This window comes from Podarcis tiliguerta, assembly GCF_965153285.1.
Source record: "Podarcis tiliguerta genome assembly, chromosome: 7".
In the NCBI taxonomy this organism is placed as follows: domain Eukaryota; kingdom Metazoa; phylum Chordata; class Lepidosauria; order Squamata; family Lacertidae; genus Podarcis; species Podarcis tiliguerta.
Window position 1 is genome coordinate 46,542,667 of NC_139540.1, and position 72,089 is coordinate 46,614,755.

At 40.8% G+C, this 72,089-nt stretch overlaps 1 protein-coding gene and 1 long non-coding RNA gene across 7 annotated transcripts; both read right to left on the bottom strand.

Annotated features, from left to right (window-relative positions):
• Window positions 1-22,963: 22,963 nt before the first annotated feature.
• On the bottom strand, window positions 22,964-54,672 carry LOC310681990 (uncharacterized protein). 6 transcript variants are annotated; one of them, XR_014513698.1, is made up of 5 exons: window positions 53,652-53,778; window positions 31,560-31,632; window positions 29,089-29,183; window positions 27,257-27,424; window positions 22,964-23,152 (listed from the first exon to the last, which is right to left on the bottom strand). XR_014513698.1 is itself a non-coding variant. In XM_083450253.1 (4 exons), the coding sequence occupies exons 1-4, from the start codon at window positions 53,722-53,724 to the stop codon at window positions 24,868-24,870; spliced, it is 309 nt and encodes a 102-aa protein (XP_083306379.1). In that variant the 5' UTR covers window positions 53,725-53,778; the 3' UTR covers window positions 23,742-24,867. The 6 variants fall into 6 exon arrangements, 3 of the variants coding, with proteins under 3 accessions (XP_083306379.1, XP_083306378.1, XP_083306380.1); XM_083450253.1 differs by lacking the exons at window positions 22,964-23,152; window positions 27,257-27,424 and adding an exon at window positions 23,742-24,935; XM_083450252.1 differs by lacking the exon at window positions 22,964-23,152 and having other exon boundaries at window positions 26,885-27,424.
• LOC310681999 lies at window positions 38,263-45,284 on the bottom strand. Its single transcript, XR_014513710.1, has 2 exons — window positions 44,090-45,284; window positions 38,263-41,802 (listed from the first exon to the last, which is right to left on the bottom strand). It is a non-coding gene; the product is annotated as an uncharacterized lncRNA (long non-coding RNA).
• Window positions 54,673-72,089: the final 17,417 nt, after the last annotated feature.

The window sequence follows — 72,089 nt, forward strand, 5'->3', positions numbered from 1 at the left end:
TAAAAAGAGGAAATGGTGAGTGAGAAGACTAGTGCATCAATTTTTCAGTTTCTTACAATTGGGAAAGGTATTTTGTTTTGTTTTGTTGCAGAAGTGCTCTTGAAAACTGCAAACAAAGTCAAGCAGCATAATATATGGCCATACCTATGTGGGAATTGACACCCTGCAGATGGAGATAGCGCAAAGAGCCTAACTGAAAATGTGCCCCTAAGTCCTACTGCACATGCTGCATTATACTGTACCTGCTTGGTTTAGTCTTTTTTATTGATAATAATAATAATAATAATAATGCAATTGTTTGAAAGTATTATTATTTGATGTAATTTGAAAGAAATCTATATGATTAACCATGTAAGAAGATAGTAGTGATCTCACAACCCATTCCAGTTGATGTGCTGCTAGTCATGGCATTTCCCCTATTGTAAGGAGGCCTCCTCCTGCTAAGACAGCTGTGCTCAGGGTAGCTGGTCCCTCAGTTTAAGTAAATGATGTTCAGCCTATTCCAGATGTGGTTACACTCCAAAATATCTGCCATGCCAGAGTAGGGAGAGATGCCAAGAAAGGTCAACCTTTTTTGCTAAGTCTTTCTCTCTGTCTCTCCTTTGTTTGTTTTACATGGGAAGTGAAAAATAATTATATACTAACTTAAATGAAAATGGCTAAAGGTGATGTCTGAAAACTTTTCTAGGCTCTGTCCCAAGTTTTTAATGTATATTAGAAATGAGAGGTTATTATATCTTTTCAGTCTTTGGGAGTGAGTTGGCAGAAAAAGAGGGCACAAATATTTATCCTAATAATAACACAACCTTCATTTTATTTGCCAAAACTCAACATGACCATTTTTCTGTTATTCCTTTTATTCTTTGTAAAGTGCTAATATAGCAGCCTTCCCAAACCAAGGAGCGCCCCCCCCCCTGGGGATTCTGGACTACAGCTCCCATGATCCCTGACTGTTGACCATGGTGGCTGAGGTTGATGGCAATTGTATGCATCAGGTTGGGGAAGGCTGCTATCGTGTAATGAAGAAAAGCTAAGCCCCTTTCCCGAGAAGCTTATACTGTCTAGAATTTGACGCCGGAAGAGGGAGCAGATGTAGGAAAGAAGACAGAATTTGAAGATGAATAAGGGGAGACTATGTGCTCAGTTCAGTTTCAGTAGGAAAATGAAAAACAGAATCATAAGATACATGCCACAAGGGATGATGCAGTCCTATACATCTTTGTAAAGGTAAAGGTACTCCTGACTGTTAGGTCCAGTCACGGACAACTCTAGGGTTGCGGCGCTCATCTCACTTTATAGGCCGAGGGAGCTGGCGTTTGTCTGCAAACAGCTGCCGAGTCATGTGGCCAGCATGACTAAGCCGCTTCTGGCGAACCAGAGTAGCACAAGGAAATGCCATTTACCTTCCCACTGGAGCGGTACCTATTTATCTACTTGCACCTGACGTCCTTTCAAACTGCTAGGTGGGCAGGAGCTGGGACCGAACAACGGGAGCTCACCCCGTCGTGGGGATTTGAACCGCTAACCTTCTGATTGGCCCTAGGCTCTGTGGTTTAGACCACAGCACCACCCGCAACCCTACATACATCTTAAATCTTTGTACAGTATGCCTTTAGAGACTGCTCATGACTCACATGACCAAACCATCTCATGATTCACAAATTACTACTATTTTATTTGGCAATATTTATGAATAACTTGATACATTTTGTATAAATATGAACCTTGTATCCCACCATTTATTCTCCATTCATTTTTAAGCTTTATTGTTATTATTCTTAAAAGCTTTATTTTTTTTTTATCTTGTCGTTTTACCCCTCTTGCCTTTATGGTTATTTTTATGTTGCTTTTTAATTTGATGTCTTGTTTGTTGTATTTTGAAAAAAGAAAGCAGAAAGTGAAAAGCATATGAATCACAGAGGAATGAGATCAGTGGGAGCAGTCTGGTTTAGAATTCCTTTTAAATCAGTCTCAGCAAGAATGAGGGGGAACTCTTTAAAACAGGCACAGGCAAACTCAGCCCTCCAGATGTTTTGGGACTACAACTCCCATCATCCCTAGCTAACAGGACCAGTGATCAGGGATGGTGGGAATTGTAGTCCCAAAACATCAAATTGGATAGAATTAATGCATCCTTATTCCCCAGTTGCGGGAGAAATTGTGGTGAAATTGGTACATTTTTCCATATGTGGTGGTCATGCAAAAAAAAATTCACATTCTGGTCAGAGGTTTTTAATGAAATGAACCAAATAACTGGCCAAAATATACAAATGAGCCCTCAGTCGGCATTGTCACCTTTTTTATAATTCTCAAAATATTATTTTTAAAGAGTTAATATTTTTCTTTACTGCGGCAGCAACTGAGAAACTGTGACTTGATTAATGCCCATAGCTGACTTAGTGTGTGTGAGTGTGGTTGGGGCATTCAAAACTAGATTCATAATCGCCAGATTTTGGAAGCAGTCACACTACAACTTGCTGAGTCTGTGGTATAAGGAAATGTGGAAATTGCTCTGCTGGAAAAGCTTACCTTTAAAGTAAAGGCTCAAAGAAATGGTCCGGAAACAGATAAAGTTTATGTCATATGGTATAAATTTATTGAGCATATAATTAACTTTGAAGGTATTCTTCATCATCCCAGTAGTCATGGAACATTCGGGAGTATTTTTGACATAGATTCGGAACATACATGCCATTGATTTAATATGTCACTGTCTCACATTTTTTGTTTTGTTATTAATATTGTTCTGTATGTTTTACTTTTATGTACCTTAACCTTGATGTATAATAATAATAATAATAATAATAATAATAATAATAATAATAATAATGTTTTTAAAAAAGAAATCATAGGGGAAAGCATTAAATGATTAGCAAATAGAGGGCAGCAACTGAGAAACTGTGACTTGATTAATGCCCAGAGCTGACTTAGTGAGTGTGGCAGGGGCATTCAAAACCAGAACTTCATGCAGTGAAATCCCGTACATATCTATTGAGAAGTAAGCCCCACAGTTTTCTGTTGCACATACTCCCTGGTAAGTGCCTACGGGCATAAATATGTTTGCCCAGAGATAAGTCTCACTTTTCTGGAGCTTCCTTGCAGGTTAATTCACATACAATTTCAGCCTTAGAATGACTAAGGGGGAGGAGGGGACAGCGACACAAATTATAGACAAAAAGTAATGAGTTGTTGATAATGATGTGCATTGGATGTTTTCACTGATCAAACCAAAAATCAAGTAAGATGAGAAATTAATGAGAAATCATTAATATTTTCCTTTCCATATGCAAGATAAAAGATAACACATAAGCTAGGTCTTCTGTCATAAGGGTTTTTTAATTTTAAAGATGCACTATGTTTGCTTAATAACAGAAAGAAGCCTTGTTGCAACAATCTTACAGGCCGTTAAGCAGACCTTGGTTGATTGAAGAAAACACTGCAGCCTGTTAAGAAAAAACCAAACAGGGAGGAAAGCAGGACGCAATCCAAGTGTTCAAATCAGGTTAGTTAGAAATGGTCAAATGAGAGCATATCGTACTCAGAATTGTGTCTCTGTGATGAAGCTGGCACCTGATAAAAGAAAACATGTTGTGTCTAATTTATAATCCCACAGTCCTATTTAAGGCTGTTAATTAAAAGGGGGGGGGGATACCAGAAGATTTACAAACTAGGGCTTGTTTAATGCCCTAGATATAGCAAACAGACCTTTCAAATGAAGAACTAATCCTGGAATTACCATAGTCCCTTACTGCCTGAGAAGTAAATTGCAACTAGGAGTTATTTTATTCCTTCTGCCATAGTATGCAAGATGTAGTGAGCACATTGCAGGAAACACATTCATTAAACTGCACCCCCACCCCCGGGATTTGCAATATGCATACCAAGTTTCAGCCTTGGAGACTTAGAAGAGCAATACATAAAACACTGATTTATAATACCAAGGCTGACATCCTTCATGCAAGATTATTTATGTCAGTGTTCATCAACTTGGTGCTCTCCAGCTGCTTTGGACTACAAATCCCATCAGCTCCGGCCAGCACTGGCCAGAGCTGATGGGAGTTGTAGTCCAGAAGTTGTAGTGTAGCCTTGGTGAGCAACCTGGCCCATGATGGGTTGTGTGTGTGGCCCAGCATCTACACATATGGTTCTGCCTATTTTGTCTTTGCCTCCCAGAAAAAATATATTTGAGAACAGATGCAACAAAAACAGAAATCTACAGGTACAGAAAATATGTTACTGCCAAACACACTTCTAGCATATTTTGAATGTGCACAGTAACAAATTCTGCAGATAACACAGGACAGAACACAAGTATTAATCCCCTGACTGCTAGAAATAGATTGATTTGTATTCAGTAAGAAATGTGAAACTCCTCCTTATCTAGTAATTGGTTTGTATTAAGAAGGAAGACTGGAACTCCCACTTTATCTATCACTAGCAAGGGATTCCAAGCTAAACTACACATGGTGCAAACAATTTGTGACTGGATCTCCTAATATATTTTTCTTGACTCTGAAGCAGCTGTGGGCTCATCCACACAACATTTTGTCCTGTACTTTCAGAGCACAGATCTACACTTTCCTGGTCTGTGTCTGAGCCCTCTCCCTCACCGCTACTGATCTTTGCCGTTGAATCAGAACCAACAGCAATTCGGGTTTTCCATAGATGGTATTTGCTCTGATTCAGTGGTAAAGAGTGGATTTTTGTGGGGGAAATGGCAGAAGAAAAAAGCCTGAACCCATGTCTAGAAATGTGGAGCAAAGGTAAGTGTGGATGAGCCTTGTACCCATGAATCAGTTGCGTTAAGCCTGAGGTACGAGTCGCTTATACAAGTTGCAACAATAGGATAATGTGCGTCTTTGGAGCAGGTGTGCTCCAAATTTAAGATAAGAAGTAACTGCGAAAGTAGTTTGAAACTATTAGGGGGGAAAGCGATCGAGACCTTATGACTGTCATCAGAAATAGGTGGTGTATTTTGAAGAACCAGCCATAGGGAGTACAGAGACACTCAAGTATATTGCTAATCAACAGTCTCATTACATAGATATGCACACTGAATCAAATAAGCAATCGTGCCATAATGAAAAGTCCTTTTATTGCTTGTATCATGTTAACTGAGTCTTTAAGTATATAGTACCTATTATGCAAATATTACATTGAGTTAATTACACGTTTTAGCAGATGGCTTGGTGCCATAACTTCCTTCACTAGTGCTCCCACAGACATAAGCAAGGAGGCTTTACCCTGTGAATGAGGTTTCCAGTCATCTACATAGCTGTGAAGCCTTGCTGGGATGATTTTGTATATGTTCTTTGACTATATCTACTAACTAAGGGCTTTTGAGAGCAGAACGTGGGGGTGGGGTGGGGCAGGGTTGGGTGGGGAGCACAAATATTTCACATATATACCTTCCTTTTATGCAGTGATGCCTACATACTTAAAATACTAATGTGTGCAAATTCTGTGTGTCTTATGTAATGCATATGATGGAATAAACAATGATTGGTTCAGGAAGTGAAAAATGTAGGTTAAAAGGTTCCCTAGGAACACAAAGTTGCTCTGATAGGATTCTGATGGAATAATTTTGAGGAAAGACTTTAGAAAAGAAAGACAAGTTTCAATCAGAAAGAAAAACATCAAAAACAGAAGGCAAATGCAGACTTAAACCCCATTTGTACTATATAGCAGCATTATACCACTTTAAATAGTTGTCATGCTGTCCCAGAATGCTGGGAGCAGACGCTTGTTAAAGGTACTGAAAGTTATGAGGAGATTCCTATTCCCTTCCCAGAGCTACAATTCCCAGAATTCCCTGGGAAGAGGGCCTGATTGCCAAACTACTCTGAGAGCTATAGCTCTGTGAGGGCAATAGGAGCCTCTTTGCAACTCTCAGTACCCTTAGCTGACTACAGTTCCCAGGGTTCTTTGGAGAAAGCCAGGGCTGTTTAAAGCCAGGCATGATGATGTTTTAAATATGTGATATGTGATGGGGCCTATGTTTAAATGAGCCTATGATTAAAAGTAACCCTCCCCCCCAAAAAAGATAACAGAATACTAGCCCACATCTCCTGAATGGAAAGGTGTCATAAATAGGAGGGACAAAGAAGGGCAACCCCCATGAGATAGCTGTATTATGGGGAACATTAGCATGGAAAATATCTTTCCCAACTTGATGGTTTCCAGAGGTTTAGGACCGCAACTCCAATGCTCTCTGAATATCGGCCCAGCTGCCTGGGGCTCGTGAGAGTTGCAGTCTAACAACATCCAGGGGGTGTGCTGGTTGTGGAAAGCTTTCCTACATCATAATTGGCTACTGCCAAAGTATTACGTTAAGTCTTCACACGAGTCATCACAATGTCAAGATCTAGACTCAAATAATCAGTGGCAGTGGTGTAGCGTGGGGGGTGCAGGGGGGCCCGGCCGCACCGGGCGCAACATCTGGGGGTTAGGGTTGGGGGGAGCAAATCCACGGGTTAGGGGGCGCAAATTACTTGCCTTGCCCCGGGTGCTGACAACCCACGCTGCGCCACTGATCAGTGGTTCATCTAATGAAAAAGAATGGGCAAACTTTGACCTCAGCTCTCATGCTTTTTTGCACCTGGGAATGGCAAATGTATGTGGAGGTGCTCATGCGAACACATGTAGGCAAACGCACATGGGCACTAATACCTTTAAAAAAGAGCATTCTCCCGCTGATGAGAGCATATATGGCCTAGTTTGGTTGGCAATAAAGCCAGTGCTGTACCAGCTGCTGCTAGTCTAGGCTCTGATTTGCAAATTAAAAATGGAAACATTGCATAGAACTTACAGAAATAGGGAACTCTGAAAAGCAAGTTGATAAAATGCATTGGAGCATAGTCTTAATTATGCCCCAGAAATATAATGAATTATTTCTGTGCTGATCCCAGGGAACATGAGTCATGCAGACAGCCTTGCCTTTCATTTGCTACCTGCCTTTGTGTTTCAAGAAGTGTAGATAAAGATGGGTCTCCTCATCATTATTTTTATTTCCCAAGAAGCACAAAAACTGATGGGAAATCATCTGTGGGTGGTGAGGGTGAAGGTGCTGTGCAGAATATAAAGACCTGAAACATGTGAAAGGCAAGTGACTTTGAGGGGAGTCCCCCATCTATGCCACTATGTCCCTTATGTTTCCCACCCCCAAAATATATTTTGTACCTGTGCATACCTCACAGTTCACCTGAGTCTTCTTATTTCTCCCTCTTGTACATGGGTGGTGTGGTTTGGGCTGCATTTGCAAGGCTACCTTGAATAGAAAATGGAGAGAAGGGTGATGATCCTTTTGCAAAACGCACAGGAATGGATAGTTCCTGTCCCCACTTGAAATATTTCTCACATGAAATGTATGACAGAATATATTTTTAGTTTGTGAGCTACACAAGAGAACATTTGCCCCTGATTTTGAGTGAAAGTATGGTATTAGGTTTATTTATTAATCATTATGTGACAAAGCCTAACCCTCATTCCAAACAGTTCATTTTAGCATGGGTCAATTCACCACAGTCCAGTGTGTCAAATTCTGTTTTTCCACTGTACACAAACAGAGTCCATTAGTGTCAATTTTAACATTATATGTACTTAATGGGGGGGGGGGCACAGGGCAATTGAATGCCATTTTGAATGAGGGAGAGAGGATGAGAGAATAACAAATAATAACAGAATGTGCTTTACTGTATATTTTTGGGGAAGGAGATTATTTACTAAAATGTCTGTTTGCTTCTTCTTGACACATTTTTCACTTTAAAACTGTAATTTGATTATAACATGTAATTCTACTAGTACAGCAAGCAGGTAAGAGATACATGACCTACCACCAATATTTTTATAAAAAGAAGACGTTAAGTGTTTAACCTATTTTGGAGCTTGGTGCCACCCCTGAAATCTATTTAGTTTTGGTCTACTCATGAGCCAGAACGAGGTGACAAAATTCTGATATGTTAGAGTGGACTGTTCCTCTTCAAGCTGCAGGTGTGGAGCATCATTTTAAAAATGCTTTTCCATGTACAAAAGTGCAATTTAAAAATAGCTTATTAAGGAGAGAGGTTATATCTCACCTCCCAATGCACTACATTTCTACGGGCACTTTTTAATTTAGGAAAGCATTGAAAGTATGATTTCCCAGCTAAACAAACAATTTTTCCCCACTTCAAGACACCACCACCTCATTCATCTGAATGTACAGTGGTACCTCGGGTTAAGAATTTAATTCGTTCTGGAGGTCCATTCTTAACCCGAAACTGTTCTTAACCTGAAGCACCACTTTAGCTAATAGGACCTCCCACTGCCGCCGTGCGATTTCTGTTCTCATCCTGAAGCAAAGTTCTAAACCAAAGGTACTATTTCTGGATTAGCATAGTCTGTAACCTGAAGCGTCTGTAACCCAAGGTACCACTGTATAGACCAGGCCTCTTGATACACTCAGAAATGGATATTGCACAATGGGATTTGCAAGAAGATGCTGTTGTGCTGAGTGCTCATGTTCAGGATCCAAGCCAGCCATGTTGTATTCTAGGATATTAAACACACACACCCCAACCAGTTTTCTGGCTCTCCATCTCAAGAATCAGTCAGTATTCAATGGTAACCGAGCATGCTCAGTTCTCATTGAGCTGAGTCCCCAAGTTGTTTTGTACTTTTGCAAACCTTGAGTTTCCCCAGCCTCTGATGTTTCCCCTTCATGTGAGTGATGCCATTTTAATTGCATTATTATTATTTATTGAATTTATATACCGCCCTATACCCAGAGGTCTCACAGCAGTTCACAGAATAAAATCAAAATATAAAACCACAAGATACATAATCAAAATAAAAACAACAACCCAATAACCCCTCTCCCCCCCCAAAAAAACCCACATTTTAAAAGGATGTCAATCAAATCAACCAAAGGCCTAGTTTAACAGGAAAGTTTTTGCCTGGCACCTAAAGGTGTAGAATAAAGATGCCAGGCGAACGTCCCTGGGGAGAGCATTCCAGAAACAGGGAACCACTGCAGAGAAGGTCCGTTTTCATGTTGCCACCCTCTGAACCTCACGAGGAGGAGGCACACAAAGAAGGGCCTCAGAAGATGATCTCAGGGTCTGGGTCGGTTCATATAGAAAGAGGCAGTCCTTGAGGTATTGCAGTCCTGAGCCGTTTAAGTTGCATATAGATTGGCACTCAGAGAATGAGTTTACAATTAGCATCTAGGTCTGAAAACTCTTTTCTCAGTACCTTTTTTGAACTGCTGGTAATACCTGGTCTTGTAGCTTTCCTAGTACTAAGAGAGAGAAAGTGAGGATGAGACTCTATTTGGAAGCTGCAAAATGAAAAAAGAGCAGACCAGCTGAGTGAAAATATAGTGCACTTCCAGTTGCCCAGAGCGATCTCAAATGTGAAAAATCAATAATGTCCCTATGATAAAATGGTAGAAGCAATTAGTGGGATGATCTGAAGAAAGAGGTGGACAGATAATATGAACAGAGAAAATGACTAGATAATAGGAGTGCAGTATTACTGCCTGTGGGGGGAGGTTGGTGGAATTGCATAAAGACTACTCTCATATCAAGGAGTTGAGGAGAATTATATGCTAATGTATGCTGTCTCTGTGTTTTACTGCTACTAATAGTTTAGGAAGATATTAGTTTATTAATTCAGCTCCATCAGGCACATCTGTCAGCTGTGGCATGGAATATTCATTGATGAGATATGAACTGCCACTCTTTTTGGGGATAGTCTTGTTCCTTTGGTATCTTGTTTCTGAAAGGGAGTAATCTTTGGCTGGGACATGCAGTTTTCTGCTGTAAAATCAGGACTCTTCAGACCTGTTACTAAAAAATCAAAATATAAAACCACAAGATACCGAATAACCGAATAAAACCACAAGATACCGAATACCACAAGATACCACAAGATACCTGCTCAAAAATAAAATTAGAACAGGGCTACCCTATTAGTACACTCAAATATGAATGAAAACATTCTCATACTATTAGAACCTGGGGGCATGCAATGAGCTGGATGTTGGAAGATTCAGATTGACAAAAGGAAGATCTTCACACAATGGTTCCTACAATAAGAAGTGGTGTCCGCCAACGTGGAACTCAGCTAGACTGGTAAAGAAAAAACGATTTATATGTGTTGGATATGCAATATTACATAGTTCCACCAGATGGCGATGTGGAGTCCCGTTTTTCTCTACCGGCTTTCCCTATTCAAATTTACAACGCTCTAAACTGAAACGCTTCTTTGATGTGTCTAGATCCAGCCATGGATGGCTTTAAAAAAGGATTAGACAGATTAATGGATTACAAATTTATCAATGGCTACTAGCCATTACGGGTATGGTCTACCTCCACTGTTGGGAGACAGTATGCCTCTGAGTACCATTTGCATTGGCAACAGCTAATGTAGGCTTCCTTCCTGATGGAAATGTAAACTTCAATGAGCTTTTTTTGTTGGGACTGTGGGGGGAGAAAAGGTTAAACTCTTCTTCATGCCTCCATAGTCTAGATCCTGCTTTGTCCTCTCCTGGCTGCTGTTTATATGTTTTAAAGATTCATGTTACTTGCATTCGTGCAAGAAATGTTACACTACTGTAGCTTGTTCCTAGCTCACATACTTAAATTCATGCAATAATTCAAGGTCAGCAGAATCCTGTTGAATAGAGATTGTAGGTCCAGAATTTTTGAAAAATTGCCTCAAAAACCTTTACACAAAGCTATGCACTAGGATCTTCAAGAAACAAGCTGTTCATACTCTCTCACGCCATCTCAGCTGTACAGACTGGATTGAAGGGTTGGTGTTAATCTTGGTGTCAGAATTAAACCAGATTAGATTGATGGTTCATTTCAATTCAGTTCCTGATTCATAAAACCCAATTTTTCTCCTGGCCTCCCCAAATCACTTTGTATTTGGCATATGCTGCTGTGTTTATATGGGAACCCACATGGTTATATTCCTGGTTTCTACAAGCAGTTGGTCAGGCCATTCGTGAAATGTTCTCAGCACTGGAGCCAGACTGCGATGAATCACTTTAACTGAAGCATCTTTCACAAGACAATTACATGAGTATGAGGAGTTCAAAGCTGCCTATTGCTAGATTTCATATTTGTTGTTGAAGCAGCCTAAACTGCAGGAAGTAACCACTGTGTTGGCTTTCTGCTCAGAAAAGTGAAAAACCTTGCTACTTCCCCCCCCCCCCACAGAAGAAGCTATGATCAGTGAAATCAAAAGCCCAATCAGAGATTTTTCTGGGAATAAATAACATATAACTTTGGACAGTTGTTACCACTCACATTTTCTACTAGAAGTAAGCTGGACTAGCTCTTGACGAGTCTTCACCGCAAAAGAATTGCATTTGCCTACAACTACCTAAAGTGACAACCTGTTAGTGTAACCAAACATTAAAATTAGGCTGACCCTAAAGTAATCACTCTTTTGCAGGAAGTTTTTTCGTCATTGCCAGAAAATACACTGTACTTTTTAAATTAATCTTTTGGGAATTACTCCAACTACCCTGTCTTCTCTTGTTCTGACCTCTCTCTGACCTGGTTCGCATGTTGTGCTCTTTGTTCCTTCCTGGTTATTCTTCTGCTGTACTGAGGTAAGCCATGGTTTGGCTTAGCAAGTGTAACATAGGAATTTTAATACCACAGGTGGAATAGATTTTATGTTTACTTCCTCTGGTTCGGAGCCACTGAAACTAGTGTGAGAATATCCTTTTGTGCTAGCAAGGGCTGCTTGGGAGTTGTAGTCCAACACATCTGTAAGGCACAAGGTTGGCAAAAGCTGCTTTTATGGTATGAGCTGAAATGCAGAAGCTTGGCAGTGAGAACGAAGCTCCACCAATAAGAGACACTAACATTAGTTTTTCCTCAGATCACCTTGTTGATGTTTGCAACCATCTTAAATCTGGATTGCCTTGGAACCATTTTAAAGTCATTTTCTGTGACATGCTCTTGCATTCCTGGGGGAAAGCAAAGATAGGAATGCAACTATTCAAAATTGGCACCCTGTTTGGCAGTAAATGAAGGTATTTAAATTACACAATGGCAACACTGCCAAGATGCATTGTACTGGTGCTTATGACTTGAGATCAGAAGATGCACATTCTCCAATTCCTGGCTCGGAAATCTGCTTCTTTATTTGGAACAGAGGTCACGTTTTTTCCTCTGCCAGGTTTGGCAATAATACACAGACTGATATTCAGGGGACCACAAGCTGAAATGCCACTAACAATTTCAGAGGATGCCCTTAGGAAACATAAGATGTAGCTTGAGGTCCTTATTAACTCTGCAGTGAGAGAGGCAGACGCTGTTACCTCCTCAGACATATCTATTTATATACTATGACATTGCACACTCTTTTCTCCTGGTAGGTTTTCACTAACACACATACAAGAAATGAAACACTCTGGATGTTCTAGTTATACCAATTGTGCTCCCTCATTATTACTGGAATATTATAAACTAGATTACTTTCCAGAAGTAAGAGATGTGGTAGAGATGTTCCATAAATGCCAAGTTTTAATTACAATCTAGTATAGATTCACTTGCAATTTCTTGTTTGTACTTTTAAAAATCTAACCAGGTGGTGCGATGTAAGTTTCAACTGTATATGAAATCTGGAATAGATGCCATGTACCACTTTGCATTAGCTGTGTGTCTCACATATGATTGATCCAATGTCATGAACCCTTACAGATAATTTAATTGAACAAACTGGAATCAAATATAAAGGAATTTGCAAAGCCCATAATGTGGCAGCTGTAAAAACAAGGAGTACCACCAACTTTAGACTTAACAATGTAAACCAACACAGCATGATCGAATTTTATTTTTGCATGAAAACAAAAGCCCATTAAATGGTTATACAAGGGACTATGGTGATCACTTGTCATGCTATAACCCTGCTTCCATTAGAAGCACTAGTGCCAGAGGAAAACAATGACCTTTGTAAAGGTCTGTGATTCTAAAATACATTGCTTTTTCATGCCTATATACCTGTATGCTATCTCAAACATACTATTAACAAATTAGTGAATGCCATTCAACATGGAAGAAGCAATGGATGAACACAAAGAGTAAGAAGAAAATTTCAAATGACCGAATCTGGTCATTGTGTTCTCCTTCATCTGCTACTAGACACTATAATTAAATAAACAGATAGTCCTTATGGTTATCTGTCGAACTGGAAAAATGAGTGACAATGATATATATTTTTTAAAAAAATTAAAGAACTTTTTAAAAAGCAAACTTTGCTATACTTTCCATGATGCATAGCTTATGTGTAATAACCTTTTTTAAAAATTCAACTGTAGTAAAAGATATTTCACAGAGAGAATACAAAATAAGACTATTAGAAAAACCACTTTCTCAGAAATAGAAACAACTCTTTGAGTTACAGTGAATGTGTAAAACTGGGGGGGGACCCCAACCAGTTATAAGGAAGCTTTTTTTCCTTAAGCCTTTATAAATATTCCTGGCAGAAAGTGAGTCTTGAGTTAGAGATGTGGAAGAAATTCAATTTGGTTTACATTTACCTTTGAATCTATCCAATTGGCACTTTTCGAAACAATTTGTTGTTGTTTAGTCGTGTCCGACTCTTCGTGATCCCATGGACCAGAGCACACCAGGCACTTCTGTCTTCCACTGCCTCCCGCAGTTTGGTCAAACTGATGCTGGTAGCTTCGAGAACACCATCCAGCCATCTCATCCTCTATCGTCCCCTTCTCCTTGTGCCCTCCATCTTTCCCAACATCAGGGTCTTTTCTCTAAATTTATCAATGCATTTCTCTAGCAAAGTAATGCGTACAAAATGCTTATACTAGGGTAAAATCATGCGAAAGGCTGGGCTGGATGAATCCCAAGCCGGAATTAAGATTGCCGGAAGAAATATCAACAACCTCAGATATGCAGATGACACAACCTTGATGGCAGAAAGTGAGGAGGAATTAAAGAACCTTTTAATGAGGGTGAAAGAGGAGAGCGCAAAATATGGTATGAAGCTCAACATCAAAAAAACGAAGATCATGGCCACTGGGCCCATCATCTCCAGGCAAATAGAAGGGGAAGAAATGGAGGCAGTGAGAGATTTTACTTTCTTGGGCTCCATGATCACTGCAGATGGTGACAGCAGTCACGAAATTAAAAGACACCTGCTCCTTGGGAGAAAGGCGATGGCAAACCTAGACAACATCTTAAAAAGCAGAGACATCACCTTGCCAACAAAGGTCCGTATAGTAAAAGCCATGGTTTTCCCAGTAGTGATGTATGGAAGTGAGAGCTGGACCATAAAGAAGGCTGATCGCCGAAGAATTGATGCTTTTGAACTGTGGTGCTGGAGGAGACTCTTGAGAGTCCCATGGACTGCAAGAAGATCAAACGTATCCATTCTTAAGGAAATCAGCCCTGAGTGCTCACTGGAAGGACAGATCGTGAAGCTGAGGCTCCAATACTTTGGCCACCTCATGAGAAGAGAAGACTCCCTGGAAAAGACCCTGATGTTGGGAAAGATTGAGGGCACAAGAAGAAGGGGACGACAGAGGACAAGATGGTTAGACAGCGTTCTCAAAGCTACAAACATGAGTCTGACCAAACTGCGGGAGGCAGCGGAAGATAGGAGTGCCTGGCGTGCTCTGGTCCATGGGCTCACGAAGAGTCGGACACGACTAAACAACAACAACAGGGTAAAATCCACATAAAAATGCATATATTAGTGAAAGCAGAATACATAAATGTTTTATGTAAGAGAAAATAGCTTTGTAAACGGGGTTATATTGAGCAAAATTTGATACAAAGATGCGCATATTAGGATAACTTTTCACTAAAATGCTGTTGAATTTTCATGAGGAATTGTTCAAAATACAGTTGAAAACTGATGCACAAATGTGGACAATGGACCCCATTAACCTTGTGAGGAGCAAGAGAGTGAGGGAAGCAGGAACAGTTGTCATCAGGGCCTCTCCAGCTGGAATGAGAGAAACCAAAATTTGCCCATCCATACTCTGGGGTACAAAAATGTTAAAGGAATTGAGAGGGGGGAAATCTTATTTCGTCTGTCAAATCTCATCAACAACTAGATAGTGCAGTATTATATTATTTGCCTGTAAGTTCTGTGGTAAAGTCTCTGGCATGTAGGTGGGGGATGTTTCAGAAAGGTTCAAAAGTTACGGAGAAGTTCAAAGTTGTGTCTTTCTTGCTTTGAGCCAATGTCTAGTATTTGAGGGAAAATGGAGTCTCTTTGTTTTTTTATCTTTTCATGTTCCCATCATCGATTAAACCTTGACTATCTTTAGGCCCATTCCTGATAAGTGCTTATAGCATACTTGCTATCTCTTCTGCAGACTTCACTGCATTCCTTCCACTATCAAATCCCTTGATATTAACCAATGAGACCTGAAATGTAATCTCAGTGTTGTTTTAAATCTGCCCTTGGATTAGACATCCTGAATTAGCCTCAACTAAATGCTATTGAACATGCATGGTTCCATTGGGAAATGGCTGGGGAAATGCAAGAGATTCAGAAAAAGTATAGTTTCAGTCAGACATAACAAAATATATGAACGTGCCCTTTAACCATTTTAAAAGTTTAGGGAATAACAGCAGTAATATCTTGTATCATCATTCAGGTTTTGCTTCCCTAAGGAATGTGTATATGAAAAGAAATAAGGGTAATATATTTGACATTTGAAATGGTAAATGAAGAACTTTGATGATCATGCTAGAACTTGTCCCTCCCTAAATACCATTCTGTATGGTTTATGTCTGCATTAAATTAGCAAAATGTTCAGACATTCATCTTGGCTATTTCAGTAGAACATTTCAAGGAAGGCAGCAATTTAACCTTGGATTGCATAGGATGTGCAAAATAATAATTGGAAGTTTTGGGGCAATCAAAGTAGAAATGAAATTGAGATTGAGGTGAATCAGCATATTATACTTGAGTGGTTGCACTGAAATGTCATAAGGTTGCTTCCAGATGGGCGCTTGATACTGTAAATGGATTATTCAGATATTGCAACAGGCTTTTGAACTTACGGGGAGGGGGGGTGAGATAGATTGGCTTTTTGATGTCAATGGTATTGTGTGGCCACTGCAAAAAATAAATAAATAAAATGTAAACATGACCGACCACGCCATAATAGGTAGCCACCTGAGAACACCCTAAGGCCATTTCTATACCAGCTATGCATGCTGCTTTTTTGCAGTGTCCCAGGCACTCATTTTTTGGGGGGTGGTATCTGCATGATGTCATGCTTAAACTGCAAATTGCAATCCCCGCTTCTTAACACAGATTTTCCCTTACCATTGAGGCTGCATTAACAGATTTTTGTATCCAATGTTTTCTTCCTGTCTTTGAATTTAACCAGTGTAAATTTGTAATATAAACATTAAATATAATAAAGCAAAATACAACCAAGTAGTCATCATGTAATTTTCATACCAACAGAAAGGCAGTCTTAGCTGACCTGTGGAGGAGAAGGATGCAGCATAGAAGTCAATGATTCTTGATGGATCAGTATCTGCACACTCAAAAGAATGCTGAGTGTGAAGTTTGCCGTGCTGGGTGTCTATGTCCAGTGCTTGGAGATTACAGTGTATGCATATGTGTGGTTCCCAAATTGGACCGAGAGTCCTATGCACATTGCAGGAACAGATGGTTGGTGTTATCGATTTTGGTAGTTCAGATCATCTTGTGTCTCTGTGAGTGCCTTCCCTTTCAAACAGGTGATCAACACAGTCAGTGCCAGCCATCTGTCAACTACTTAATTACCAGCAAGTGTATCTATCTGGATTGGGGTAGATTTTTCAGATAGAAGAGATATGGGGCCTTGACAAATGACAGCAGAACATATTGGCATCAAGTTCCATGGCACAAAGGATAGATCAGTTTGTGAGACAGGATGGCATAAGGCAAAAGAGATGAGCTGGCACAATAAATATGTCAGCATAATGTATTGGCATACGGAATGCTGGCACGAATGACACAGTCTGTTGAGCAGTACTGTGTATATCTGACAGTGTACCTGGATAATGAATAATGTCTGCACTTTCGAGTGCAGCTTTCAAGTCCCAAACTCTTGCCACTCTGGGCAATGATGATGTCTTCCCCACAAGTGTTTTAATAATATTTTACTGATAAAATCCTGGGTGTACTCCCTGAAGCTGTGTTGAAGACAGCCATAGCCTATCTTTTCTTTGCCTAATTGTGAATTTCCAGGAATCACACAGTAATAATTCACACTGTCTTCCTTCTACAGTCTAAAGCAAAGCCAGCAGTTATTATTGTACCTAAGCTATAATCCCACTATGACTAGGCATTTCTGAAACAGCTCTTTGCAGACATTCTAATAAAAGAGGGCACTTTCTGAAAATGGCATCATTGATACAATTATTAACAAAATGCTTGCTTTTAACTTTTTGTGCAGCCTTCCTTTGTATCAGTACAAAGTAAGAAGGATCATAAAGAACCCATTGAATAGATTATGAATTAGCCACAGCTTGATTATGATGTGTCCAAGTCTATTGCACACATGGAACAGCTTGTCTACTACACAAAACAATTTCTGCAAATTGATGTCTGAGAAATGGATAGGAAATGTGCCCTAATTGACTAGGTTTCCAATATGTTCCTAGGAACCACTACATAGAAGGTTCACCCACTGATCTCGATGGAACTTTCCTTCCGTGTATTAGGCTCTAGATCAATTTAGAACAGTGTTGTGCAGTTTGTGGACTAGGGGGACTAGGTTAGTCCCTAAATGTTCCCCTGGCACCTCCTCCCCAAAGCCCAGGAAGATTCTGCCTGACTTAGGAAGGGAGGCATGATGCTCATGGGTGTGGCATCAGAATGTTATGATGATACCCCCTCTCAATCTTCCTTGCAAGCTGGTGCCTCTGGCCTTAACTGTTCCCCTATGAAAAATTTCACTGCACACCACTGGTTTAGAATAGAGCACGCTTAGCTAATGCAGAGTCAACACCAATGGACAGTTAATGACAATGCAGTTAATGTGTTTTGTGATACTTGGTGGCTTCCCAAGAATCCCTACCTATAGAACTACAGGCAGGGTGTTTCCAAGTATGTACAATGAGCCCTTTTCTCTGCAGGGAATCAAAGTCAGTTTTGAGAAATGACTCTAAGGACACAATGTATCTGAGTGGATTCTGAAAACCTTTTGCTTTTGAAGCTAAGCCAGCTTTTGCTTAAAAATAGAAATAGCTGCAAGGAATAGTAAACAATAAAACATGAATTTCCATTGTATGAAATGCATAGGAAATACAGTCACCTGCCCCTTCTTCTTTATCTTCCTCTTTACAGAAACGCAGGTCCTTCTCAGTAACAGCCACATACATCTTAATGTGTATCCAAAGAACTGCTCCCAGCCTCAAAAGGTCGCTCACTATTTTGTGTGATTTTGATTGGTCATGACAAACTGACTTTGCCATTTTTCAAAATAAAAGTGGCACTTCAACCCTTAGCCATGCACACGAGTGTAACTTACCATGTCCCCTGCCCTTAGCTTATTTAGTGGGCTTCTCTCTGAGAAAAGGGTTATTTCTTTGGCATGCAGAGGATTGGCAAAGAGTGCCCTAGGAGATGACATCATCCTACCTGCTGTGAAATCAGTGCCAGGGCTTTGCCCCTGCTCTGCTACACAGCTGCTTCTGCAGCAGAAATGGAGAGCTAGTGGAGCATCTTCTGCAAGCAAAGTACCATTATTTTTTTCTTGTACAGGCAGTGTTGGATCCAAGCCCATGAAAAGAGCAGAAGAAATAAAAGCACATTTTATGCATAAGTGGCAATTTATTGATCATTTCCCCCCGCAGTGTTTTGTTTTGAAAACAGATCTTCATGCAGCTGAAAACTGGGCAACATTAAACACACTTCTTAGAACACAGGCCCCTAGATGCACATCTGAATAGAATAAGCCTCTCAAGTGGGAAGCAGGCAGTCAGGGTCAGGAAAAACCTCAAGATCCATTGAAGATTTGCCAATTCAGAAGACTTTGAAGCTTTCTGTTATACCAGTAGCATTCTATAGCATCCTATTTAGAGCAACTGAGGAATTTACCAGCTGTGGCTGTTTATGGAGTTTACTGAGTAGTCTTGACTTTGATCCACCAGCTGTGGTCTAGAGGAATGATTGTGGGATCTATTTCACTCTATCAATAGGATATTCGATCCTTTCAAGTTTTCATGAGGAATATATGGAGTGACATTATGTGTTAGTCAAGTTTAGTCATTTTAATGGTTTGTACCCCATGCAGCAACCATCCCATCAACACAAGGATATTTGCTTGCGCAATAAGACATTCATCTTGTTCCCCTACTCCCATCCCTTCAAAGCTGTTCTGGGCAGCTGGGGGCGGGGGGCATGGAGAAGAAGAGGAAGATTTCCTCTTCCATTTTGCAATTATTGTGCTGATGGGACAGTTACGTAGCAGTACTTTGGATACAAGCCAATGTGTCTTGCCTGAGACCAACTTACAGTGGTACTTCCGGCTACAGACGCTTCAGGTTACAGACTCTGCTAACCCAGAAATAGTACCTCGGGTTAAGAACTTTGCTTCAAGATGAGAACAGAAATCGTGCAGCAGCGGCACGGCAGCAGTAGGAGGCCCCATTAGCTAAAGTGGTACCTCAGGTTAAGAACAGACCTCCAGAACAAATTAAGTTCTTAACCCGAGCTACCACTGTATTTTAAAAATTATTTATTAATTATTACATTTATATCCTACCTTTTCTCCCAAGAGCCCAAAACAATTCTTAGGTGACCTAGGCTCAGAGCAGGAATTTGAATCATAGTTTCCCAGGTCCTAGACCAAACTCTAACCACTGTGCCTCACTGGCTGTCATATTTCATTCTTTATGTTCAGTTGGTTTGTGTCTGATATATGTGTGAAAAACATCTGTATACTAGTAGGGAGGACAAGGTCTAACACTGGACCTAACACACTGAATCTATGTTCAAGCAGCGAAACAATAGCTGCCTACATGCCATTTTGAAGCAGATTCTGCAAGTCTTTCAAGAACTCATTTGCAAAGCAAAGCCACAGTAGGGTGCCATTGCAATATACAGCTGAGAAGCCTAAAGCAACACTCTCCATCTTGCTGTTTGACTTTGAACACATAGAAACCCATTTAAACTTACTTCCTCAAAGACTCACAGAGGAAGACCCGGCACTGGTGGTGATGGGTTAACTGCCTTGCTAGCAGTCTTGCTTCTGCTGGCAATGGCAGGTCTATATTGGCAGGAAGCTCGGATGCTGTCCCTGTTATTGTCAGCTGCCTCCGATGAAAAATGTGACAAGGAACATTTTCTGCTATTGCTAGTACTACAACTATTGATCATTTATACAGCTCTTGTAATTTGCAAAGTGTTCCTACAATATTTACTGTGCATTTGTCCTCCCAAGAGGACAGACATAACCACAGGAGCCCTTCTTCTACCTGGGACTAATTGCGTGCCTTCATTCCATTGCGTAGTAACAGGATTGTACCTATAAGATTTATTTAACCCCAGGAAATACTCTGACATATATACTTTGTGATAGTATCCTTCATAATTTATGGATATGGATAATATGTCCTGCTCCACCCAGGCCAAGACTCGATTTTTGGACAGAGGCTGGGCCAACACTGCCCCTCCCCACTATCCAGGTTGGCAGCAGACTGAAGTCAGAAACATGATGGCACCAGTAAAGAACAATGGGTGAGGTGGGCACAGTGCCACTGACCTGGCCTCCTGACAGAGGTGTCACTGCCTGATACAATGAGGGGAGCAGGGCAGGTTGGTGGCATGGTTAGAGTTCTTCCAATGATCTTGCCAAGCCAATCTGGTGTCCCCAAACCATCCTGACCTCACCATCCTGTCCTGTAGGAATGCTGCTATTGGGAGACCAGATGTAGCCATGGCCACAGCACAATAAGGCAGCCCATAAACAAGCATAGTTCAAGAGGTGGGGTCTTTCAGTAGGTCAGTGGCACAGGAGGTTAGTCAAAAGGTAGGGCAGAATTGGTAAGGTGATTCAGAAGCATCTGGGTGCTGAAAGTCATGTGCTGTTCTAGCAGCTGTCAGACCCTCACCCAGGGTTTCTTTAGTCTGGTCTCCCAGATGCTTCCCAGGATCAACTGCAACTCTACTACTTTCCAGTAACCCTTTGCTGCCAAGGAGCCCCTTTCTCATACTATTATTTAGGGCTTTTAGGCCCACACTCCTTTACCAGGTAACCACCTGAGCCTGGACTTTCTGCTGTCTACACCCTCTGGAGCTGGGAGACAATTCAGCCTTCTCCTCTGATGCACAAGGCCACAGGTGAGTCAGAGTCATGCCCTTGCCAAGGGTCTTTCCAGGGTGACCTCTGGTTATAGGTTTGGTGAGTGCTCCCCCTAGATACTAAGGTGCTCATTATCTGTGCGAGAGTTGGGGCAGAGTGGCTCCATCTATTCACCAGGGTCTTCTGGCTAAAGCTAGTCTGAGGCCAGCCCAGAGCCCAGCATGACAGGAACGAGAATGACCATATCAAGTACTTCTATGATCATCTTCTGAGGTAAAAACAACAACAACAACCCACACCTGTAAATGCAGAAGAGACATTGTTCTGCTGAGTTAGATAACAGAACACAGTGCACTTTGAAAAGTATTAAGAAATGTTAGGGCACCATAGTTCATTTTGAATGACGTAGGTGAGGAGTGCTTTTGTTTTGTTTTTGTAAAGATCGGAGAGGGCACAATTCCGCATGAATGTCTTTGACTGTCATTATGATTAAAGCTCTTTTTATAGCTGCAAAAGTGCTATAACAAGTTATTTTTGGAAGTGACTTGTCTCCTCAGGATTGCCAAGTGCTGGGCATCTCATGTGATACACTCATGCATCTGTCACATGGTGCCGCAACTGAACTGCTTCCTTGCTGTGCAGCTGGATGGCAAGAACACAATTAGTATATCTCTCTCCCGTTTCTCTGGCACCAGATGTGAGTGGCAAAGGAGCAAGTAGATGGAGCATCAGCTGGGGCTGCACAGAAATGGCTATATATTTTTTGTCAGAAATTATAAAACCAGTGGTCCTTACAAGGCTTAGTTTGCAGGGTTCATATTTTCCATATTTTGAAAGACCATCACTAGCTCTCAGTTTGCTTCCATAAACTCAAGACAGATGTTAATCTTGATTCTTGATGATAAGGTTGCTGATCTTAAAAGGTCCAGGTGGCTTAGTCCCAGTCTCTTTCCATAAGTGGCACTGTTTGGCCTCCTGGAAATTCCCTGCCCCACATGCTTCTATTAGGATAACCATGTGTCCTATTTTGCAGAGGACAGACCTTTATTTGGAAGGTCCACCAGAGGACAGTCCTTTATTGGAATGAATCTTCTGTTTGAGGACTGTCCTTTGCAAGTCTGACTTGAACCAGGAGTCCATAAAAAGCAGAACCAGGGAACATGAGCGGGAAAGTATTATTGTACCCATGTCCTACTTGCGGCCTTTACATAGGCACCTGTGGGAATACAATGTTGGACTAGGTTGGCCTTTAGTCTATTTAACAGGGCTCTTTTTATGTTTCTCTGTTTTTCTCCAGGAAACAGACCATACATACAGAACTTACATGTGTAGGTTATAATCTAATGTTGCCTCCTTACATGGCTAACCTCTTGCACTGTGCAGGCTTTCACTGATCACAATGCCGCACCCTTGGGACAAAGACAGCAGGTGGAGTTCTTTTGCAAAACAAAATAATCCAAATCTGTTCTGCCCTTAAGGACACTACATCCTTGTCCCTCTAGTTTATGGATAGCAAATGGAGGCCTACTCTAGCCCATGTTTCATAGACTGCCAAGACAGCTCGAGGGAGCTTCTTGTGGAGGAATGTGTGAATAGGGTTGTAGCATCACCACTGCTACCATGACTTTTCTGAAGTTAATGAAATTTTATTGCCTAGCACTGCAAGTATTTCTGGAGATCCTTATTCCCAGTGGATGACTCATCATGCTATTTCAATATGTTTGTTCTTGCAGCTACTTATTTTCTTCTCAGCTGGAACAGTGCCACTTGATTCTTTGTTATACTCACTCTCAAACTCACATGATAAAATTCTGTAATTCAGAGATTCCCGTCTCTCTCTGTAGGATTCAAATAATAAAAATTTCAAGGGCTCTGGAACTTAAGATAAAAAAACTATGCTCTTTTAGCTCATGAATTCAATATTCTTTACAATACTGTTCCCCATCAGTCCAAAACTGTTATTTAGAAACTCAGGTCCCTCCCAGTGTATTACTAACCCATATTCATAGGTGCAAAGCTGCAAAGTATCACAGCTATAGTAGTAGTACAAAGATTCACAGGTGGCAAAAGCTAGGCTGATTTTACCTCAAAGAGGATCAGACTCAGGATCCATAAAAGAATGAAAAACAATATTTTATTTCCACAGTTGTTAACATCAGTTTTCAGTTAGTTGCATGCTTGGCACCTAAACTCAATGTCATCCCTTTGCAGTTTATAAACCACATTCTGTGATGAGACTTCCAAGTAGAGAAATAGTAATTTGAACACAGAAAGTCTTCTTATAGAGCATAGAAAACAAAACTGATGTTCCTGACCCAATAGTATAACTGTTGCTCATTTCCAGTGTGAGTTACTAACCTTCAGATATCAGATGCTAAATTCTTCAGTCATTCTTCTTCTTTTCATACTAATATTTATTTATTTATTTATTTATTTATTTATTTATTTATTTATTCTTACATTTATATCCCATCTTTGCTCCAAGGAGCTCAAAGTAGCAAACATCGTTCTTCTCACAACCATGTGAGGAAGGTCAGGTTGAGAAACAGTGAGTGGCTGAAGGTTATGGGGTAAGCTTCATGGCTGAGTGGAGATTTGTGTGGAGATGAGGTTTCTCCAAGTCCTAGGCACCACTCTAACTACTACAGTACATTGTCTCTCATGTTCTTGTGAGTGTGTGAAAAATACAGAGTGCTGAGGGGCGTTTGCAGTTGACACAGGTGTTTGTGTAAGTGTGAGATAGGAGATCTGCACACCTGACAGACTAGAAACTTCAGAACCAGTTTGGCAATGGGACAGATGGCTTCCTTCAGGAAGGTAAAGTTGGTGAAGGTTGTGGGACTAAGATGGATCTATGCTTTCCCAGGATGAAAAACCCTCTCAGGCAATTTCCCAGGAAGATCACTCAGTTATTTTGCATTGTCAAAGCTATTGCAGATTCATCAACCAGTCCACTGTTTTCTAAATGTGGGAGCCATAAGGTGCTTGAAAAGTATAGGAAAGTTAAATATCATTAGTTCAAGTTGGTAAAACAGATGGGGCAAGTTTCTAAAAATGAAGGATATTTGAGAGGATATTCCTAATAAAAGAACCTTCCTATACATTCTGGTGCTTTGATACAATTCCAGAAGGAAGATGGGAAGCTGCCTACAAATAAAGGGGGTACTAAACTGTGCCACCTTTCCCTGTTTTGACCTCTTAGGAGATCAAGGCACGCTGTGTGCAGTGGCATTGTGGCTTGCAGGGCCAGTATGTGCAGCAATCAGTCCATCAGTGACCTCCACCCCCAAAGCAGTTCAGCTCCGGGTAAGTACACTGAGTCTTTGCAGTTCCTGGTGGGATGGTCCCATAATTAAATGCGCATTATCTGATCTCATGCCAGAAATGCTTCCATTTTCTTCCTGTGACACAATTATAATTCACTGCCAATGTCTGCCTGCTGTGGTGTGATCCTGTTATCTCCACTGTTATTCTGAGCAGCAGCTGTACCATTAGTTTTTTTTATTTAGCTTCTGTATTTTGAAGGTTGATGGATTAGTTCAAGAGCCTTGTGTTTCCATGGTGAGTCGGGCTCTCTAATTTTATGATTAGTGATAGACAGAATGGCCATTGCCATTTTCTCCATGGGAGCTGAGGCTACCAGGATTTAACTCACCTGAAGCAATTAGTAAAACCAAATTGAAAGATAATTATGTTAAGCAAAGCATAAGCAGAAACTGATAATACTGAACACCTATTTTCAAAGACAGAAAAACATTGTCTTCTCTTTGATGTTACAAAGTCATTTTAGCAGGGGGGGGGGAGCATGTGCTGGTGAGCATCCCCCACCATCCCAGCCGGCAGATGACTCATCTTTGGGAAAGAGGAAATGAAAGATATATATTGTCAGCATCTCTCTGGTCCAAGAAGGCAACATGGTCATTTTTTTTACTCCAAGATCTCCAGACTACAGTCTCCCCTGTGTTGTTTGAGTTGATGGTTACAGAACCATCCTCTTAAGAGGCCTCATTCATTCTAGGCTCAGCTAGGTACCTAGATGGTGCTACAGTTCTTTTTAAAGCTCAGCCTGAGTTTGTTTGATGGTGAAACAACATTTGAGCTTGCTTGTATGATTCTTCAAGCTTACCTTCATATGGGAGCTATGCAGGCTCTTAATTGCTCTGTTTTGACATTGCTTCATTGGAACCTGACCTTGGCTCTGATTTGTTTTAACGCTTTGAAACTTGACCTCTTTTCTTCTTAACTTTGCCCTACTTGACATCCTTGACCTTGTTTCCCTCACTTGGTACTCACGCTTTGTTAAATCCCCCAACATTTGTGTCTCAACTTAAAAAGACAAATGAAAAAATATTTTCATTTGAAATATGACTTTCCCCAAGGAATTGAACTTTTGGAGTCACTGAGAGTTCTCTTAGAGAGAGATCTCTGGGGAGCCCTGGGAAGTAGGGAAGGAACAGAAGCTTTATTTAAAGCGATACACTGCATGCATCTTGAATGTGAATCCATTCTTGATGAGCCATTACGATAAGCTTGTTATTAAACTGAAAAAAGTAGTCATTGGCAAGACTTAAGTAAAAGAGCATGAGCATGTTGAGGGGCATATATAGACATGGAAAACATCTCTTTATGCATAAGACTAAATTTGAGAAGTCTGTCACAGTCCAGTTCACGGGCGATCAAAGTCCCGGCAGGGGACGTCAGGACCGGGGGCAAGATGGCCGGGTGGGAGCAGGAACGGGGGTCCAGAAGACAGGACTCAGGAAGCCAAGGGTCCGAGGATCAAGAAGCAGGGAGTCAAGAAGCCGAGGTTCAAGGATCAGGAAGTAAGAAGGAAGAAGGGAAATGCTGACCTTATATCCCTTCCCAGTTCTTGCCACCAGGTGCTGTGAGTTACCAATCGGCCTCAGCTGTGAGGCCGCGCCTTGCCTCTTCAGAACAAACTTAGGAAGGCCCCAGTCCTGCAGAGTCCTATTGTTCACGGGGCCTGGCTCCTGCACACACACCTGACAAAGTCCAACAAGGTCCCAAAGTGAAATTGGGCATATTTGGAGCGACTGTTAGACAAGTCAGGCATAGACATCTACAGATCAGGTTGGGGGATAAGGCTAAAAGAGACTACTAGCTATGGTGCCTCTGTTCTGCCTCCATGGTCAGAGGCATGATATCTCTGAATACCAGTTGCTGAGAATCACAAGTGGGTTGAGTGCTGTTTCTTTCAAGTCCTGCTTGTGGGCTTTCCATGAGTATCTGGTTGGCCGCTGTGAGAACAAGATGCTGGACTAGATGGGTCTTTGGTCTGATCCAGCAAGCCTTTTCTTATGCCCCTTTCTTAACAGTGGTGTTAGTCATTTGCACAGCAAGGTAGATAGATTCAATCAAGTAGAAAGGAAGGAAAAGGCAGGTTTCAAATTGACTCAAATATTTACTCCCCACTGTGGTTTTGTTTATAGTGTCATTATAACCTTTAATTTAAAGTCGAGTGCAGTGCTGGAGGCAAGACTATTTCATTTGCTTACTATGGGGGTAAGGGTTCGATGAAAGTTTAAGAACATTGTTTACGAATAAAAGAATGGAAAGAACAGGGGTGAAAGGAATATTCACCAATGATCCCAAAAGCTAAATTTATTCAGATATCCATGTATCTGTTTCTCCGTTAGCTAGGCTTGTAAGGAATCTATTTCTCTATCTAAGGGTGGAAACAAACATAATATAAAAATATATAAGTATACAGTAGACCCTCAATATACAAACATTTAACTTGAGTGCATTCAGCGTTACGTGCTTAATCTTTGTTTCTTTTTTTTTAAGAATTAAAAAGTGGAAGGAAAGGGGGCAAACATCTTAGGGGAAAGACTTTGGCAATGGCCACCCGCCATTGCACCCAAAGTGTTTTGACAATATATGATTTTGGCTTGAGGCATAATCCCTGGAATATAATCCCCGTGTAAATGGTTAGCATACTGTATAATATAAAACGTGGAACTTAGGTGCCTCAGCTATATTGTGAGCACAGTTTTGTCCTGGTTTTGAAATAAAACACAAATCAAATGTTGGTTCAGGATGCTTCCCAATATAGATTAATGTTGTGAGCCACCCCATGATCCTCAGCACTCATCTCTAACATATCCAGGTTGGGCTGCCTGCCTTAAAAAGAATAAGACTTCATAAACATCAATTTGATTATTAGTCATCTTATTAATTTAGTAATAAGTGTTTCAGTAGGCACATTCTTTAATGTCCTGACTCAGTGGAAACATTTGATAATTACTGATTAGTTTAGCAGCTGACAACCTCTTTAATCTCTCCTGTTGGTCTCTTGATCCCATAAATTCTGCGAATAAAAAGACTGCGGTGTGCCAAATGGTCAAATCAAAGCCAGCATCCCTTGCTCTTTATGTAGTTTGTTTCTTTGATATTTTCAAAACACTGTTGTTTGTTCTGGAATTGCAAAATGGACTTCCGAGGAATAATTCATATTTTTGGGGCTTTACTTTTATTATAATAGAACGTTTGACTTTCATTATTATCCCAATTATTGCACCAGGACCTAGGTAATAAAAATTAAATTTTAAATTAGGTGAGCATCACATTCAATATAATTAAGGTTGTTTGTTTTTAAAATCACTTTAGGCTGCACTCCTATGCACGCTTACCTGAAGTCTCCCTGAGCTCAGTGGGACATCTGAGCAGATATGTAAAGGGGTTGCACTGCCGGGGTACAAAACACCTCTATCCAAAAGGAAGTAAAACTACAGGCTGATAAGGAATTATTCGAAAGTGGTGAGTTATAATTGTCATATACTATCAAATCTATTTTAAATTAAAATCTGAGAAAGTAAAAACATGCTTTAAATTTTCCTCCTTTTTATAATGGTAGGAAAAAAATATGTTTAAGTAAACACCAGTTTAAGAAGAAAAACTTTGCTGGATTGAACCAAAGGTCTATCTCAGGGGTCAGCAAACTTTTTCAGCAGGGGGGCGGTCCACTGTCTCTCAGACCTTGTGGGGGGCTGGACTGTTTTGGGTCCAATGATGCAAGAGCACCACGAGCCCCGGTGGCTGCTTACCTGTGTCTTGAGAGTGGCAGGGGCTGGCGGTGGTGGCGGAGGGATGATAAGCAGTGCGCAAAAGGGCTCCAGGGAGTGGCTGCTTAAAATGGCAGCCACTCAAGAGGGGCGCTCAGCCAACTGCGGCTCCTGTCTTTTGCAAGTGGCAAGGGCTGGCGGCAGTGGAGGGACGATGAGTGGCCCTCGAAAGGGCTCTGAAGAGGGGCTACTTAAAATTGTGGTCGTTCAAGCGCTGCTGCTGCTGGCACCAACAAAGTCTAGCTCCCTTCCTCCTCTAGGCAGGGCGGGGAGAAGCCAGGAGGAGGGAGGGAGGAGGAGGTGCCACCACTGCCGAGGGAGGGAGAGGGAAAGAACTGAGTGCTGGCGATCCACACGGCGATTCCTGGACTGTCCGTGGGCCAGATCCAGAAGGCAATTGGGCCTGATCTGGCCCGCAGACCTTAGTTTGCCGACCCATGGCCTATCTAGTCAAGGATTTTATTCTAACAGTGGCAAACCAGATACCTATGGGAATCAAACAGATTTGAGCGCAACAGAACTCACCCCACGTGTTTTTTTTATGGTTAAATAATGTATCTATCGTTGTCATTGAACTTTAATTAACACATGGAGCTTGTGTTTGTTTGGGCTTCCATTTTCACTCCATTGGAAGGGAACTGATCTGTGTGCAGTTACAAAAAACAATTTATGCACAGATCTGACCCTTCCCCAGGAATTTATTAACAGATCTGACTTACTAACCATCGGAGTGTTCTGGGTGCATCTCACTGCTTGGGGCCGCTGAACACAGAAGGACAGATGGATCACAGCGACATTTATTTTTGTCAGGGTAGAAACTATCTTTTCAGAAAGATAATTGAGGCAGCCGCAAAGGGATAAAGTACATAACATTTCCTTAATTACAAAATTGTCTGTGTGGATGCTGCATCTTTCAAACACTAGAGTTTATGCAACTATGATGATTGGTTTCTTTTTAATACCTTTCAAACTGGTGTGCTTCACAATGGAAATGCTGACGCAGCCTAACCAAATGAAGCTCGGCTCAGCCAAAATGTGTGAACACAATTATTTCAATAACTGTAGACATAGTAGCTCCAGGAATAGATTTAGACAACTGCCTTGCAGCAAAAACACCAATCATATGCCTAAGTTTGGCAGAGAAGGAAAAGCTAAAACAAGAGTTTCTTACAATGAATTGTACACCGGCTACCTTTAAGAACTTTTGGTGCAAATTCATGAATTTAAGGAGGCAAGGGTTAGGGCACTTTGAAGATGAATTCAAGGCCTAGAGATCATTAGGTTTTAAAATTGCTTTCAGATTGCACTACTTTTGCCCCGAGTTCAGGATAGGTTGGGATTTGAATGCCAGACCATCGTCCAATTTTACATTGGCATGGCATTTGAATATGGATTGCGTTCAGTGGTGTCACTCAGCTGACAAGAAGGCTTCCCTCAGTGCAATGGAGACACAAGCAATTTCAGCAATTCTCCTCCCCAAAGTACCACTTTCAAAATGCTCATTAATATTTTGAATTTGAAATATCTTTCCTCAAGATGCAGTTAGGCTTGTGGGGAGGGAGTGGAGCTTCCATTGGCATTGCAACATGGCAGTGGTGGGTTATCCTGAGAAAAGTGGTCTTTCCACACCCAATTCTTTTTAAAATTCTTTGTTTTTTTAAAAAAATGAGGTGCTGGTACTAATTACTTGATAAAAATGCCGTTGATGCCAGCACAAAATTGCTGCTATGGGCAACCACAAAAAAGATTTGCTAGTTCTCTGTGCTGGTGAGTACCGCCATACAAAAACACTGTCCACATCCATAATGAATTAAATAAATAGCCCTTAAATTTAGAAGAGCACTTTATCATTGTTCTGTCTGTCATTGTTCTGTCTGTCATGCCAGACCCCCCCTCAGGCAACAATGAAGAATGTTAGTCCAGGTATAAATTCTTTGGGAATTACTGTGAAAGTAACCTTGACATATTTTTCATCTTAGTCTGATGCCTTACTGTGTGAATTCTTCATTTTACATCTGCTAGGCATAGGGAACAATTCTGACCAGAGAATTGTCCACTACTGGCAAGCTGGATCTTTTGACTAACAAATTGCAGGTTGTTTACCATTAGCAGCTTTAATCACAAATGTAAAACCATTTATTAGCCTGGGGTTTTTTGTTTCTGGTTTTTTGTGTTGCTCTATTTTGAGAAGTATATTATTCCTGGAAGTGCAATAGGTAAAGGTAAAGGAAACCCTGACCATTAGGTCCAGTCGTGACCGACTCCGGGGTTGCGCGCTCATCTCGCTCTATTGGCCAAGGGAGCCGGCGTTTGCCCGCAGACAGCTTCCGGGTCATGTGGCCAGCATGACTAAGCCGCCTCTGGCAAACCAGAGCAGCACATGGAAATGCCGTTTACCTTCGCGCCGGAGCGATCCCTATTTATCTACTTGCACATTACGTGGTTTCAAACTGCTAGGTTGGCAGGAGCAGGGACCGAGCAACGGGGAGCTCACCCCGTCACGGGGATTCGAACCGCCGACCTTCTGATCGGCAAGTCCTAGGCTCTGTGGTTTAGCCTACAGCGCCACCTGCGTCCCGGAAGTGCAATACAAACCTAATAATATAAATGCACACTGAAGAAGTGTGCATGCACACAAAAGCTCATACTGAAATAAAACTTAGTAGGTCTCTAAGGTGCTACTGGACAATTTATTTATTCATTTATTTATTTTGACTGCATCAGACCAACACTGCTACCTACCTGAATCCATAATAATATAGTAATAGTAACAGCCAAACTTGAAATGTATTTGACACACTACTGATAAAACTGAACAATTGGCTAAGAAGATCATCCGCAGTCCCAAAGCGACCTTCTGCTTCATTTTGCTCAGTCATTGCATTTTATTTAAAAAGCGTGTGTCTCCTCTAAGGAGTAATAGAATACACTATGTCACACTGTTCCAAATCAATATATAAATGAAAGAGGTCTAATTTCCACATTTTCTATTCTTATCAAGATACTGTATAAATAATCTGCATTTCTTTATCTAGTTTTTGTAATCAATTTGCCCTCCTTGATCCTCTCTAGGCATATTATGTTTCATTCATTAACTCTTAACCAACCCAACCAATATATCTGCTGCGGAACTGAAATTTACCAAAACTTTTTACTGATTTTAAAGGAAAGCAGAATCATCCCTTAAGACTCACTTGAAGTAGCAATCACCATGCACAGACCACTTATCCATCTGTTGCCTCAGATCAGAAATTCCTTTATAAAAGCCTGCAAAAAGAATGTTTACAGTGCAGGAAAACAAAGTGAAAACTAACAATAAATCATTTATTTCAGTACATGAATAATACCAGGAGGAATTTCCCCCCATATGTCTACGATGCAGGAAGAGATATCGGAACCAAGATCTGGTCCATGTCTGGTGGAATTTGAAGATTTCAGGATCTGTGACCTTCTAGCTAGCTGTCCAAATCTTTGATCAGCCACCTCTGCCATGTTTCCCTTCTTCCCCATGTTCACCTTTGAGGAGAGAGAGCAGTATGGCTGCAGTGCACACCGCCTATTGGGAAGATTGCAGAGTGGGGTACTCACCCTTGCCCTGCATTTTCAATACAGTACTGGCAGCTGTAGTTTTGGCCGTGTACTGCCTGCACCAACTTGGGCAGTAGCAGCAGAACCTCTCTAATGCCTATCACCGGCCAGGGTGGTGGCTGCTGCTGAGCAGTGGCATGCTTGCTTGGTGGGCAGCAGTGTTTGGGCCTTGTATTTGGACTGGTAGTTGTGTAGTGGCAGCAGCAATGTCCCTGCCTATCCAGGCCAAGCTTCAGGAGCTGAGCGAGCACATGCATGTCAATCAACAATGAAGCACGGCCATCCCAGCCTGCTTGCAGCAGAAAGCAGAATCAGTCAGGTGAAAGGCAAGTGAGATGTATGCATGTGATATGCAGTGATTAATGTAAGTGGGCAGTGAAACAGCACTACTGATATGATCATTGCTATCATAACTGGCCTGTGTGTATGTATGTAAGTTTGGGCAGTGTGCAAGTACTTGATAATGGAATAAGGGTTTTTCAAGGATATCCATTTCTGTCTGTGAAATGTGGGAGGAGATTTATTTCTTTACTTACAAAATGTATTTGTATACCACCCACTCACGTAAAAATCCCAAGGCAGTGCATCACACAGAATACTATAAAGACAATCCAAAATCACAAAATAATAATAATAATAAATGACTGGCTCAGCTAAAGAAAACAAAACAATCCAATAGGCCTGTTGGCATAAACAAAGTTTGCAAGAGACACATGAAAGTAAACCTGTGAAGCGTTCCACAGTGTGGAACTAGCAACGCTACATGCCTGGCTTCCGGTTGAGCCTAGTCAGGCTTTGGTAACATGAGAGACAACCAACAGCACTCCCCTAGATGATCTCTGATCAAGCTGAGATGTGGTTAGTTCATTCAGATAGCAACATTATTACCTTTGGATCTAGGAATTTTGAACCAGTGTAATTAGTGGAACATTATCATTATAATTTTTGTTTTTTGTTTTGTTTGTTTTTGGGTTTTTTAAAAAAGTAACTCACATATTCTGGAAAACAGTGCAGAAGTTTCTCTATTTCACCCTAAATTACCATTTTTCTAATGAAATGGAAAAATAACAGTCCCCCCTCTTAAAAGGCAGGTGTCCCCTGATTTTTTCTCTCACCACCATTTTTATCAGCCTTTAATAAGACCCTGTACAACTTTACCAATAAACTGTTCTTGCAAGAGTTGGTGATCACGTGACATTCCTCTGCCTTGTGACATCACAAGGTCCCAACCCTTGATAGGATTTTTTTGGGGGTAGCTGGAATCTCCATCCTGCCAACCCTAGTGTTTTGTTAATGCAAATATTGGTAACTGCTGACTGATGTGAACAGTGGTGGATTTTGTTTTGTAAACTTTGTAGCTGTGCCATTCCTCATCAACACTGCTGATTTATTAAAAACAAGTTATCTGTATGCCCTAAACAGCCTCAGTCCAGTGTACCTGAAGGAGCGTCTCCACCCCTATCATTCTGCCCGGACACTGAGGTCCAGTGCTGAGGGCCTTCTGGTGGTTCCCTTGCTGCGAGAAGCCAAGTTACAGGGGACTAGACTGAGGGCCTTCTCAGTAGTGGCACCTGCCCTGTGGAACGCCCTCCCACCAGATGTCAAAGAAAAAAACAACTACCAGACTTTTAGAAGACATCTGAAGGCAGCCCTGTTTAGGGAAGCTTTTAATGTTTAATAGGTTATTGTATTTTAGTGTTCTGTTGGAAGCCGCCCAGAGTAGCTGGGGAAACCCAGCCAGATGGGCGGGGTATAAATAATAAATTATTATTATGATGATGTATTATATCATGCATATCATACAAATTACAAAGATCCCAGAAGCCTGAAGTCTGCCTACCCCTGCTGTAGCTTATTCTGTAAAGTAAGGATGAGCTGAAAGGAAGGATAGCTGCAGTATAATAGGCACTAATGGTCAGAGGGCAAATTTGCTGCAGATATCATACAGCAATAATTATGTCCACTCCTGCAACCAATTCGGGCTGACAACAGATCCTTGAGGGAGAAGTGGTCTGTCAGTTCTAATAACACCCAGCTTCATACTTTAAAGGACTCCTGCTGCGGAAACAATGGCCATTCCATGGACATATGCACAGGAAGCCATGTGGACTGTAAGAAAGATGGATGCACAAGAGATTTATGTGAAGTGGATTTAACTTAGGCCATCTTATTCCACACAGCTTAAACTGAAACTCCAGAGAGTATAATGTTAGAGCTGATTAAAGCTTTGTCTTTCTGATATTGATTCAGATGTGACATTAAAATTCGACGCAAAGCAAATCCATGTAAATTATACACTGGGACAAACCTGTCTTTGAGAGAGACATTAGCCATCAGTACAACACAAGAACTTGGTGCCAAAAAAACTGGTGATGAAATTGCTGATTCCAATCCTGCCCCCAAATACACTGGACTCTTTGAGAAGCATCAATAAGATAAAAGGAATTCCTTTCTAAAGGGCTGGGCTGCCTCATTTGCCTAACATGGCAGGGAAGGCAGTTTTTATCTGATCGACTGAATACCTGAAGGTTACAATCTTCCCTCAACAAACCTTTTTTCACAATTCAGTGAAGAGTCTAATGTAGGAGTTCAAGTGTTTAGCGTGGGCAATATGTTTTAAGTGGAGGGGAGAAAGTTGAATGGGAGATTGTGCCCATAAACACTGCTTCCTTGGATCTTAAAACCCCACCTATTGAAAATTGTGTTTTTATTATGCTAAACCCATGCTTTTAAATTATTCAAATAATGTGGACTTAATTAACTATTCTGGTGAAAGGATTATAATTCCATTAACTAATCTTGAAGCCATATCATAACTTCAATGTGAGCTGCCTGATAATGACTCACTATCCCTTTTGTTCTCCTCCTCCTCATTGTTGTTGTTGTTCAGTTGTTTAGTCATGTCCGACTCTTCATGACCCCATGGACCAGAGCACGCCAGGCACTCCTGTCTTCCACTGCCTCCCACAGTTTGGTCAAACTCATGCTGGTAGCTTCGAGAACACTGTCCAACCATCTCGTCCTCTGTCATCCCCTTCTCCTTGTGCCCTCCATCTTTCCCAACATCAGGGTCTTTTCCAGGGAGTCTTCTCTTCTCATGAGGTGGCCAAAGTATTGGAGCCTTAGCTTCAGAATCTATCCTTCCAGTGTGCACTCATGGCTGATTTCCTCCTTACCTGGTGATTATTATTACAAAATGCAAGTCATTCTTTCTTCTCCAGCAACCTTCATTCCAATCTTTCACTTTCTGGGACACAAATGCATTCTCTTCTTAGATATAATCACCTGCTTAACATCTGGCTTGGCAATTTCAGGCATGGCAGAATGGTTTGATAGGCTTGGCCTTGAGTATCTTGTCACTGATCACAAATACTGATAATGCAAACGGTAGTGAGATTAACTCCTTTCTTCTTGGTGAACAAGGTAATTTTCACAGCATCAAAATGATCATATCAGCATTCTGTTCAGGAGATGTAGGCGTCACTACACCATTTATATGCTAAATCTACAGTATGTGATATCTGAAAAGGTTCTTCTGAAAGATAGGATCTTTCCATGTTTGGGGAGAACATCTGCCTTGAATAGAATTCTCAGGTGAGCAATGCTGCCATCAGGGCTCAGTAGTCAGGCACCTGCCAAGGTCCATGCCCCAGGAAGGCCCTCGGTGGCCCTGCTCCTCCTCCCTACTGCCACTGTATGTTCACCTGCTCCTCCAAAAGAAGCGTGCAGTGAAAGGAGTTGTAGCCCTTACTCATCTCATCAGCTCCTAGGTGGACTGGGATGTAAGGGAGAAGACTAGCTAATGGCCTAAGGTACAAAAGCAGCAAGAAGGAGGCGGGCCTACTGAGGGTATCTGGGCCAAGGATTGGGTGGGGGGCAGGGTATGGTAGGGAAGGGAAGGACAATCACTCAGTAGCAGAGCACCTGCTTCACATGCAGAAGGTCCAAGGTAGGACCTACATTTTGGGGGACCTGAAGCTTTTACCTCTTTTTTTTCTTTAATTTTGCAGCCATTGGCCCATATCGAAAACAGTACATCAGATTTATCCATAAACAATACAATTTAAACAGTTCCAAGTTAAAACACCCATATAAAACCAATTTTATTTCAGTTAAGTAAACACTGTACACAATAAGCTCCCTCTATGTAAACCGCAATTCAAATCCATCAGATTTTGGGGGTATGCGTCTTAGTTCTGGCACTTATTGATGGTTCTTAAGTTTAGCTAAGCTGTCAGAGTCATACAGTGATCCATTTCTCCTCTTTTGAAATAAAACATTAATCAGGTATCTTACGACAGCAAGGGATCTACTTGTATCTTCGTCGTTTAATAAGTATATTATTTGGGCTTCCTGAGGTCCTGAAGCTTGAACTGATATGAGGGCCTCATTGCAACCAGCAACAAGGTCTGGGTAACCACTGTTATCTTTTTCAGTAGGGTTGTTCTATGACAGATCAGCACCTTAAAAAAAAACAACCCCAAACCCTACTACATCCCTCTGGGATTGGACCATGAACCTGAAGCTTCATTAGTTCCATAGTAGATCTGCCCCTGGTTCCAGGTTCAGTCTCTCACTTCTCCAGAGAGAAACCAGGGAGAGCTACTGTCTGTCAATAAGCAAATAATACTGAGTTAGATGGATAGATAGATAAAATCTTTATCTGCATCAGCCACAAGCCATAGCAAAGGAATCAAATACAATCAAATACAGATATAGCTAGATGGTTGGCTATACAACCAATGGTCTGGCTCAGTACAAGGCAGCTTCTTATGTTCCCATGCCCAGTGGTGGCTGGTGCCCACTGGCGGAAGGAAAGAGACCAATAGTAGGTGAATCCAGAGTCAATGACTACCTAATTAAAGTTCTGTCCCGCATCATCCTCCCTTCCCACCCCATGAATTGTAAAAGGGCAACACTGAGGCAGGGCCACCCCTTGGGCTGGTTGAAAGTAAGAAAGTAAGCAGCTGAAGGCTAGCAAGGGGGCAGAGTGAGATTGGTGAGGCAGTGCCACCTGTAGGTGTCCCCACCATTTGAGATGAGGAAGGTGGCAGAGTGGGGGCCTTCTTAGCTGTGGCGCCTTGGCAGCTGAAGGACCTGTCCTAGCACTTCCATTATTATTATGTTAGCAACTTTTTTATCAGCCTGAACTTTTAAGATGTTATTTTAATATTGCTTTGTGCTGCTTTGGGGCTCTTAGCTTATTTTATTTGTTGTATTTATATTTTAATTGTTTTATTATTTTTATAACCTGCCTGTGAATATGATTGAAGGACAGTATAAAAATACTTGTAATTAATAAATCCTAAAATTAGCTTCACAGCTCTTCAGCCAAATGTATCACTAAGACTGTAACAGACATTTTCTAGGCACATAGCACCAACTGAGAGCACTGATGCTGATTCATAGGTCTGTCCTTGATCCATCTGTGGCAATGAAGCTATTCCCTACAAAGGATCTCCCCCCGCCCTCATTTCACAGTGCCAAATGTGGTTCTCTCTCTCTCTCTCAACTATAGAAGTTTAGCACAATGACATTGTAAAATGTCTTAACCCACTTCTGGTAAACCCAATGATGCTCAATGCATAGTCCCTCTACTACCTCCCTCCATTTTAGCATATTAATTGCCTGGTAGTGTTATAAATATCTGGAACATTTTGCAGATGTGATGGCATCAGCCTTGGTATTTATGCAAAGCTATGTAGATAAACCGTTCAAAAGTCTGGCATCTGTCCATTGGACAAATTGCCCAACCAATATGTGGGCAGGCAAGGCCTTCACTGAAAGCAGTGCTAACAGCCAAGATATCTCATCATGTGTGGTTGTTAAGGGCATCAGTCTCAACAGACTCTCTAACACTTCTCTGCTAATAGCATTTTTAAAGGAATAGAATTACCAAGCAGGTTTATCAGATGCCAACATTTACCATGGGAGTACCTTGCCAATGTCTAGCCTTCCCTACTCACTGTAGTAGATGTGGCCTCACATCAAATCATGGATCTATATTCTTCTATACAAGTCCTCATAGTGTGCCTTCCAAACTATGGCCACTCCTGTATGATACCCCTATCATACAGGAATGGATTCCATCCAGTTTGCTTATGAAGCCATCAAATCCACGTTTTCTGAAACAATATGAGAACTGAGACACAACTATCCTTCAAAATTCATTTTGAATTTTGAAGTTCTCCAACTTAACAATGTTTACAAAAATTAATTAATTAGGAGGAAATGTACATCATAACAAATATATTGGTGAAAATGACATACTAAAATGCATTATATAAGGAGGAATTGCTTGCAAAAATGTTTACCTTAATCAAAACTCCATGCAAAAATATGTTTATTAGGAGAAATTCACACTAAAATGCTGAAGAATTTCCATGAAGATTCCCCCACCCCCTCCAAATATTTCTTCTTCTTCTTTGGCAATCACTCGTAGCCGAGTAAGATTGTCTTCCATAAACACGGTTTCAACAATGAGTCTGTAAGTGACTGTGGAGGCTAATTCTGGACCCACACGTCCTTCCACAGTGGGGACATTGGTTCCCGGGTGGGAATTGATCACGGTGTGGATTTGCCAAGCGTGCCTTCCTCTTAGCACATTTTCCCCTTGCGTTCTGAGTTCTAGTGTATTCAAAGCCCATGACACCTTTGGTAAAGGCTGTTCTCCAACTGGAGCACTCGCAGGCAAGTGTTTCCCAGTTGTCGGTGTTTATACTACATTTTTAAAGATTTTCCTTGAGACAGTCTTTAAACCTCTTTTGTTGACCACCACACTTTCCATTTTTAAGTTCAAAATAGAGTAGTTGCTTTGGAAGAAGATCACCAGGCATCCTCACAACATGACCAGTCCAACGAAGTTGACGCTGGAGAATCATTGCTTCAACACTGGTGATCTTTGCTTCATCCAGTACACTGATATTAGTTTGCCTGTCTTCCCAAGTGATGTGTAAGATTTTTCGGAGACACAGTTGATGGAATCTTTTGAGAAGTTGGAGATGGCGTTTGTAAGTGGTCTATGTTTCACAAGCTATATATGGCTGTAGAAATTTAAGATTGGAAAAATGAGAAATGGACGGAAACAAGATGGATAGACCCATTCCTAGTCCAAACCAATCCATTCCCACTCACCCTACCCCAGCATGCCTCCAATTGTTATTCTAAACCCACAGCGGGATTGTTTCTAGTCTGGCCCTGAGTCAGAACACTGAGCAGTTCCAGGCTTTGCAGCAATGTTAGAAACTCTGTTCTCCAGGCTGGACAAGCTGTGGCATGTTAGCAAGAGCATTTAACCATGGCACCTTAAATTATGCAAGTGTTGGGGGAAGGTCAAAATAGGCAGGTCCCTCATGGCTCTTAGTATCTGTGCAGATCTGTGTTATGCTTAATAAGGTTCTGACCCTCATCAATCCAATAATTTCCTATTTATTTTAGATATTGAGATGTTGAGATGCTGAGACACAACTGAGTAAATATTCTTTTGAGGGCAAGGACATTTCTTTTGGAGAAAATCTAAAGTAGCAGCTCTAGGAGGTCTAAGTTGCTGAGAAGGATCAATAACTTCAGGTCTAAATTCGATATTCATGAAACCCAAGCAAAATTTGTTTTGTACAGGCAACTCCCCATTTACACATGTTCAAGGCATGTGTAACTACAACTGTACGCACTGCAGTGAACCCAGAAGTGGCATGAAAAGGAGCCAAAGTGGACCTTAAAAAGAGTGCAAAAACAGCAAAAAAAAAGGGGACAAAAACGACATCTAGCAATCCCACAAGCCTTTGCAAGTGCAATTTCAGGAGCCTTTGCACTGACCTTTGAGGCCTATGGAGAGTTGGGAGTTCGAGCAAGGAAGTTTGGAGGAACTGATTATTGTGGAGTTTGATGAATTTTTGTTTTTTTTATAGGGTTTCTCCAGTCAGAGTTTAGGTTTAGAGGGTGTTTGCAGGCTTTTTCAATGGTGTTCCCAATATACATGATTTCACTTAAATGTGCAGTGCCTCAGAACATAAATGAGGAGTTGCCTGTATGCCATCCACTCCACTAATCTTGGGGAATCCACATAAATGAGCCAGTTTCAGATCAGTGACAAATTCCTTCCATCAGGGTTTGTTAACGAAACCTATCCTTTACCATCTAAACATCCCTTGCAATTTGCAGAGCTGAAGAAAATTTGAAATGTACAAAAATAGCATAAATCCAGGTTTATGGAACCTATTTTCTAACATTTTGCATTTTTATTGCTGCACTACATCTTCCCTACTGCATTAAGCTACTATTAAAATCATCCTTATTCTAATCGTGCATCTTCTCTCTCCCCTGCTCCCCCCCCCCCCGCTGCCTTGCATAACATTCAATAATCAGGATGTCAGGGAAAGGCTTTATAAAGTACCAACGGCCTGCAGCATGAGTGTCAGCTTGTAGAATTTAGTGCCAGAGAGGTGTTTTATTCATAGCCAGACCAGCAATTGGTTTCACTATGATACATTTTGATCCATGGGTTTTTGGTTAGATTTCCAGTGTGTGTACTATTACCCAAGTACATCACTTTGCTGTTTTTGATATGGACATATGCCTATGCTGAATGCTTGAGTGCCCATCTGTGCACCTGTACAAAATATTAAAGAATTAAAGTATTCCTTTTTAAAAAAAGATTTCCTGTGTGCTGTTTTTTGTGTGGGGTATTGTAAGATGGATTGTATTCAGCATAGCACTAAGGGGAATGTACTGTCAGTGCAAGTATTTTTCCTTGTGTGATGGAACTTCTACTTCCCCTGTGTCCCCTAAATTTGTCCTGGGCAGGTTCTTCCAACCCCCAATATTCCAGAGCAGAATTTTGGGTTGTGAAGGATGTGAGTGGGAGGAGGAAAGGGGGAAATCCTCTTGCACTAGCACTCATTCTTGTGCTGGTTCAAAAAATGAGTTGAACGCTCAACACCCACCAAGAGCCCCTGAAATCACTTACAAATTGAAATTAGCAAGCACATTAATTAAAGACATATTTGTTTATGAAGGCTTCCTCTGAAATGTTCTCATTGTTCTTCTGTTTACCGAGTTTGTATTTTTTTTTATTTTAAACTGTTTATTGTACACCACTTTGGTAACTTTGGGTTATGAAGTGGCTTATGAATCTGCAAATAAATATGAAAAATAAAACGGGGACTCTACCACCCTGTTCAAAATGCATACCTGGCCACTGGAATTCTCCCACCATCTGAATCAAACACTGATAATTCAAATGTTATTAAGCTATGTTAAACTATAACAGGTTAAAGAGTAAGAAAAGATATACCAAAAAAACCCAACACCCCACTTATAAAGATACTGATTTCCATGCATCTAGGATTAAGTCCATCCTTCTTCCTGCCAGCCTGCTGGTCATGCCTAGGCAGGTTCTTCTACATTCCTTTTAATCTTTTTTAATGTATAAAACACGATCACCATCAACTTGTATCGCCTTTTGCTGTCCACTGGAATCTTAGTTGTCTTTCTGGTTGGCTCCCTAGATTTCTGTGTTTCCCTCAGTGACAACCTTCCATTTAGTTCCATGTCCTCATTGTTCCAGGCAGAGCAAGCAACTTTGTTCTCTGAAGCCAGCACTCATGTGTCCTTCTTCATTTTCTTTCTATAATCGAGACATTTGTCAGGCTGTGCTTCTGAAATTTCCTAGATAAGCATGCTACTGAAGTCCTGTATCCATCAATTTTTTAAAAAAATATTGCCCAAGTATTCTCTATGTCTCCATCACCACTTCTGCTTTTGTTGTGAGTTCTTAATTGCTTTAAGATAGAAATGCTGTGTTATTCACATGGTTGTATATCTCTATAATTTGAGTCCACTTGATTTTGCCTATAATCAAAAATGATTATATATGTGGGTGGATATATATATGCATGTTATTCCAATTGTACACCAGAAAACTATTCATCACTGCAAACTATTCATCACTGCTCTTATTTTTATAATGGCTTCAACAATCATATGCTTTCAAGGGACTTTTTAGAAAGGAAATAAGGATAGACATGGTAATTCTTGGGAGGAGGGGACCAAGGTCTCCGGACTTCCTGGCATTCTTCTGTGACTCCATGAATTTCAATAAGGCCTCACAGTCATCTTAGCTTCAGAAATGATTGATCAGCAAAATGGGTTAGAAAGAGAACAGGGTGGGATTACTCCTATTTTATTAGACAAAAACTGACCATGAGTGCAAATGCATCTTCCACACATAGAAAGCTGCTTTATAGCAGGTCAGGCTACTTTACCATCTAAGTAGCAGCAGATATCTTGGGTCTAAAGCAGAGGACTTACATATTGCCACCACTGGACTTTCTATCTGGAAATGTCATGACTGAACATGACACCTTCTCTGTACACATCATGTGCTCTACGACTGAGCTTTGGTTCCTCCCAACTTTAATGCCATGACTAACCGAAAATCCAGGCAGGTAGGGATCCATCTACATGCATCTATCTCTCTTGTATAAGCACAATGTTATAATGTAACACTAACTGCAGCCTGGAATTTCAGTCAGTTCTGCCTTACTGACTTCCACAGAGACTCATGTGTAGCTTGGAAACATACATGTGTGGCTCAGTTAAAAATTACTGATTACCATCATGCATATTGTTTTGCACAAGAGTCTAAATGCGGAATGCTATGTGTTCCAAAATAAGAATGATTGGTCTAATTTTATGCTTTAAAGTAGCAGCTGCTATTCCATCTCCCTCCTCTTTCCTTACAAGATTTTGTAAATAAGCAGGAGTTGTGAAAATATGTCTACTATTAATTGGGGATTTAGTTAACATGCATAAATAGGGTAACCCGTGAGAAGGAAGACTATAAATTGCACTAATAAAGAGCATGATTCAAAGAACATATAAAATTAAAGTTCAAGCCAAAACATTCTCACTCATTTCTGAAGAAGATTTGTCTCAGACATTTACTCTTCAATTTGCAACTCAACTATGGGTGAGTTTTCAGACATGAAAATATAAGTTGATGATCAAGCAGAGGGGAACGTGCTTCCCCCCACAACATCTACAATGCTTTCTAATGTTTTGTAGACATAGAAGTCAAAGGAGGCAGTCTAGAGATTGACAATAAAAAGGTAAAGGGACCATTAGGTCCAGTCGTGACCGACTCTGGGGTTGCGGCGCTCATCTCGTTTTATTGGCCGAGGGAGCCAGCGTACAGCTTCCGGGTCATGTGGCCAGCATGACTAAGCCTCTTCTGGCGAACCAGAGCAGCACACGGAAACGCCGTTTACCTTCCCGCCAGAGTGGTACCTATTTATCTACTTGCACTTTGACATGCTTTCGAACTGATAGGTTGGCAGGAGCAGGGACCGAGCAACGGAAGCTCACCCCATTGCGGGGATTCGAACCGCCGACCTTCTGATCGGCAAGTCCTAGACCCACAGTGCCGCCCGCTTCCCAGAGATGGACAATAACCCTCCTTAAAAAAAAGAAAGCTGCTCTAGTGCTCCTGTGATTGCCTGCCAACTCCTCTGCTTCAAATCAACAAAGAAAGATTTTCACCAGGAACATGGAAACATTTGTGGAAATAGGTTATCTATTGGCTGTGGTGAAATTATTCACACACACAAACTTAAAGTAGTTTCTGTGCAGTATTAATCAAGGCATGGCATTATTGGCCATGACATTATTTATAAAATAGGCTTTTTAAAAGCAGTCAAATAACAGAGGCACCCTAGTTTGGTCTTCAAGTTCTGAAAACTATGGCCCCAAACTATGCTCTCAAGTTTAAACATTCTTCCTGGCATATCTCAACCTAGAATATTCATTATTTATGATTATTTAATATTTGAGAATGTAATAAAATTAAATGACACAGAAACTAGGAAAGCCAGAACTTTTAAAGCATTTGCTAAGTAGGCCACTTTGCCAAAAGCAATGCAAAAACTGTGTGTGTTATCATATTCACACAAAAATAGGAGATATACACATACATATATGGGGGGGGGACCTGAGGGAGTTAAATCTCTTGCTTTGCAAAGATTCAGGATACTAAAAACGAAAAAATACACTGATATGAGTTGGAGAATACCTCTTTTCTGTTACGCTGTTTTTAATAGATTAAAAATGGAACCTAATATAGTTATGAGCATGTACTGACCAGAAACAATAGTGGTGTATGTGATAATTTCACTTCATATCCATCTTCAAACACAATATAGTTCCTTCCTGACTATTAAGCAGCCAACTAAGTGCATAGCTTCAAGTAGCAAATATGCCCTTGTTGATAGGGTCCTCAAAATGATGATGGTGGTCAAACTCTAGGCATGTTTGTAGGAGATTGCATATTATTATTATTATTATTATTATTATTATTATTATTATTATTATTAGAGTTTATATACTGCCCTATACCCAGAGGTCTCAGGGCAGTTCACTTCAGGTCCAGTCATAGAACTGAAACTGCTTTGGCCATCCAGGTTAATGTTATTTGTCAGAAGAAAGATGGGGATTGCAAGCCTGTCCATTCTTCTTGACTTTCAATACTATAGACCATGGTCTCTTTTGGAGTGGCTCATGGAGGTGAGGACTGGGGACACTTTATTTCAATGGTTCTGCTCTTACATCCAGAGCTGTTTTCAGAAAGTAATTATAGGAGACCACTGTTCAGTGGCATGAGAGCTTCCCTGTAGTGTTCCAGTCATGTTCTCCACACTATTTAACTTCTATATGAAAGTGGTGGGAGCTGTCATTAGGAGTTTTGGAGTGAAGAGTCACCAATATGTGGATGATACCCAGCTCAGTCTCTTTGTTCCATCAGACTCAGGAGAGGCAACTGAGGTGCTATAGAAGTGTTTGGAAGTGGTAATAGGTTAGATGTAGGCCAACAAATTGAAAATGAATTCTGAGAAGAGGCCTACTAAATAATTGCATTAGCAGAGCCACCACAGCATGTTCCACTAGTACAATGGGGCCTCCTCCTCCTCCTCCTCCTCCTCCCACGTGCTCCCCATGCCCCACAAATCAGCTCTGGAGAGTTGGGTGAACAGCAATCAGGGTGAGGAGAGGAGATAATTCTGTCAAGAAAGTAGAAATGCTTGCACTGACTGAGCAATCTACTTAGTGCTATTTTGAATTCCATGCAGAGGAATTATGTGTGCAGCAGAACTTGGAGAACTTTTACACTTTTATGGAAAGAGCAAGCTTTACGGCTCGGGAATACTCTTGGATCCAGCATTGTCATTTGAGGCTAAGGTGGCCTTGGTGGTTGGATTTCTAGCTCGGCTCAGAATTATTGCAATGCACTCTGTGTTGTAATGATTTGTGCTTCTTATTTCAAGCAATAATAATAATAATAATAATAATAATAATAATAATAAATTGCCAATAATTTATTGCTTTTTCATTACAGCTTTGATATGATCAAACATTGGGCCTCCATATTAATGGCATAAAGGTAAAGGGACCCCTGACCATTAGGTTCAGTCATGGCCAACTCTGAGGTTGCGGCGCTCATCTCGCTTTATTGGCCAAGGGAGCCGGCGTACAGCTTCCGGGTCATGTGGCCAGCATGACTAAGCCGCTTCTGGCGAACCAGAGCAGCGCACGGAAACGCCATTTACCTTCCCGCCGGAGTGGTACCTATTTATCTACTTGGACTTTGACGTGATTTCGAACTGCTAGGTTGGCAGGAGCAGGGACCGAGCAACTGGAGCTCACCCCATCACAGGGATTCGAACTGCCGACCTTCTGATTGGCAACAGCGCCACCCGCACTGCCGACCTTCTGATTGGCAACAGCGCCACCCACAAAGAGATCTAAACAACTGGCTTTTCTCACAAGTTTATGGCAGGTGTGTGGAATTGCACCATGGGGATGCTCCTTACATATTACTGGACTGGGAGGGGTGGCAAAAACATGCAGGAAATAATTATATCATCATCAAACCTTTTATTGGCATCACAAATAATTATACTGATGGAGAAAGCACTTTTATCATTGAAAGGAAGCAAGTTTCTTTTGAAGCTTGCGAGTTGTAAAAAAATAACACCTACTAGATTTAAACTGGCCTGATCATTTTTTTTCTTCAGTACTCATGGTTTTCTGAAGGTTACATTTTCCTACATCAAGATTAATCTGCCTTAGTCATGCATCCACAGTGGACTATACACTGGAGCAGCCCATCTTAGATTGCAGGATACATATATTTTCATTATGTTCCTGGAGTGTGCTTTTCCCTATTGTATGTCAAGTTAACATTGGACATATTATGATCCTATTATGATGCATTCTTATCTATGACAGCAGATTTATTGCAATTGTCTCAGACTGACTCAGCAGGGATTAGACATCCACAATTTACTTTGAGGAAAAGTTTGATGCAGGGTTCACAGACAGATGTGATGTCTCAGAGGATCTCCTGCTAGTATCTAATGTTCTTTTTTTCAGTGAAAAGGGAGATAGAAAGTGGTCGTAATACAGGACTGATTTAGAATGTACAGACCTATTAATTTCAGTGAATTTAAGCACATTCAACTTTGCCTTGTACTGGGCTTGCATATTCAAGGCTTATAGACTTTTGCTAATTTTTATTTTTTATAATATATGATATATTCAACCAGATCTATTTTCCAAATTTCAAACATCTTCAGAAGCCAAGAACATGCTATGAGTCAATAATTTATTAATGTCTACATAAGCCATGAATCACCCATGACATTTTTATAGGCTTTATTAGTAGTAGCTATAGCTATATATTAATTAGTATTTTGCTCTTTACCAGCAGAGCAATTTTAATGCAACCTTTCTGTGCCCAGTGCATTAGTGACTTATTGATCAATATGTTCATGGAATATATCTGAATATAACATTTGTCAAAGATGAATAAACCTTTAGGTAGCCAATAGTAATTGAGCTTTGTTACAATGATGTCTTATCCCCATATACTGGGAGGGTACTGCTCAGCTGCTCTAACACAAAAGACTGTTAATAACTGCCATAACTGTACCAACTGACACAACTGCCTCCGGCATATGATATCACAGAGTTCTATAGCCCTGGTGAGCATTAACCCTTTACTTAGCATTTTGAATGTTTTCATCCCACACTATCTACAGCATAGGGATGGACATGAGTGGTGCAGGGTTTTTAAAGTATAAAGTGTCTCCTTCCATTATAATGTGGACAGAGACTGTCATGATCTGAATAACATATATGCCTTCTTTTAACAAGTTTAATCGACAAACACATCAAGAGGAAAAAAGCAAAAGAAAAACAATACATACATTATACAAAAACATAAAGAAAAATGAAAACGGTAAAAATAAAAGAGTTAAAAACAAATATTGTATCATTATATTCTTCAGCATTAACTTAGGTCTGCGACTTCCCCATGCCTTCCCACTCTGTATTCTAGGTCTTATATTCTGGTAGTAAACTCTTTCCCTCTGGCGTATCTTTGGTTCAGATTAATATTATTGTCTTATTTATCCTTACATTTCCCTATGTCTTATTAAATATACTTTCTTTAACATTGTCATTTTTATAATAACATTCTTTTACATTCAATCTGATAACCTCAAACGTTCGTAATTTTATAATGCTTCTGTAAATAGTCTTTAAATTTCCTCCAGTCTTCCTTCACCATCTCTTCTCCCTGGTCTCTGATTCTGCCGGTCATTTCTGCAAGTTCCATATAGTCGATGAGCTTCATTTGCCATTCTTCCAGCGTGGGTAGATCTTGCGTCTTCCAATATTGCGCGATGAGTATTCTTGCTGCTGTTGTAGCGTACATAAAAAAAGTTCTATCCTTCACTTGAACCTGTTGGTTTACCATACCCAGGAGAAAGGCTTCTGGGGTCTTTCTAAATGTGTATTTAAATATTTTTTTCAATTCATTGTAAATCATTTCCCAGAAAACCTTAATCCTTGGGCACGTCCACCAAAGGTGAAAAAAGGTACCTTCTGCTTCTTTACATTTCCAGCATTTGTTATCAGGCATATGATACATTTTTGCAAGCTTGACTGGTGTCATGTACCACCTATATATCATTTTCATTATGTTCTCTCTTAAGGCATTACATGCCGTAAACTTTATTCCAGTGGTCCACAACCTTTCCCAGTCAGCAAACATTATGTTATGGCCAACGTCTTGAGCCCATTTAATCATAGCCGATTTCACTTCCTCATCCTGTGTGTTCCATTTCAGCAGCAAATTATACATTCTAGACAATATTTTTGTTTTAGGTTCTAATAATTCTGTTTCCAATTTTGATTTTTCCACCTGGAAGCCAATTTTTCTGTCCATTTTAAATACCTCCATTATTTGATAATAATGAAGCCAATCTCGGACTTTACTTTTTAGTTTATCAAAACTCTGCAGTTTCAGTTTGTCACCATCCTGTTCTAAAATCTCCCAATACTTCGGCCAATTTGCCTCCATATTGAGTCTCTTTACTGCCTTAGCTTCCATTGAAGACAACCACCTTGGAGTTTTGTTTTCCAAAAGATCTTTATATCTAATCCAGACATTGAACAGTGCTTTTCTGACAATGTGAATTTTGAACATTCTATGCACTTTAACTTTGTCATACCATAGATATGCATGCCAGCCAAATGCATTATTGAACCCTTCTAAATCCAATATATCTGTGTTTTCAAGAAGTAGCCATTCCTTCAACCAGCAGAAAGCTGCTGCTTCATAATAGAGTTTTAGGTCTGGCAGGGCAAAGCCCCCTCTTTCTTTAACGTCTGTTAATATTTTAAATTTTATCCTTGGCTTTTTGCCCTGCCAGACAAATTTAGATAGATCTTTTTGCCACTTCTTGAAACAGTCAGTTTTATCAATAATCTGCAGTGTCTGAAACAAAAACAGCATTCTTGGCAATACATTCATCTTAATTACAGCTATGCGCCCCAGTAGTGAGAGTTTCAAGCTAGACCACGTATCTAGATCCTTTTTTATCTCCGTCCAGCATTTCTCATAGTTGTCTTTAAATAAGTTCCCATTTTTTGCTGTCATAGTTATTCCCAAATATTTAACTTTCTTCACTACTGTTAAACCTGTTTCTTTCTGAAACCTTTCATTTTCAATTTCTGTCAGATTTTTTGTCAAAACCTTAGTTTTTGTTTTATTTAATTTAAAGCCTGCCAATTGGCCAAATTCTTGAATCAGTTCTAAAACTTTTTTTCCACTAGATTCTGGCTCCTGCAACGTCAAAACCAGGTCATCTGCAAAAGCTCTTAATTTATATTGTTTAGCTCCGACCTGTATCCCTTTGACCAATTGGTCCTTTCTGATCGTATTCAGCAACACCTCCAGGACCGATATAAAAAGTAGTGGGGAAATTGGGCACCCTTGTCGTGTTCCTTTTTCTATTCTGAACTCTTCTGTCAAAACATTATTTACTATTAATTTAGCTTTTTGTTCAGAGTAGATTGCCCCTATACCATTTTCAAATTCTTGGCCTACCCCCATGCCTTGGAGATTCTTCTTCATAAAACTCCAAGAGATATTGTCAAAGGCTTTCTCCGCATCCACAAATATCAGCGCCGCTTTTGTATTTATATTTTCCTGTAAAAGTTCCAAAATATCAATTATATTTCTTACGTTCTCTGATAGATGTCTTCCTGGGAGAAAGCCTGCTTGATCTTTATGAATCTCCTCTGTTAGTACCTTCTTCAATCTTCTCGCCAAGATATCCGCAAATATTTTGTAATCCACATTTAACAATGATATAGGCCGGTAATTCCTAAGTTGATGTTTTTCAACGTCTGTCTTTGGTATAAGAGTCACAAAAGCTTCTTTCCACGATTCTGGAGCCTTTTCCCCCTGAAGTATTTCATTACATATTTCTTTTAAGGGTTGAGTTAGCCAGTCTTTCAATGATTTATAATATCTTGCAGTCAGCCCATCAGGTCCCGGAGCTTTGCCTAGTTGCATATTTTGGATGGCACTCTCTATCTCTTGTTCTGTTATCCTACTGCTCAGTTTAAGTTTGTTTTCTTGCGATATTTTTGGTAGCCCATTCACTTTCAAAAATTCTTCTATCTCTGTTTCTTTCTGTGGTTGTTGAGAGTAGAGCTTTTTAAAATATTTTTGAAAAGCACTCCTGATCTCGTTGGGATATTGCAACATTCTTCCTTCAACCTCCACACTTGTAATAGTGTTCATTTTTTGTCTCTTCTTTATTTGCCATGCCAATAACTTTCCACACTTATTTGCCGAATCAAATGTTCTTTGTCTCATCTGTTTGATTTTCCATTCAATCTCTTGGTTTATTAGTTGCATGTATTGTACTTGATACAACTTTATCTCTCTTAATATTTCCTGTGATTTTGGGTTTGTTCTCAATCTCTTTTCACCTTCCTTGATCTTATCCAAAATCTTTTCTCTTTTTTCCTGTTGTAATCTTCTCTTGAGTGCATTTTGTTGGATCAAAAAACCTCTCATAACAGCCTTACTTGCGTCCCATATAATTCTTTTCTCCACCGTAGTGTTCAAATTTATTTCAAAATAATCTTTCAGAGTTTTCTGGGCTTTCTTCACAAATTCCGCATCTCTAAAAAGAGAGTCATTCATCCTCCATCTGAAGGATCCAGTTGGTTGTAAGTTCATTACCATCTTAATAGCGTTATGGTCGGAGCAAGTCTTTGGGCAGATTTCCACCTTATTTATCTTTGGGGCCAGTTCTCTAGTGGTCCAAATTTGGTCAATTCTAGTCCAAGTCTTTTGGGCTTCAGAAAAGAAGGTTCCCTCTCTTTCCAGGGGATGTTTCGTTCTCCAAATGTCAATCAAATCCAAGTTATCAGTCATTTCAAAAAAGGTTTTCGGTAGTCTCCCATCTTTGGTAACTACCTGTCTTTGTGCCTTATCCATATTCGTTGAGACTACTCCGTTCATATCTCCCATTAGAATCACATTGTACTCCATATAATCCAACAATGTCTCATGCAGTCTTTTAAAAAATTCTGATTTTCCTTCATTGGGCGCGTATACGCCCACCATCAAATATTTCTGTCCATGATACTGTATTTCAATAGCCAAGTATCTTCCTTGCTCATCTTTAAAGACAAATTTTGGCGCCAGGCCTTCTTTAGCATAAATTACAACTCCTCTTTTTTTAACTTTGTCCAATGAGATAAATTCTTGTCCCAACTTTTTGTTAATTAAAATTTTTCTGTGAAGCCTGGTCACATGTGTTTCTTGCAAGCAAATCAAATCCACATGTTCTTTTTTTAATATGTGAAAAATGGATTTCCTCTTCCGAGAAATGTTCAAACCATTACAATTCCAACTCAAAAGCTGCAGAGACATGTTGTATTATTGTTATTCTGTTCCTCCCGTTGCTTCTGATAACTTGTCTTCTTCTGCTCCTGGTGGAGTCTTTCCATCCAAATTTAGATTTAGATTCAATATTGCCTCTGCTGTCTTCTTCCTTCTTTCCTCTAGTAGGTCTGCTGTCCCTTTCTGTAGGTCCTCCCCGCAGGCCTCCAAAAAACTGTCTCTGTCTTCCACTGACTTTATTTTAATCTTTCGTCCTTTGAAACTAAAGGAGAGTCCTTCTGGGAATTCCCACCTGAAGATGATATTATTTCTTCTCAGCAAGGTCACCAAGTCTTTATATCTGGCTCTGAGATCGAGCAAAAGTTTGGGGATGTCTTTAAAAATTTCAGCTCTCGATTGAGAAATTTCCAAAGGTTTGTGAAAATGCAGACCTAGGATCTTATCCCTCTCCTCCTTGGATCTTAATGTGATCAGACAATCTCTGGTTTTAATCTTTTTACTTGCTCTTCCCAGTCGGAAGGCACTCAAAATTTTTATTTCTTCCTTTTCTGGATCTAATTCCCAAAATTTCACAAACTCTTGTGACAGGTAGTCCCGCAGGCTCTCCTTCTCAATTTCAGGCAAACCTCTAATCCTGAGATTTGCCTCTCGTTCTTTCAAGTCCAATAGAGAAAACTTAACCTTGTAGTCCTCCAGCTGTCTGGTAATCGATGGTAATTTCTCCTCCGTGGCAGCTGCGACCTGTCGAGCTTCTTCTGCAATCTTTCGCGTTTTATCGGAGTCGCCCAATAATTTCTCTATTGCAGCTGTATTTTGCCGGATGCTCAGCGTATTTTGATCTATTTTTGAAGATGCATCTGCAATCCCTCTGTTCGTTTCTACCACCTGTTTTTTGATTTCTGCAATCTCCTTCTTCGTCCCTGACACCTCAGCTGTAAGTTTATCAATGGCCCCTTGTAGTTTTGAAAAGCCAGAACTTATCAGTTCATCTGTGGTAGACATTCCTTTCCCTTTCTGCTGTAAGGCAATGCCTCCTGTAGGGTCTAGAGAGCCTCTTCTTCCTGGAAGAAAGGATTTGCCCGATCTTGTTGTCTTTTCCTGATAACTCTGGTAACTCTCTTTCTCAGCCATAAGCCAAGCTTTCCCACGGTCAGACTGCAGCTGCAGCTAGGCTTGTGGCACAAACAGACAGTCCGATAAGAAATTGCAGTAAGATATTACAGTGGAAAATTACCAATAGACTTGTAACAATGTCAGTGCCCACTAGGGGGACTCTAAGATTCCACGATCAGAAGAAACAAAATGTCCTTTGGTTTACAGTCAAGACCGAATTGTATCATCAATCCTTTTGGTGACAGTTTTATGGTTCTAACACCTTTATAACAGTTTTATAGCACCTTTAACTCTCATTAGTCAAGCGCCGTCCACTATCCCCTTTATGAGGCTAGTATCTTCAAATTCGACAGCTCAGGACCTGGGAGTCAGAGCGATGTTTTTGTTACCGCAGCCTCTTTCTCCGGGGGATTTAGTCTTTCCCAAAATACTCCCCCTCCTTCCAGTTCTTGGGAGGGGGGTTGCAATCCTTTCTATGGCTTCAGAGTAGCTTTTTCAATCTCTTATTTTAGAATGTTAAAAGCATAGTCTTTACTTTCTACTATATACAAAGCGGAAGGCTGACTTCCTGTTTAGACCTTCCCGCCTCTGTTCCGATCATTCTTAAAGAAATTTAAAGTCCCGATTCTTTTCCAATTCAGGTTTTCCAAATTAAAGTCCTTCAAATTTACTGTAGTTTACTCACGATTATTCTGTTTTGTAATCCAAATTGTAACAAGAAGAGGTCGAACGCTTTCTGATTGGCAGTGCGACGTCGCTCTGAGAAGGTAGCGATAGCCTCACAGCACCACGCCGGCCCCCCCTCCGTTCCCCGGGGCTATTTACGACCCGGAGACGATCTGGAGCTGCGCTTTCGGTGCCCGCTGAGTCCCACGGCCGTAGGCTTTCCCCGCCTGCGGTTTTATGGAGTTTCTGCGTCGTCGAAGCAGTAAAACCCCGTCCTTCTCAGAGCTCTTCCTCTGAGACATCAGAGGAAAGCAGCCATCTTCAGATCGCGTTCAGACCCGGAAGTCCCCATTTATTTTCATTCAAAGCATGTGTGCCTCCTAATTTACTATGGTTTCCTAGTGATGGATTTCGGATAATATAGTGACTGCCAAGGTGACTTAGCCTTATTTATGCTCATAATAATTGACATAGCATATACTGTATGTAGCAGCTGGGATACTGTTATCCCTAACATGAAAAATATCACAGCAATTCAACTTATTAATGGACAACTTGGTGTCAAGCACATAAAAACTATTTATGCTGGCAGATGTGCATCCCACATAACAAATGAAGACTGTCATCTGGCTGAATAAGAAATGTCAAAGAAACTTACTGATAGGTTTTCTACTGGCAGACTTCTGATAGTCAGTTCTAGGGGTTGTGAGCCTATTTGTGTCTATGGGCATATTTGGAATTTTGAGAGAGTGCTGTAAGTACCAACGCTCTATTTGCTTCTCTGTCCCCTCCCCTGAGAGAAAGTGTGTGTGTGTGTGTGTGTGTGTGTTCATAAACACACACACAATTTGCATCCCACCGGAGCCCAGTGGGGTATATGGGGTGTTGGGGAGGGGTAGTGCTTCTGGTGGGGGACACGTTGTACTCCTTCTGGGGTAGTTTGTGTCAGGAGTTCAGCCTACACTCGAGTAGGACCCTGGCAGAGACACATGCCCGACTGGCATGTTCTCTCCCTCCTGGTTGATCGTTCGGGAGCTTCAGAAGCTTTCTTCATCCCAAACATCACAGCAACCGATGCCAACAGACATCGGCACACTTAGGGATCCTCAGAGTTTGCGCACCTTGCATGACAGACCTCAGCAACTCAGCATTTTGGCTAATCTACTTTATTTACATATAAACACACACGGAGCACAGCAACATAGCTCACTTTCTCTCTGGCATCAGACAGCAAAGAGAGAAAGAACAAAGGACAATAGTCCCACTTCACGGAACACAATAACATAAACATCCTGTCTCCGTCACTTCCCACTCTGTGGAGTCAAAATATACTGTCATGTGAAAGACAAAAATCCCATGACTGCAATCATGGATCAGGTATTCTAACATCTTGCGCATCTTTGGTACCCTCTCTGCACTCACCACTCACCTGTGTCTCCTAGAAGCTGTCAGCATGCAACAGTGGCCACACCCCGGGAAACAGCATCAACTGACTGGGTGAGGGTAGCTGATAGGTCTCAAACTGTGAGTTAGGGACTTCCCCTGCATGTGAAGACAGGCTCTGGCGGATTGAGCAGATGAGACTAGTCATGGGTCCAAACATCAAGAAGGTGGTTTATGCACATGCTGTAGAGGGAAATGAGGGGCAGATGAGGCTTGTCAAGCTGGGAAGGTAGTCCACCTACCCGCAGCTTGGTCAGACTCATGTTTGTAGCTTCGAGAACGCTGTCTAACCATCTTGTCCTCTGTCGTCCCCTTCTCCTTGTGCCCTCCATCTTTCCCAACATCAGGGTCTTTTCCAGGGAGTCTTCTCTTCTCATGAGGTGGCCAAAGTATTGGAGCCTCAGCTTCATGATCTGTCCTTCCAGTGAGCACTCAGGGCTGATTTCCTTCAAAATGGATAGGTTTGATCTTCTTGCAGTCCATGGGACTCTCAAGAGTCTCCTCCAGCACCATAATTCAAAAGCATCAATTCTTCGGCGATCAGCCTTCTTTATGGTCCAGCTCTCACTTCCATACATCACTACTTGGAAAACCATAGCTTTTACTATACGGACCTTTGTCGGCAAGGTGATGTCTCTACTTTTTAAGATGCTGTCTAGGTTTGTCATTGCTTTCCTCCCAAGAAGCAGGCATCTCTTAATTTGGTGGCTGCTGTCACCATCTGCAGTGATCATGGAGCCCAATAAAGTAAAATCTTCTCCTTCTATTTGCCAGGAGGTGATGAGACCAGTGACCATGATCTTCGTTTTTTTGATGTTGAGCTTCAGACCATATTTTGCGCTCTCCTCTTTCACCCTCAATAAAAGGTTCTTTAATTCCTCCTCACTTTCTGCCATCAAAGTTGTGTCATCTGCATATCTGAGGTTGTTGATATTTCTTCCAGCAATCTTAATTCCGACTAGGGATTCATCCAGCCCAGCCTTTCGCATGAATTCTGCATATAAGTTAAATAAGCAGGGAGACAAAATACAGCCTTGTCGTACTCCTTTCCCAATTTTGAACCAATCAGTTGTTCCATATCCAGTTCTAACTGTAGCTTCCTGTCCCACATAGAGATTTCTCAGGAGACAGATGAGGTGATCAGGCACTCCCATTTCTTTAAGAACTTGCCATAGTTTGTTGTGGTCGACACAGTCAAAGGCTTTTGCATAGTCAATGAAGCAAAAGTAGATGTCTTTCTGGAACTCTCTAGCTTTCTCCATAATCCAGCGCATGTTTGCAATTTGGTCTCTGGTTCCTCTGCCTCTTCTAAATCCAGCTTGCACTTCTGGGAGTTCTCGGTCCATATACTGCTTGAGCCTTCCTTGTAGAATTTTAAGCATAACCTTGCTAGTGTGTGAAATGAGTGCAATTGTGCAGTAGTTGGAGCATTCTTTGGCACTGCCCTTCTTTGGGATTGGGATGTAGACTGATCTTCTCCAAACCTCTGGCCACTGCTGAGTTTTCCAAACTTGCTGGCATATTGAGTGTAGCACCTTAACAGCATCATCTTTTAAAATTTTAAGTAGTTCAGCTGGAATACCATCACTTCCACTGGCCTTGTTATTTGCAGTGCTTTCTAAGGCCCATTTGACTTCACTCTCCAGGATGTCTGGCTCAAGGTCAGCAACCACACTACCTGGGGTGTACGAGCCATCCATATCTTTCTGGTATAATTCCTCTGTGTATTCTTGCCACCTCTTCTTGATGCCTTCTGCTTCTGTTAGGTCCTTACCACTTTTGTCCTTTATTATGGTAATCTTTGAACGAAATGTTCCTTTCATATCTCCAATTTTCTTCAACAGATCTCTGGTTCTTCCCATGCTGTTGTTTCCCTCTGTTTCTTTGCATTGCTCGTTTAAGAAGGCCTTCTTATTTCTCCTTGCTATTTTTTGGAAATCTGCATTCAATTTCCTGTATCTTTCTCTATCTCCCTCGCATTTTGCTTGGCTTCTCTCCTCCACTATTTGTAAGGCCTCATTGGACAGCCACTTTGCTTTCTTGCATTTCCTTTTCATTGGGATAGTTTTCGTTGCTGCCTCCTGTATAATGTTGTGAGCCTCCATCCATAGTTCTTCAGGCACTCTGTCCAGCAAATCTAAATCCTTAAACCTGTTCTTCACTTCCACTGTGTATTCATAAGGGATTTGATTTAGATTGTATCTTACCGGCTCAGTGGTTTTTCCTACTTTCTTCAGTTTAAGCTTGAATTTTGCTATAAGAAGCTGATGATCTGAGCCACAGTCATCTCCAGGTCTTGTTTTTGCTGACTGTATTGAGCTTCTCCATCTTTGGCTGCAGAGAATATAATCAATCTGATTTCGATGCTGCCCATCTGGTGATGTCCACGTGTAGAGTCATCTCTTGTGTTGTTGGAAAAGCGTGTTTGTGATGACCAGCTTGTTCTCTTGACAGAACTCTATTAGCCTTTGCCCTGCTTCATTTTGCTCTCCAAGGCCAAACTTGCCAGCTGTTCCTTTTATCTCTTGATTCCCTACTTTAGCATTCCAATCCCCTATAATGAGAAGAACATCCTTCTTTGGTGTCACTTCTCTAAGGTGTTGTAAGTCTTCATAGAATTGGTCACTTTCAGTTTCTTCAGCACCAGTAGTTGGTGCATAAACTTGGATTACTGTGATGTTAAAAGGTCTGCCTTGGATTCGTATCGAGATCATTCTATCATTTTTGAGATTGCATCCCAGTATTGCTTTCGCCACTCTTTTGTTGACTATGAGGGCCTCTCGATTTCTTTTGCAGGTTTCTTGCCCACAGTAGTAGATATGATGGTCATCCGAACTGAATTCACCCATTCCCGTCCATTTTAGTTCACTGATGCCCAGGATGTCAATATTTATTCTTGCCATCTCATTTTTGACCACATCCAACTTACCCAGGTTCATGGTTCTTACATTCCAGGTTCCTATGCAATATTTTTCTTTACAGCATTGGACTTTCCTTTCGCTTCCAGGCATATCCGCAACTGAACGTCCTTCCGGCTTTGGCCCAGCCACTTCATCAGCTCTGGATCTACTTGTACTTGTCCTCCGCTCTTCCCCAGTAGCATGTTGGACGCCTTCCGACCTGAGGGGCTCATCTTCCAGCGTCATAACTTTTATATGCCTGTTGTCTTTGTCCATGGAGTTTTCTTGGCAGGGATACTGGAGTGGCTTGCCGGTTCCTCCTCCAGGTGGATCACGTTTGGTCAAAACTCTCCACTATGACCTGTTCATCTTGGGTGCCCTGCTTGGCATAGTTCATAGCTTCTCTGAGTTCTTCAAGCCCCTTTGCCACGGCAAGGCAGTGATCCATGAAGGGGTTAAAGAGGTATAGTATTGCTTAAATGTATAGTGCAGATAAGGCGTCTCTCCCACCATACCCTAGCACACCAAATAAAAAGAACAGAACATCCACATTATGTCCAGCAAATCTCAATTAACGTCAGCATAAGTTGAGACCAATAATGTGATTTTATCCAGGCAACATAGGGTCACCAGGTACTATAAATACTTTCCCCAGGGCTGCTGCTATGACAATGGTTGGGGGAAAACACAACCAGTGATTGTACATGTTTTTCTGCACAATTATTATAATTAGAAACTGGCTATAATAGTAATATTCTTTGCCAGATTTTGAAAAAGGTCCAGAATCTCCCTAATATGTTTTGTCAGTTTTACCCAGGACCACCTAAGAAAATATCTTCCAGAAGAGCAAAGAAAGGGATTCTTTTTGACCCTGAAAATGTAAACATGGTTTGTCTTTTGTGGAGCTGTCAGCACAAATATCTTATACTACAGTGGCTTGCATTTTTTATATTCATCGTGTTATGTTTTCTGGAATGCTAATGGGGCTAGGTAAGCAATTGTGCTACACTGGCTGTGGGAGGAATGAATTAAGGAACACTTGTTAGGAAAGATGATAGAAAAGGAAATTGAGCTGGAGTAGGAAGCTCCCATGGATCACAGAATTATAGAGTTGGAAGGGACCCTGAGGATCATCTAGTCCAACCCCTTGCAAAGCAGGAATATGCAGCTGTCCCTTATTGGGGTCGAACCTGTGACCTTCGTGTTATCAGCAACACATTCTAACTAACTGAGCTATGACAGCAGAGCTCTGTGGATTGCAACAACCTTCTCAGATGGTGAGGGTATCTTATTCCCCTCTTAAGAAAGCAAGAGGTGTTATTTTTAGAATTAAGTTTCCCTGTCTCATTGTTTCATATGTCGTAAACCACCTTCAGCCTTTAGCACTGGGTAGAATATATATCAAAATAATACATGGACAATTGTTGAAACAATCAGTCATATACAATTCTGTTCTGAAAAGACTGACATGCTTTTTCTTTCTTCCTGAACAAACAGCTTGGCAATCATACTAGGAAGTGCACGACCTTTACCTTACTGCGAAGATAATTAGGTAGCCACAGGAACATCAGGCTGAAAATTTGAAAATCCCCAAAACTGTGGAAAGACAAATGTATAAATTCCGGGGGAATGGGAACAAAGGATGGGAGGAAACTGGAGGTGGAAAAAGGAAGTGAATGAAGTAGAGAATATTTGTGAATAATAGATGAAATTGCTGCTTTTCCTAGTAAATAAAGTGCTAGACAAAAGTGATACAAAATATGCCCCACTAGGCCATGGTAACCATAGCAACAACCAAAGGCGTTGCTGCCTGTCTTCCTGGTGGATCAGCCAGAAGTATAATACATATTTTATATCTACAATAATTACTCTCTGGACATTTTTATAGTAGTGGATAGTTTTGTGTCCTATATACAAAAGACTTTTGATAACCTCAGAGTTGTCCACGACTGGACCTAACGGTCAGAGGTCCCTTTACCTTTATAAGAGCTTATTTTCCCATCAAACAGAAATGATGAATAAAATTAATGCCATTTTCTAATACCCTTTTTTGTCTTTACTATCTTAAAAGAGAAAAAACATACTTGCATGGGAATCATGCATGTGAGATTGCACAGGGGAACTTTCTATGCTTTAATTAGATAGCAAGTCCTTTTGAAAAACAAAGATCTTTCCACATTATAAAAAATTGCTGTTGCAGATCTTGAGTCACTGGGAAGAATGGGCACAATAAATCAAATTTAATATGTTGCATTTAAAAATATTTTATACTCCAATAGCCAAGATTATTTTCCCAGAAACGATTTAGGGACTGGTTCTGATGCAACATTTTCCCTCTACACACACTGAATATATACTGTAGAAATAGAAATCCCATCCAGTTCAGTTTACTTTCTGTCCCTTACATTCCTATCTTTTCTGTTAAATGCATGTTGATTTCTCTTTTCAACAGAAAGTTGATCACATTCTTCTGTGGGGAAAAACATTATTGCAGCATAAATCCTGTGTGCAACGGCACAGTTTTCTCTTGGGAAGACATGGCCTCTAGAGATGCTATGCACAGGGGAAAAGATCAAGACTGAAAGTGTTATTTCACCCTTCAATAGATTTAACGGCAATTAAATTCCAAGAGACTAAAAAGGTAACCTTAAAATGGGGCGTGTTGTTATTCTTATGTGGTCCAGTAATTCAAATTTTAGCTCAGTCGTCATGAGGTTATTATGGTTTTGTTTACACATCATGCCAAACCATGACTTAACATGAATGCTCAAGCACATGGGTCCCTGGAGAGGAGATAGTGGCCACTTTGCCCTTTTCTGGTTGTCCTGCATTGAGTTAAGCCATGGTTTGACTTAGTACATCATCTAATCTCGGACTTGTGGTTTGATTCTCTCAGACAACCCAGAAACTGCAAACCATAGGACAAGCCATTATTTATCTGGAAAGAACTAAACCATGAGCATGGGTTCTGGCAAGACACTAAGGGCGGATCGACACTCATGGTTTATATTGTTAAGGAAGGGGTGCGGAATGATTTTCATAATGTAGATGGACACATTAAGTTTTGCTTGTAACATTCATAATGCATTATTAAAATGTGACACGAGATGACGCTGCAGAGCAACCAGGAAGTGGCAGTAGAGAAACTGCATTTTGAGGGACAAAACAAGGAAAGAAAGTAGTGTGTCTGAGCCTAGTATAAAATCAGGGTGGGCGGATGGTGGAAAGCGAGACACCAGGGTGGAGAGAAAGTGGAGGAGAGTTCCATTGTGACAGACAGATCTAGTTTATAATCAGAGAAAATGGTTTTGACTGGAAAGTTTATATCTTTTATATCTTTCCACCCCAAATCAACTCTAACTATGCTTAGCACAAAGTCCCTGGACCTATTTGTCTGCAATTTGGCAAGTTTCTTATCCAGGGACACCTCTCAGCATTTTTCAGACCAATTACCCACAAAGCTATAAGAGATTTTGTATTCCACCCTAAAACTGTAATCACTGCCCTTGTGGGGAATCTACTGTAGCTAGGCTTCTGAAATTTGGCAATATTTGTGCTGTCTGCAAATTTCATCCAAATCTGACACAAAATAAAAATATATAGATTACTCATTTAAAACAAAAAAGCTTTGATGGTGCTCAGCACACAATTACACACAAAATTTGGGAGATTTTATCTACTCTTGAAGCACTAGAATGCCTGCAAATTTCAGCTACTTATGCCAAAAGGTATAAGCATTTTTTATTATTATTTCTGAAAAGTGAATGGTGGGGAACAAAGCAGACTTGGACAGATCACAAGTCAAATTTGGCAGCCTATGAAGCACATCTGACAAAGGTGGGCTAAACTTGTGGTTGGCTCAATATACAAAATTCAGGGAGAAGAGAAGTAAACATCCATACCAGGCATGCTAGCGTTAGGGCAATAGAGTGAGTATAGGTTATAGAGTGAGTAACAATCAGCACAGCTTTTGTTTGGACTCATAACATAGTGACAAGACAAAACCCGGGGAGGCAGGAATACAACACAGGTTTGGGGCTGTGTCCAAGTTTAAAGACACACTCTAGCTAGGCAAAAATACTTGAGGTATTAAGCAAGGGCTAATGAGGGTGTGGGATTCTAAAGGCTTGAGATTCCCCACTCTTAGTTTAAATTAATCCAATGAACGTTGTAAAGCCTTTTGCACATTAAATGTATTTCAAACTTATTCTGATTACTGAGGTGATTGACCATACATTAAAAGCAACTGAAGGGCAGCCAAGCAGATCTCCACTGGCCATATTTTCAACTTAAATATATTATTGTAGCACCAAGAAAATTTAGTGTGATGCAGTCTGATCATGCACACGTTCAGAAGTAATCTCCATTGAGTTCAGTGGTGCTTATTCCCAAGTGTTTGTGAATCAGATTGCAATCTTAATCTTCAACACTGCTGTCTCCTTTGCCCTTAGACTTCATAAATGTACCCCAATTTAGCTGATTCAACTGCAAAGCACCACATTTTACAAACAATTTATTGCTACTGTTTAGAAAAAAATGTACCCCCACCTAGAGTAAAGGTAAAGGTAAAGATACCCCTGCCCGTACAGGCCAGTCTTGACAGACTCTAGGGTTGTGCGCCCATCTCACTCAAGAGGCCGGGGGCCAGCGCCGTCCGCAGACACTTTCGGGTCACGTGGCCAGCGTGACATCGCTGCTCTGGTGAGCCAGAGCCGCACACGGAAACGCCGTTTACCTTCCCGCTAGTAAGCGGTCCCTATTTATCTACTTGCACCCGGGAGTGCTTTCGAACTGCTAGGTTGGCAGGCGCTGGGACCGAACAGCGGGAGCGCACCCCGCCGCGGGGATTCGAACCACCGACCTTTCGATCGGCAAGCCCTAGGCGCTGAGGCTTTTACCCACAGCGCCACCCGCGTCCCCCACCTAGAAGGGAATGAAAATTTTAAAAAAGGCTTTCTACATCAAGATGTTCTCAAAGTACCAGATAATGAAATATAATAATGAAATGGGTAACTGTGTGGGAGGATACTAAGTTTAAAGGGGAGAAGGAAGGCACCTTTTGAAGTATCAGCTCACCTTATTCAGTGCCACAAAGGCATCTAACGACTACTCACACATTTTGTCATTTCAGCCTAGGCTTGTAAATACATTCAGTTATTTTTCAACTACGCCTGATAATAGAATGATTCTGCCTCTTCTGTGAATACAGTACTTGTAAGGAGAATAATATCCTTAGTTATAAGATGTACCTCTGTGACAGGCATTTTAAAAGCAAACCAGTGGTGCATGGTTCTGATTTTACTTCATGCTCTCCTGCTTCCATTGAGCACTGAACTTAGTACTCCTCTTTTCGAAGCATGAAGTAAGTCTTTCTGGAGCATAGCAATCTCAGAGATGCCTTTTAAAGCAATATTCACTGTCATCCAACCAATGCTGGCAAAGTGTGGCACTCACCTCAGACAACAGATGCTCAGGGCGGCAGCAGTAGCCCTTGGCTATTTGTCCTGAGCCCTTAGCCACCCGCCTTCTGTTTCCACATTCCCTCTGCTAGACTGCCTAATCTGGCCTTCTGCCTCACATAGGATGGAGAATACTATCTCATCACCATTCTTCACTTCAGGCAACAAAGTGGCCTGGACTGCCTTGTATTCAACACTTCCTTCTAAAATACCAGAGGACAAATTAAATAATCCTTTCTGTAACAAGGAAAAACAGAACAGCATCCCTGGCGATGCTTTAAAAAAAATCATACCAGTATCATATCAGTACATTTCCTTGAGTAATGTGAGAACTACTATAAATATGTAGGGTATAACTTGTTACGCATATCCCTGTTCTTACTTGATATGAAAGGGACAATTTTCACTAAGTTTTAAAATGCGGAATATATATTTGGATTTTTTATTGTTGATCTTTTTATTGTTATAACACTTTGGGATGGGAATAGGAATTGAATATGTGTGTGTGTGTATGTGTGTGTGTGTGTGTTTTGCTGGATTATTTCCCAGAACAACTTTTGACCCAATAAGCTGAATTTCTAACAAAGTGTCTATTGGCTGCTATTGCAGTGAACTTTTCTCTTTCTGAAATCTGTAAATTTTATGAGACTATTAGTTACTGTCTTCAAATCCTGAACTGCTTATATTGCAAATAATCTAGGTCAGAATATATATACAAAGGCTACTTTTATAATTCCCACATAATTCTTGAGGGAACGCTGAGAAGCCATAAACCTATCTGTGTCAGGAAAAGGGGATATGATTTTTAATTACAATGAATGATGGCTGTGGAATGTGAGTTATAATTATGACACAGAATGAGAGTTCATTTGCTCTTTGTTGTTTAAGCCCAAAATAGTAGTCAGTCACTTGCTATTTATTTGAGCTGTAATGAAAAACTGAACAAAGGGAGCTTAATTATTTTAAGACTTGCCAAATAAAATTGGACTTAAATATTTTGCTGCATGTCTTTTCAAATCATCCAGCGATGAGTGCTGCAGTAAATTCTTATACCAGTTTTGTCAGTAATTTGCTCCAAACTTCATTCACAGTTTTACATTTTCATGGCCTTCTAGGATACTTTTTCATCTCATTCACTGTGATATGTTAGGCATGGACCAATGAAGTGGCAGGAAAGATCAAATGTGACTCCATTATTAAAGTTTTGGTCCATTCATCAAGTTAGCCTGGGTGAAGAAGTGCCTCATTTATTTATTTTTATTTGATTTATGATCCACTCTAACCTATAGTCTCATAGTGGCTTTCAACATTTTCCTAGATGCAAGCATCTGTGCCCAACCTTTATAAATGGTTTGGGAATAAATGTTGTTGGCATTTGTCTGTCTCAAGAAACAATGGAGTGTTCCTGCAGGGGTGAAGTCAAATGCTTCACCAAAGTGACTTCCTTGAATGGACGTTCTGGGCTACCAGACATCAGTGCGCTCCTCTCAGCCTCGCTAATGTGGTCCAAAAGAAAGCAGATCAACATGATGGGCACTAGCTTGGCTTCAGGAGTTGCATGAAGGAGGTATACAGGATGCCATCCAACCATCTTAGGGACTCCACTCTGGATTTGTGTAGGGTTTACTCCTTAGCCTTTTCTCCTGAGGATATCCCACAAGGCAGGGGAGGTTTAGGATCAGAGTTTTCCTTCTCCAAGATAGGCTACCTTCCCAGGTCAACATGTCCCCCCTGCCCCTCACTTCCCTCTATAGCACATGCAAAAACCACCTTTATGACTATTGGACTCACTATTGGTGTCATTGGCTCAATCTGCCAGAGCCTGTATTCACATGCAGGGCAAGTCCCTAATTCACCAAGGGTTTGAGAACCATCTGCTACCCTTATCTGGTTTAGCTGGCCAGTTGAAGCTGTTTCCAGGGATGTGGCTGCTGTTGCATACTGACAGCTTCTAGGAGCCACAGGTGAGTGCTCAGTGCAGGTTGGAGACCAAAGGTGGACAAAGTACCCCCGAAGGAGCACACTGTCTCCCTCTCTCCCCTAACAACCCATACCGTAGTTCTTTATTTATATGCTGTAGGACCTAAAATCAATTACTCCTTTTTATCTTAACAATTACTTTATGAGGTAAAGTGAAAAGTAGTGTCTGGCCCACAGTAACAGCTTAATGGGAATTTCAACCTGGGTCCAACCCAACCTATAATGTAAGAAACAATAGCTGTTCATCCTTACAAGGGTTGGTTTTAATACTGTCTTGTGACTTCTTCATTCCCAGTTACAAGAACACACGAAATAACATTAGAAATAAACAACTGTGTGCTCAATTCACAGCTCTGCTAATTAAAATTGGCCCTTGGTGATTAATTAACAAAGGTTTAGTTTACACTGGTGACTAAATGAGACAACCACGTGTATCTAAACTTCTGTTCTTCTGTTGCAGCAGCTATGAACTGCAGCAACTTCAGCAGTTGAACAGTCTCCTCCTGTCTTCTCTATGCCCTCACTTAGAGTGACACAAAACAGCAGCAAAAGGACCCAGTGGTACTGATTTATTTCCTTTGCCCGAGCTCCTGGAATGCTGAGTGAGTAGCAGTATTGTAATAGCAATCTCCTTGCTGGGAACACAGGAGCTCTATGCATGCCTGTAGTAGCTGTCAGAACCAACTGCTGCAGCATATACATGCATGGTGGTTTGGGGTCTCATAGTACCACATTTGCAGGCTACTCTGTAAATGAGACTTTAAACGTTTAACTGATTAATCTTTTGATCCAAGTAAATAAAGATTCTAGAATTTTGCCACCAAGAGAGCTGGAATTTGCAATCTACAGTATGCCTTGTAAAATATTAATGTAGCATATTAGTGAAACTGGGAAATATATATTGCTTTAGGTTTCCTTCTCAGGGGTAAGTCAAACAGCTTTTCTTTGCAAGCCAGATGTTGGTAATGGCTGAATCTTAATATATTTACCCCCCCAAAATACCGTTGTTTATTTCCCCCAGACAATATTTAATTCCATATTTAGGAACAGAACAGGGCAAGGTAGGGGACAGAACAAAACAAAACTGGGAGGGGGAACCCTGGGAAAAAACCCCAGATGAAAAAGCCCTAGTCTCATTATTTTGTGAAGTGGAACTGACCTACTATAGGAACAGTAAACTAAATTAATACCATGCAACTAACAGTAGTGAGTATTCATTCAGGCATTATTATCCTATAATATTGATTCTCTGTGAGTAACAAATATTTCAAATCTGGCTGTATGTTTATTGTTTCAGCCATTGTGGTCATGAAAGAATGAGAAATTATTTAAAGTAAAAAAGATAATAAATTCTGTATTATTTTTTAAAAAAACATAGCCATTCTATAAAAAACACATTTATCTGATCTTTGTTATACCATTATCTCACTAACCAATGTTTACAGAAATGCATATATTAGGGAGAAGAGTAAATACAAATTCACATATTAGCGAGACATATAAGACTGCATTATATTTGAGAAAATTATTTGCAAAAATGTGTGCATTAGTCAAATTGCATACCAAAACTTGCTAATTAGGAGAAATTCGCATCAAAGACTAGATCAATTTTTGTGAGGATCATTTAAAAAAGTAATAATACAAACCGCTGCAGAAATGTGGAGAGCTGAATTTAAGATTGTAAAAATGAGAAACAGAGAAATGAAATTGACAGATCCTTCGACCCCTAGTACAGAGGAGGCTTTGTGAGTCCCTTAGTACTAATTAAGGAAGGCTGGGAGCTCAGCTCATCATTAGACACATATTTTCTATTTATAAAACACACCCTACTTCTCTCCACACTCCTGCTTCATGATCCTCACCACCTGGTCTCCTGCCTGTTGATCTCTGTCTCAGCTCACCGCTGAGTCCTTCAACTCACTTCAACTCACTGTTCTCCAAAACCAGTGCTGGGACAGAAGGAAGCAGAATACCTGTACATTAGACTCCTTATCTTCCCTGCCATATCCCCCCCTTATTTGCCAGCTTAGCAGGGGAGGCAAGAGCATTCTGGGTAACCAGCAGCCACCGTGTGACATCACTCCTGGCCCACCTGTGCCAGCTGCTGACAGATTCTCACATACATAACGTTTTTTAAGAGACAATAAATGGAGAAGTTCTCAAGCAAAAATCTATAGATGAAGAAAGATTCTAAAACAAGGCCCACAGAGTTTGTTTGTTCTTCTCACAAGAAGCACATCAGCATTACCATGTCCCTGAAAGCTTATAAATTTTTAAATGCTGAAATGCAAATATGGATACATTCTAGATAATTAATGCCTGCAAATAAATTACAGATCAGAAAAAAGTTTCAAATGTACGTTGAATTTAGCCATGTTGCCAGTTTTTCATTATGTACAAAATGTTCAGAGGGAGAAGATTAAATGGGGCGTTTGTTATGATCTGTTCATTCAAGGCATCTTCTATTGTAGGGCAGTAACCCCTATTCATGAAACTGATCTTGAAGGAGAGGATGAGGGTTGGAAAACCCTTTAATCAACTACTCTCAGTTAAAAGATATTGATATTGTGAATGCCTTTGTGAATGGTTTCTCAGTTGGGTTTATAAAGGAGAAAAGATTTTAATTTGGGGTTGGTCTGCCATTTTGTCCAACAGTTCAGCATAGAGTGAAGCATCTGAAGAAACATTGTTGCCATAGATCAGGAGGAAGCTCCATGTGTGTAAAGCTTCTACCAAGTCAGCAGCTCATAAAACTCATTATCGTATTGGATCCTTAACATAAGGATGGGGAGCATGTGGTTCTCCAATTGCTACTGGACTCAACTCCCATCACCTCTGTCCATTGGCTGGGGCTGATTGGAGTTGGAGCCCAACAATGTCTGGAGGGCCATAGGTGCCAGTTCAAGAAAACAAGCTGTTCATACTGGAAAATATATCTGTAGTAGACCACATCCTTTGTGGGAAGAAGATATGTTAAACCATCTCAAACAGTAGACTTAGAAAACCTCTGCCTGGATATCTGCTCTCAGAGAAAACAGACAATTTGGGCCTATTACTAGATTACATTCAGTCAAAGGGGAGCATCATATGTTTTTGCTTCTACCTGCTCTTGCTGTACGCAAACTGTCTCCCACTCCCCAATAGCTAGTCAATACAGTGGTACCTCGGGTTACAAACACCTCAGCTTACAAACACTTCGGGTTATAGACTCTGCTAACCCGGAAGTAGTACCTTGGGTTAAGAACTTTGCTCAGTATGAGAACAGAAATCACGTGGCAGCGGTGCAGCGGCAGCGGGAGGCCCTATTAGCTAAAGTGGTACCTCAGGTTAAGAACGGTTTCAGGTAAAGAACGGACCTCCGGAATGAATTAATTTCATAATCAGAAGTACCACTGTAACATCAAAAGGCATTAAAGAGGAACTTTAAGAACCCCAAAATACTAGATCCCACTTCATAGCAGTTTAATGTAGCAATGACTATTGCTATGAGAAGAAGGGCAGACATGCTGATGAGGGTCATTTGAACATGAGATTAGTAGCTGATGGCTCATTCATCATTTACAAGGAAGACGATATGTGGCGCTTTGTTCATTGAGTGTGGCAATGTACAAGCAAGTTTTTTATCAATTTGAAGTTGGAATGGGTTGCCCTTTCTTCATCACTTCAATAATCTTATAAGAATCCTAGGGGGGATTTGCTTGTGAATTCTGTGCTAGCTGAGCAGAGAGACTTTCATATCTATTTGTTTTAAAGTGTTGTCTTATCAATTCACCATTTGTTTAAATTAATGCCGGAATGAGCTTCACTGAAAGTCTGGAACACAAAGAGGACTTCAATTGCAATGTAAATCATTCTGATTCAGTTTGAACCAGGTAGCAGAAACATGAACCAGCCTTCAGGGGGACAAACATCAATATAAGCAATAACTAAGAAGGATAGAGGCAGGTGTGCTTTAATTTAAGTGGGGAAGTTTGGATTCAGTTCTAAAATAATTGTCTTCAGTTACTTCATAAAGGAGTAAATGAACATATCACGGCAATTACTTGATGCATTGCTGGTTTGAAATTCTTAAACGATCCAGAGGGCAAACATTTCAATGCTAAACAAAAATGTTTTCCCCGCCTTTGTAAGGACACACACACACACACACACACACACACACAACTGTGTTGCCTACATATATCCCCACCAAGGTAACAATGTATTATAGATAGTAAAATAAATTCTAAATAATTTATTTCTAAATTTTAAATGCATATTACTTTATGTGTCTACTTGAGATCTGTTAGTGGATTCTTGATAGGAGAAATTTAAGATATTTCTGCTGTAGAAAGATCACTGGGCAATTTACAGGAGATCATTGACATGCACTGTAGTATCTATAGTTTTAGTTCTAATCTGATTTCATTTCACTACAGTCCTGAATATTTTTATTTATTTGTTTCTATTCTGCTTAATATATAAAAATATATCTAAGTGGTGTACAAAAAACCAAAAATCCCCACCACAGATATTACAAAAATACACAATAAAACTGTGAATACACAATTACTAACAAATTGTGTACAGCTACCAATCCTTTCCCAAATGTTGGGAAAGATAGAGGGCACAAGGAGAAGGGGACGACAGAGGATGAGATGGTTGGATAGTGTCTTCGAAGCTACTAACATGAGTCTGACCAAACTGCAGGAGGCAGTGGAAGACAGAAGTGCCTGGCGTGCTCTGGTCCATGGGGTCACGAAGAGTCGGACACGACTAAACGACTAAACAACAACAACACCAATCCTTTCTCCTTCAGGTACACCTCCTCACTGAACACCTCTCCTTGCTCTCATCTAGGATCCCACCTGTCTACCCTGGCTTTCACTCAGGGCCCTAACAGAATTTAAATATAGATTTAAATAAAGATAAAATATTTTCTCAAAGCAGGCACTCTGGCTTGCCTAACCTTTCGTTTGAAAAAATGAACTTTACATTAGAACCAGTGCCCATTTGAAGCTTCAGCCATTGCCCCTGGGATGCAGAGTCACATGGGTGAGTCAGCCAGTCACTTTGGCTTTGGTATGAAAGGCCACTCACTTGGTTCTGGTGGATGGTAAACACAGCATTTTATTAAACTGCGCTCAGGAGAAGACTTTAAAACTGACTTCTCTTATATAACACACAGTGTTCTGAAAACAAAATATTTACCATGTGAGAATGGCAGTGACTTTTAACAAAGTGAAAATTATATATAATATATGAATAAGGTAAGGTAAGGTAAGGTAAGGTAAAGTTAACTGCTGTACATTTCCAGTTATATTTTTCTTCTCCTTCCATACTGCATAGCAGGAGGTGGGAAGGAGAGGTCCCGCCAGAGGTTATTAGTCAGAAATGCAGCTTATCTAGAAGTACAGCTTAGTCAGCAAGAACAGAAAACTGAATCCTGTTGAATGAGGCTATCATGACTTTGGGCAGTTATTCTGATATTAATATTGTTGTTTTTTAAACTTCAATAACTTCTGAAATGAAAACAGCTATTTCATTTAAAATGTCATTAAAGGGGGATAAAAGCTGTTGGTGGTGCTGATTTCAGGAGATGACAGTATGAGCATAGCGTATATGAATAATAAAAATGCACTATTGACTATCATATAGTAACCCTAAGGAGGCATACACTTAGAGGAAGGGAGGGAGGGAGGAAGCCTAGCTATGAAGGTGTCAGGGGCTGGACTGAGGAGGAATGGTGAGGGCCGCCCCCTTCTCCTGAACCTTCCCAAGAACAAGAGGACAGTATAGATTTAGAACAGTGGTTTGCAGAGGGACATAGTTCAGAGTGCGGAGATCAGAAGCTGGGAAATATTGGAAGGTTTACAGCAGGAAGAAGAACAAACACTAGGGAAGAGACAGCTGACAGACACAGTGTCCTTGAAAGCATTCCTGACCCCACCCTCTCCTAGAACCAGGCATGCATTACGGGTAGTAGAACAGAGAGTTCAGAGACAGAAAGCTCAGATTATCTGGTGCAGGAGTGACATAGAATAAGGACAATGTGGGGGGAGTGGGACTTTACTTGGAGCAGCGCCATCATGGCATAGAGACTACATTCCTTTCTGTGTGTCTCTGTGAATACTGAATAAATTGTGTGGTAAGGACTCTTCGTGTTATCTGCTTTTTTGGCTGCCACCGAGGGAGGGATAGTATTCCTGAGGCTTAACAGAAGGCAACCTTTAAAGTTTCTCATTATCCAAATACTGAAAATGATAAGACTAACATTTCTAAAGAGACGATTGGTACACATACAAACATTATTTAGAAAAAATGCATTAAGTTTGTGGCTGTGTGACCTGGAGCCCCATACATGCATGTGACTCCCATTTCTAGTGATAGCATAAGAAGTTTCACAAGTACACAAGTCTTTCCATGCTCTCTGCATAACTAGGGTAGGCTTCATTCTGAATGAGCTATAGGCTGCACTATAGTGCCACCCAGGTAATGGCCAAAGGTACAGCATCTCATTGGTCTAGATAGACCATGTGACCTGTGAGCCAGGCCATATATAAACAGTTGCTTCAGACTTGTTTCTGCAGTATGTCAGCATGTAGCCATTCTGTGTCTTGCTTATTGCCTCTTGAAACTGGACCATTTACATGACTTTGGCAATATACCCACCTCTAGTCTTTGCTTCCAGACCTCGACTTTAACCTGACTTGTGCTATGCACCCTCTTCTGCCCAGTAGCTGTACTATGGTGGGGGGGCCTCCAGTCAGTTGTGTTGCTGCTGCTTACTAGGAGGGAGGGGGATGAGGTGCTGTCAAGGTCAGCACTGTGCTAATTGCTTCTGGACCTTCTAACCAACCACTTGAAGGCCTGATCCCACAGGGACCTGACTCAGTGGAAGTGAGATGCCATTTTACTTCAGCTAGAATGCATTATTCTGCACTATTTCCAGGGATACCTCCAGATAGTCAAGTATAATATGGATTATTAACCTTAAAGGGATGACATTAGCTTTAAAATCTCAGACATTAGATATGGTTAATTTGTTCTTCCTGGTATATAGTTCTAGTGTTGGCTATATTGTAAAATGCTGCATTGTGGGTACTTGTCTTTAATGCTGCATATTTTGCATTACAAAAACAATTTCATAAGGAAGAGAATGTTCTGAGAAACGAGAAAATGCAGCATTGGATATACAGATAAGATAACAAAAAGGCAGTGTTGCCACATTAAAGGCAAAAAACAATTAAAAACCATTTCACTTATGCATTTCTTAGTGTTAGCTGATTAGAATTTCAAAGACTTATGTATTCATATTGTTGCAGTGGATTATTT

Coding starts and splice junctions, on each gene's coding strand:
- LOC310681990 (XM_083450252.1), bottom strand. CDS start 53,724: ATGCCCATAGACACAAATAGGCTCACAACCCCTAGAACTGACTATCAG. Junction 29,184..31,559: donor CATGGTGATTGCTACTTCAA/GTGAGTCTTAAG, acceptor CTGAAAAGATAG/TTTCTACCCTGACAAAAATA. Junction 27,425..29,088: donor GCACCCAGAACACTCCGATG/GTTAGTAAGTCA, acceptor ATTCTTTTTAAG/GCAGGCAGCCCAACCTGGAT.